Source organism: Sparus aurata, chromosome 20, assembly GCF_900880675.1.
Source record: "Sparus aurata chromosome 20, fSpaAur1.1, whole genome shotgun sequence".
NCBI classification, from domain to species: Eukaryota; Metazoa; Chordata; class Actinopteri; order Spariformes; family Sparidae; genus Sparus; species Sparus aurata.
In genome coordinates, this window is record NC_044206.1 from 18,622,797 (window position 1) to 18,675,342 (window position 52,546).

A 52,546-nucleotide genomic window follows, 5' to 3' on the forward strand; every position below is an offset into this window, starting at 1 on the left:
TTCCCATGACGAGAAGTTGTATATTTTTGGGATATACCGAGGCCAGGACTCATCACATGCTGAAATGCAAAGAAATACAAAACTGCGGGGTTCTCTCTCAGCGGCAGCGGTCGTCCAGTTTCCTGTCAGCGATTGTGCTCATGATACAGCGCAGACGAGGACGAGAGGCAATATTTGTACATTCCATGAAAATTGAGCTTGGTTGAGAGCTCTGATTGAAGCAGGCCCTGTTCAGCCATCCAACTCCAGACACAATATGCAAATGATTTGCAGTCCCTGTTTTTGTTTCCCCAAGTCAGATTGTCTTTGATTTCGGAGGCAGGAAGTCGTCGACAAAGCTTCTGGCGTTACCGACATTGTACAGTCAAAAGAGCTGCGTTCCCCTTTTGGAGAGCTCGACTGGAACAACGGGATCTCCTGTTGCTCAATAAATCTGTGTGATGGCAGGTTGTCATCTTAATTATGAAAGGAGGTTTTGCAGTGGTATTTGGGTCAGTTTGTCTTGATGTGACGCTGCCAGAAAACCGAGAGACACGACTACTGACAGGATGAGTTTTGTTCTCTCCTTGTTCTTGTTTCAACTGAGGCACATTTTTTGTGTTTTTAAAGCTTACTAAATAATCTGGATGTTGTCGACGCTCCAGTTGCTGCAACCCTAAGTGCCTCAAGTTGTAACTGTGCGGTATATTGGTTGGCTCCTTCTGCCCTCTGCTGTGGAGAAGTGGTATGTTCCAGACTTTATCAGTAATTTCAGTGTGTCAGTTTATCATATTCTCTTAATACGAATTGTTCAGCGGGGCTTGACGGGGTTTTAAAACACATGTAATTGCTGCTTTGTTCATTGTTATCTTTCACCCCTGGCTGGCTGCGCTTCTTTTTTTTTCTTCTTTTTTTTTTCTGTCGAACGAGCTCAGAAGCCTTTGTTTCAGTTGCCAAATTAATTTGCCGGATTTAACAGCCTCCGATCTAACAAGTGTTTTAATTTGGCTTTCCCCTTCTAATTGGTAATTATTCAGTGTTTGTGACAACCTTTCAACAGGAAGCAGAGGAAAATCATAATGACGGCCTGATCAGAGTAATTACACGGCTGCTTTTACAGCTGACTGACTGAAAATATTTGCATTCAGATTTCCTTTTAAACTCGTTTTAATATCAGATTACGGGACATCGCTGTCTGATGTTTGCATTTGAAGGCAGCAGTTATTCCATTTGATGTCTTTGGTCCATCACTGCTGGTATCAGGAGCATTACTGTTGGGTGAGGCCTGTTTCAAGACTGCAACTATACGTAGTGTCCAGTAGATGGCGGTGTAGTTTAACTAAACCCCAACGCTCTGATCGCAGACGACTCAATTCAGCCGTTTCTTCTAGCACTATAAAAACTCTAGATTATGATCAAGACAGGAGGTACGGTCCCCTTTTTTTATCTGTTTGGATATATTCCAGCAGTGTGGGACAAAAGAGGACGAAACTATTACAGTAGGTCTCATCCTCTCTGTTCCGACAGTCGGGGCTATCTTTTTAATTAAATCGAACCAACCTTTAAAAAAAAAAAAAAAAGAAAAAAAGACAGCACCAGACTTTTCTTTAACATCTTTGAATTCACTATTTTAATTTTGTACACCTGTACACACACACAAAGAAAAAAACAATCAAGACCTGCCGACATCTCTTTCTCTCATGTATTCACTCACGCTCTCTTTCTCAAACACACACACACACACCACAAAACCACCACACTCCCCTTGTGCTATTTTTCTATCTTTGATTCATCTCTGCTTTTATAACTTAAAAAATAATTTAGATTTAAAAAAAAAAAAAAAAAAAAGACATTGATTTCCATGGGCACTTGAGAGAGATGAAGCTCAAACGAAAGGAGCTGGCTGACGCATCAGTGGTTTCCTTTTTTTTTTTTTTTTTTTTTTCAACTGAAGTAAAAGGAGGAGGTGGGACGTTCAGAGTCTGGAGCTGTTCTCCCAGAGGAAGGAGTCATTCCGCAGCACTTTGGCCAGTTTCTCGTTAAACGGCGTGTAGAAATCCCGCAGGATCTCCTTAGTGATGGGCAGCATGGGCCCAAGGTTTTTGTCAGCCGGCCTCCTCGTGTTTGACGCCGGGCTCCTCGTGATCTCCGACTCTTTCTCTTTTGTCAGCGGCCCTGTAAAAAAAACACACACAAACACCCTTTTTAACATCCCCCTTCTTTCTGGGTCACTTCAGATTTTGCCGCAACACTAAATAAATGGAACAAAACATTAAAAAAAAGGGACTGAAATGAAATGTCAGTGTGTATCTGCAGCGCTCTGAGCAGAAGATTTGACTCTCTGGGAGGTAATCGCACCTCGGCTGATGGTGGCGGCTCTTTGAAGAGTCACGTCTGAGCTTTGGAGGCAATTAAACTGTAGGATGAACCGGTGAGACAGAAGCAAAGGGGGTTCAGGGACTATGGGGCAAAACTGTATTGAGTGTTGCACATAATAAACACTGGCCTGTTAGTAGACGAAATCTACTTTATATTGCAAGCGTAGGTCGGCATAAAGCGGTGAGGGTGTGAGGAGGTTCAGAACTATATCTCAAGGAAATTTCTTTTTCTAAGTGCACGATTTAGGCACTTTAAAGTCAAGAGAGTTTTCTATGCAAGTACATGAACCCCTCTTTGTTGAGAAGCAGAAAACCATCATCAGCTCTTGCTTTTTATTTTGAACTCTACATGAAGACCTTCACAGATTGAGGAGGGATGCGGATATATGGTGTCGTCGGTCGTACAGGCCAAGACAAGTAATAAAACAAGCGTTTTCTATCACCTGGAACTGTAACATTGGTTAAGGCAGATATAGCTTGTTTTAGAATCTAATTGTTTACATTTATAGTAGATGTTGTTCAGTATACTTTAAACCAAGCCATGTTTGCAGTTAAATGCATTTTACGTATGGTGCACTATGTAGGAATTCAGACTCAAGGTTATATTTACAATATTAAGGTAATATTAATACAAACTCAGAAATGTATTCATTTATTTAAATACATTTCCATAAGTGAATAAAAAAGCGGTTGTCAGAGGAGAATAAAGTCCCCAGGAAACAAATCGAAGCTCGGAAGTTGGCTGCTTAGAAAGGTGCCGGAAATATAATCAAGTTAAAAAAAGTGGATGAGACTTTGTCGTCCTGTGGGGACAGTTTGTTTACTCATTTTATTCAGTGATGAAAAATCAATCAATAAAGGGTTTTCTATGCTGATTAAAATACCTTTCCTCAAAACTAAATCATCATCAGGATACTCTACGGGAAAAAAATTATCGCAATCAACTTTTTCGCCATAGTGAAGAGCCCTGTGGGACCCGGTTCTGTCTTTCAGCTGTATATAGAAACTAAATAGAAACAGGATACAAAGCAGCTGCACACCTACCGAGCCTGTTTGTCAAATGGGAGTGAGATTGTTTGTGTATTGACTTTGGCCAACACAATGTTTTTGGCTGATCTGACTTTCTTTTTCAATGTCTCAAATCTGTCAATCAACCTGTCAGTTATTCTTTTGATTAATCAATATGTTGTTTGGCCAAAACAATGTCAGAAAATGTTGAAAAATGTTGATCGGTGTATCTCAAAGCGCAAGATGACGAAGAGATTTAGTTTATTGTCATAGAGGAGTGACGAAACTGGAAAATAATAACAGATGAATTTGCAAATTCAACCAAATTGGTTGCCGATTCGTTGAATAGTTGACAACTAATCCATTAATTGTTTCAGCTCTATTCAAATCTCTCACTGTGTGAAAAGGTTTACAACTAGACATCAGTTCTTGACAATAAGTCGAGCTCTTGGTACAGCATCAGCATCATACTCGCCATTTATTATCATGACAACAGCTGATATTGACTTGTTTTAATTGCGTCCTGCCATCCTCACTGCTAACAATCACAGCCAGTGACAAACATTTAACACTGCACATACTAATTGCCTTCAGCGATGTAGTTAGTATTGATCAGAGTCCCCGGTGGTGAGTGATTACAGACAAGGCCACGTTTAGGATGTGTTTCTTTTACTCACCCAGGTTGAGGAAATCAAAGACTTTGTGCATTGTGTATTTCCTGTTAGAGGCATGGTCTTCCAACCTCAGGACCAGAATCTGCTCCCTGCTGAAGACGGTCAGCCAGTCCATTAAGTACACAATGTACACGCCAACTTGCAATCTGACCTGGGGACACAAAGCGGGAGAATCAATGAGAGATAACTGAGCTATTGCCAAGAAATGTCCTCCCTCGGCGGAAGGACACGATACTGTATGCATGGTTAAACTTCTTTAAAGTAATGAACAAGGGGAAGGTGGGAGGGGAGGAGGGAGGGAATTCCACTTCCCTTCCCTTCATCTTCCCCTTGCATTCAGCCTGGGTAATGCTAGGCAAAATCAGGAGTGGATCTGAGAGACCTTCATCGCCACCTGCCACTGGATGAAACAGTCACTTCTACCCCTAAACAATGTTGTTACTTGGTTTCAACCCATTATTATGATCCATCAAAGTGGGGACTTTAAACTGATTGTTCACATGTTGGACTGTCAGACAAAGAAAGCTTTTTGAATATGTCATCCTGGGCTCTGGGATCTCGTAATGGCCATCTTTCTTTTCCCTCAAAAAAAGAAATCACTGACTGATCTTTTGTGAGATTTCACCAGAGCATTTTTGAGGAGGCATAATTGTTGATGAAATGGATTTTTTGATTCCCACGTGACAGTTCATCGCAGAACTGTGGGGCGTAAACAAAACGCCTTGTTACTGGGAGAGGAACTTTCTATGTGTCCCTTTGCCTCTTCAGCAAAAATGGAAGGCCATTCAGAATAAATGATTACAAGCCGGGCCAGCGACTCTTCCTTTGTTAAATCAATTTGGAGCACACGGCGAAGGCCAGTCGTGTTCTCATGCTGGTGTTTATTCGTCTTTTCTCCCTCGAGTCTAATCAGAGCTGTGAAACTTTTATCGAGGAGCCACAGGCATGAGGGACCGCTGTAAGGACAGCTGTAATGCTTTTCACATGGTCTAATAACTCTGACGAGATATTAGGGGACGGACAATTAGGCCAGCGGCACACAGTGTGCATGCTCCCACAGGGCCATAAAGCTTGTCCCTGGCAGTTGGAGTCGAGGACCTTTTGAATATAAGGCAGCCTGGAGGGGGAGCCAAAAGAGGACGGGCCACTCTCCTCCTCCCCCTGTCAGCCAGGCAGGCCCTAGGGCACTGTGGGAAAAGCTGGATTGGGGCCCAACACTGGGGCCCTGCACCGGCTGACACTAAGACTTGGTCTGTTTTGTGAGTAAGAAGGAAGTTCACACCACTGGTAAACTAGGTCTTCAAGTACAAAGAGGCTCTAGAGGCTGCCCTGCTTGGTGGTTCAACAGTCTTGCCAATCCCTTTCATTAAGTCCGTCCTGCACGCTATAGCATGTGCTAATGAAGTGTGGATTTCACTCCATCTGTTCTTTCTCACTCCTTTTCTCTTTCGGTCTTCCCACCAGTTAATTTACTGGTCGCTAAAGTCCGCTGATCCGCGGGGCTGTTCGAGACAAAAGCTCGACGGAGGGGTACACTCACTGGCATGGCGTTGTTGACAGTAGTGTTGTACACACAGGAGCGCATTGTGTACTCCGTAAGGCACCCCTCGAATAACTGCAGCGACTCCGACACCTTCTCGTGGAAATCCTCCGCAGACTTATTGGCAATACCGAAGTAAAGGTAGTCGGAGTAGAGCCTGAAAGACAAACAGAGAGGATCTATGAACAGATTTGAACAGGAGGTAAACACTGAAATTTCATTTTTGTATCAGGCGACATATGACAGGGTACAGATGCTCGGATTGTCACTCATATTTTGTCTCGCATTAAAATGATCTGTCGTGCAGCAACACAAGCACCAGTCACTGTGGTTTGTAGACAACAATTCGTGACTGTCAGATAACACTCAGCTTGTGGTTAACCAATAATCACATGTGCTTAGACTAACAGAGCAGGTACATGAAGTCTTATCAAGAAGAAGCAGAGAAAAATTTCCGATCTGGATTGATGTAACGATATAGAGCAATGTAGGGATGATTCAATCAAAAGCAGACATGAGGCCTGAGGGGACTGCCCATTGTTCCAACAGCCCGTCATTCCAACACCCAGGTAGTCCAAAAAATGTCCCATTGGACCACAAATTTGTCAAACAGTGTGTGATGCCTCAAAAACAAAAGCCTAATCCTCCCTAGGCCGGTTGTTCTGCAATGTTGTTCTCCAGTCTTCCTGGAGTTTTTTTGTCCTTCGTATCTTACTGTGTTACATCACATTAATGGATGATGTGAGGTGTCCTTAGCTGTATTGGTACAGTCAGTTGACCTTGAGGCGACCAGTTGAGGCATCATGATAACAACAAGCATGCGGTTGACATTGTGATATAGAAATGTGAAAGTTTGGGTATGTTTAGGCACCAGAACTACCTGATTAGGTTTTGGGAAGGGTCATGGTTTGACCATTGATATAAAAAGGTTAGTGTAAGGGTCAGAGAAAGGGCTGATGTATATTCAGAACAATGGGCTTTGACTGGCATTCGTTTTTGGACTAACAGGCAGTCAGACAAATTGGCTTTCGGTCCAAGAGGAAATTTTTTGGACGGCTAGGGTTTGGGAATACTAAACACCCACCCTCGGGGCTGTTTTACATATACAAACCTATGCCACCTCGACTTTATATACACTTTCTTGAAAGGACAGTAAGAGTTATTGTTCTCCTCTTCGTGGCCAGACAATTCAAAACTGAAAATACTGAGCCAGGCCACAACAGTGTACCTGAATGAATATCGAACTAAAAGAACTAATACAGCCAGACAGTCAGACATCCTTATCAAGAAAAAACAAACTACAAGCAATGTAGTCGAGGAGCTGTGTGTGTATGTGGGTAAGGCTGGAGGGATCGACGGGCAAAGCAAAAGTAATAATGGATAGAGAACTTTAATAAACAGAAATGAGTAGTCATCGTTGTTTGGAGGAGAGGATAGATATTGCAACAATATGGATGTTTACAGACTGGGATTTATGGATGAATTGAGAGACCGCGAGACTGAACGGTGACACCAATGTACATGTGGGATTGGGTGTTCTCCCTGGGATCACTTTCCATAAGCTGAGTGAACAATATTTGAAAAAGTAGATATTAAAAAATACAGCTTATGAGGCATTTGAACAGAATTCCGCATAATATTAAAGAATAGTTTAATAAGACTGCGAATATGGATGGAGTCACATAGGAAATACATTTCGGTGGAACATTTCAAATGTGTAGCAGCAGCAGTTACCCAGATTCAGACATTCTCTGAGGTGAAGTAAAGCATAAAGCACTCCCGCTTTAGCATTCAGCTGTCACACCTCTGATAAAGGTGTCATAATGAAACTTATTTGACAGCCAGACTGAGTAAAAAGTCAACACATCTCCCGTGACGACAGCTCCTTTGTTTCCTGTAAACAGGGAAAGTATCTGTCTGTGTGTGCGCAGTGTAAACAGCTATGATAGAGGCACAGAGGCGGTGGCGTGCGTGTCAGAACTGTATCTGCATCACCGCTGGCATTTTCAGTGCAGATATGCAGTGGGAGGCGATGAAAAAGAGATCCCTCCCACCTTTCTACCGGGTCCCTGAGCATGACGATGAAGCGGGCGTCGGGCTGCAGGGCGTGGACGAAGTCCTGGATGAGGAAGGGAGGCTCTCCCTCTGTGGTGTTGTCATAGAAATACACCCAGGCGTTGTTATCCCACATGGTGGACGCGCTGGCTTCTCCTGCAAAAAACACACCCACAGCGGTTTAAACCAAAAACATGCACACAGACCGCTGTACACATACAATTATGCAATCGGGCCGGGACAAAGCAAAACAGTTTTTTTCACTCTTTGGTGTCGCTTTTGGCGTGTGTGGTTGAATGAATGCAAGGGTCATTGTTTTTGGGGTTTTCAGGGAATTTCACCAGAGATATTTTCAAAGCCGCAGATTGGCTTTTACTACAACGGAAACAAAAAAGTCAAGACATTGATCAGGTGACCAAAATATCAAAATAGTTGGCAACTAATTTCATTTCAATCGATTTAATGAATTGATCGGCTGTTATCAATGTAAAGATAAATTCCCCGGTTAGGTTCCTCTGCAGACACGGCAAGTCATCGACAGGCTTCAGACAAACTAACAGACCCAGCATGCAACAAGTCAGCAAAATAAAAGCTTTCTGAAGCAAGTGCACAAACAAGAAGTAAAGATGACAGTAATTACTTCTCCAGCTGCGAGCAGAATTGTAGAATGACTGCAATCCACGCTGTGATAGCGCCTGTGCTCATAACAAGTCAGAGGATGTGGTTTCTCAAACAATTTGGCAGCTGAAACTTTATCAGGCGGAGCTGAGAAATGATATCCAGGATTCATTAGGCTGTCTGTGCCTTCATTATCTTATCTGAGGAGGGAAGCTGTGATGTATTTGGAGGGAACACAACATGGGCCTTATCTGCCTCCCTTCCTCCCGAGGAAAGGGATGATAGCCAGGACCTATTTTCCGTGGTGACAACGGTGAGGGTGAAACAGGATCGCTTGCTAATGCTGTTATGCCTAAAATGACACACACTGTGATCAAGTCTATTTAAGGGTGTCCGTGTCCATTAAAAGAGCTTATTTTGCTCTGTGGGGAGAGGCCGTAATAGGGCAAACAAATGGCGGAGCCAGATCGGCGTGCCTCTGGTGTTGGCCGGCGGTTGACGAGAGTCAGAAGACCGAGATCCTGGCCACAGGCCTGCACCTTGCTGGGCTCTCCCAGGGCATGGTGTGAATACTGAGAGGTTCTTTGGCACACTCGCCCCCTCTTACAAGGATTATTTATTTAAAGAGGGAAACAAAACAGGGCGGCATGCTAAGCTGCGCTCAATGCAGCAACTCAGTCCAGTGTGAAAAGGCTATTGTTGAAAACTTAAATCGGGTTTTTTTTTCCGTCACAGCTGAGCAGCTCTTTGAGATCCGTGTTTGGACGGCGGGAAAAGACAGAGACAGATGGGGGCAGAGGCACTGGGAGCAGGATATGCAGATAGAGGATGGAGGTTTGTAAGACTTCTCCACCCCACTGTGGATATTATCGCCGTCCTGCTTCTAAAAAAGAACAACGATCCCTTTCTCTGTGGCACTTCAGTGAAGTGGCTAAGTGAAGCAGAAGGAAGTCCAGTATTATTAAGCTGTTACAGACTCTCTTTAGGGCCGAGTCACAGGCTCTCTTAAAAAATCACAGTCACTCGCTGGAGAGAGAGCGGCTGCCTGGGAGGAGCTGCCTCGCTACCTGCTGAGTTGATAGCAGCTTTGTTACATTGGAGGCGAGATTGCAAGTGAAGTTTCAGGCAAGTGTCAAGTCACCCACAGCCAAGCGCTGTTGGCTTCAGCCTGATGGGGGCACACAGAGCGCTGTCAAACCAAATGTCCCACACACAGACCACAGCTCCGACCTGTGACAGGAGCAACTAATATGATGCAGCAGAGGCAGGAGGTGTCCCTTTGACATGATGTGACACTGACAGAACAGGAAGTGGAGATTACACCGGGCAGGAAATGTTTGTGCTGAAACTGAAACTGCCAGGAGATCTTATTAGAAGATGGCAATCATCATTTGTGTGAAGATCTCAGCCTCTCCCTTCCACATCATTCTTTAGATTTAGATCCTCTGTAATAGATGAGTAGTGATTTATTAGAATAGACATAGGCTGATGAGCAACTTCCTGTCACAGTGTGCCACTCAAAGGACTTTCACAATGTGCTCTGATTTGCTTGCACAATGTGAAAATGTGTGTTTGATATTTCACATCTGGGTTAGGCCTACAGTTAATTTTAATAATGGGGTTTATATTATAAATGGAATTAAAAACTGGCTCAGGGTTGGATTGGCGTTGGACAAAGGTCTGTGTTAGGCAGTGGTTGGTTTATAAAAAATGTAAAAGGGAGCTGATGGAGTCTCAGCTTGTCTTTATTACATTTCCCTCAGGCACTGGAGTAAAGATCTCCCATTTAAAGTGTTTTGTCCTTTTTAATATTGGGTGTCTACCACTTCTTGGTCCGACTTCAATCTTATATTCACCTAAATGTTAATTCAATATGTATCTGACACTTTGAACAGGTTCAGCTACTGAATCTGATGCAACTTATTTTACTTAATTCAAATTATTGATATGATTTAGGTGTCTATCTGTCTATCTTGTTGAACTACAGAGATACTTCGCCAAACCATGAGGAAGCAACTAGATGCGACAATGGTCAACTGTTTCACTTCCCCTGTGCCCTGGCTGAAATGGATGAAATCACGGGGCTTTCCCTTTTCATGCACAATCAGAGTGAGAGATTCAACATGCTTAGTTGGCCAAAAAGCCACTGACAAGGGCCGACTGGTGGCCAAAGTACAGCGGTGTAACAGGTGGCCTTCCTAAAGAATGCTGCAACAATAGTAGGCTTCAGTTGAAAAAATACGGTCGAAACAATGGATATTTAATCTGCTTTATTGAGCCAATATATCAGTCCATTAAATACGCCTCGGTTGCCAACACATTATAATAAATTCCTACCATATGAGTGCAACAAAAAGCAGCGTCACCACCATTTAAAGGCTGCGCACAGACAAACAACAAGCACGACTCCTCTGTTAACTTCCCAAGAACAAAGATATCACAACCTCCAAACAGTTTCATGTAAAAATATTAGTTATCAAAGGGACTAAATGTGTGTTTCGAGACAGTTCAGTGATACAGAAGGGGGGATTTTAATGTTCTTCTCAATTTCCCAGAGTCAGAAACTAATAATAAATGTCTGGGGACGGAACCTTTTTTTTTGGTGTAGGCTTGAGTAATTTCAAACAAGCATCCAAGAATTGAGCAGTAGTCGGCAAGTAAACCGAGGGGGATTGCGGAGACTCAGTCTCAGCCTTCAGTAAACCCCTAATAAACTACAGCTGAGATGGAAAGTGTCAAATTGGATAAGTGGTTCTTTTTCAAGACGGGGAATACGAGAGCCTTTAAAGACACCACGAATAGTGACGCGTTAAGTTTTTATCACCAGTTATTGCAGCTCACTATCGTAAATGTGGCTTGGACCAGTGCATGCCTTACTTTCGCTTGCCCTTAACATCTCGGATTTATGACTGATGAATTAGTTCCAAAGCGTTTACATTTTAACCTTACAGTGTTTACTGCCACTGCGAACTGACTTACCTATGATGATGTTCGGTTGGTTGGGGCTTCCACTGGCGTTTGCTGTGAGGTTGCCCTGGATCTGGTAAGCTGCCTGATCAAACAAGTCCAGGTAGTCTTCCACTGGGTATCGACTGTGGAAGCCCTCGCTCAGACGGATGATACCTGGTGAAGAGAGAAGACAGGGATTGTGATACAACTCTAGGGCATGTTGACTTGCAATTTGGTGGTAACAGCACCATCACAATGTTTGTTTATAAGTACCAAAAACTATTGAACAGATTTCCATTATTCCTTGGATGGCTCAGAGATTGTCAAAGATGCTAACACATGAAGACGGGCCATAAAACAAGCAAGGCCACCTGGTTTACCTCATAAGTTTACGTATATTTCTTTAAGGATTAAGGTTATGGCTGAAAGTGACAACATAAATAAGCTGGCGATGCAGATCAGCCTCTAGTCGTCTACCCAAAAGCGACAGTTGGTGTTGGTGCAATGTCACGGTGGCTCAGTCCATAGAGACAGGCTGTGTTTGTCTTTATGAGGCTTCACATTTTCAGATTATGGTTTGGGTGGGATGGGAATGTATCCATCAAACATGTTTGTGTTCCTGCCCGCCCTCTCCCCTCCATGTGTTTCTGTGATCACACTTATAAAGCAGGTCATTAGGGCTTCTGTGTTGCCCTGACTGAGGGGTGACCTAATAAAATCCGAGTTCAGGTCCAATCCAAATTCAGCAGGGAATACTGTCCCCCTGCTCATTTTCCAGGCTTTTCCAGTTCGGGGCCAATGTCGAGTTAATGCTTTTAAATGCAGCGCCAGCAAATGTGTTCTCCATCCGAGCTGCTGCGGTCTGCGGTGAAATTACAATTTACTCGGCAATTGTGGAGATTCAGGGGTAGGACTTAGGAGTATCCATGCTGCATGAGGATAATGAGGTAGCTCGGGCGTCTGTTCCTCTCAGTGATGCTTTGATGGTGTCGCAGTAAAAAACACCTCACTCTAGTTAGCGTGAAAACATGATTAGAAAAACTCTGGTTAAAGCCGCCAAACAAGCCAGCCGGCATCATTATTAATCCACAACGGTTACACTTGTATGAGGTGTGATGACGCTGGCCTTTGCCTGCTTTTCTTTCCAACCCTCTTGCTTTTTTGATATGAATGAAGCGTCACGCAATTTCCAAATAGTTTCACGATGGGTTTTTACTGTATTCTGCAGACGGCATCTGATAAAGATTCAAAACCGCCCTCCCTCTAAGAAAGTTATGTGGCGCGGATCGCATCAAATCACCTTTTTCAATGCGTCGGATGAGCGGAGCCTTGAGGGTGGGGGAAAGAAATGAATAAATACAAAACAAGACCATTTGAATTCAGAGTGTTCTCAAAGGATGTCTTAAGAGAAGGAAGGAAAAAATAGTGCTGATTACCAGAGCATGGCTTTAAGTGCAACACCAGAAGGGATGTGGAGAGAGAAAGTGGCAGCAAAAGATGAAAGGATGAGGAGTGAAGGGGGACAATAACCGAGAGGGGACCCTTTACAGATTGTCCTTGGGATACCGTCATGTTTTGCTGCTACGCAACATCGCAGGCTGTGGGAAAACACAAGCAGGAGGCAGGCAAATTAAGGGCCAAACAACTCATCCGCGTCCCCGCAGCTTTACGAGGTTCAAATAATTATCAACTCGAAGTGAACACAACACATTTAAAATAAGTATTGCATGCAGCCTGATCAATCCACCAGTTAGGTTTTGTGAGTCTTAGAGGGATTAGGGGCATAGTCAGCAACTGGATGAACTTCAAAAGGATCGCCTTGGCTGCCGCAGCTAAGCCTCCTTTGATATTTGTGGCGGGAATTTGGATGAAATTTTTCGAAAAAATCGCGGCCAATCCTGCAATGGAGCTCCCTCCACAAGTGCCAGAAACCCCGGGTGAAATTATTAAAATCGTTTTATTAAAGTTGTTTTTAGACGAGATCGCCCCGGGCAAAGCAAAAATGTATGAGGTCACTGCCGGAGCGGGAGAACGGCGCTCATCCACAGTGAGAAATCACTATTAGTAAAATTGAATCCTCAGGCTGCACTGATGAGATACCACAGCTTCTGTTCTTAAAGGGAGAATTATGAGATTATCCGCACGCCGTACGCAAGTGTCTTTCAACTAGAATCATTATCTAATCTGCTCTCGACTTCGTAATCGCGGCTGACTTTGAACAGATCGCTTGCCCCACAGTTTAACTGCTGCTCTTCACATTTAGTTTTTTTTTCCACCTCTATTTTCCCTCTCGAACGCAGAGACACTCACACTCCCGATGCCTGCCTCTCGAGCTGCTGAAGATTTCTCCATTATTCATGAGTCTTAATGGCTGTTTTCGCTCATAAGAAAACAAAAAAGGATGGGGATGATCTTTCAGGAGCAAAAAAACAAATGACAAATTTAGAATCGTAGCTTCTTTTAAAATGTTGCTGCTATCTTGGACGCTAATTACCATAAATGAATTTTGAAATATCAGAGAGGGAGAGTAAACTGAAGGAGCAAAGACACAAACCATAAAAAGTAAAGTGAGGGGTTTGATATGAGAGTTCAGCCAAATACAGATTTCACATTGGCGTTTAATCCCATCTGTGGTGGTGGTTCTCTTAACATCACAGATGCACACTGGGAACGGAAAAGACACGACGCCATCCACACATTTAGACGACAGAACCGCCATACGACCAGATGTCTGCTGTGAGGCGGCTCTTACCTCTCAGAGGTTTTTTTTTTTTATGTCTTTGTTTGAGGAAATGACATATTACCACCTGTTCAAACTCTATGACAACCAACGGTGTAAGCCAGGACTGTGCTTCTTTAAAAAGTGAACTGAAACAAGCTTGTGATTGTGTGGTTTGTCTCCACCATAAGCAAATCTCCCCCCCCCACCCCACCCCACCCCACCCCGAAACTAGAGTGAAATAACATCCTGAAATATGCCTTGAAGAGTTTGTAGAATATGCAGCAGCTTCCTCATAAAATTAAATGATTTGCGCTCTAATTAAATAAAAGTATGATTGCTCTGTTACTCTTTCAAATGAGGGCATAAAATCCACGGCGTGCACAGAGGAGAGGGGCCATGGAGCTGTAAAAATAAAAGCAAGAACAAGGAGCTGAAGGATGAAGCGGGTAGAGTACACGGTGGGGAGACGTGCTGTGAGATGGGAGTGCTACATTGCTGGGTTTTGCTAAACAAGTACAGGAAACGGTGCACCCACACACGTGGGTTCAAAGCGCTATGAGGCTGCTTCCACGTGTTCTTTTCAAGTGGTTTCCCACCACAAAGACAAATCTATGTCACAGATGATGGTGGAGTAGAATTCGTCTACATCCTCAAGTCCTAGTTGAGCCATTAATGAGCACCGTCGCCGCACGAGCCCGGCCATCAGTGCATCAAGAGAGGGGAAGTTGCAAGTGGCAAGAGGCTGACGGGAGGAGACGATTGGCATTCAGAATGTCGAGCGTCGAGGGCAATAGAGAAACTAAATACGCCATTAGAGCTGTAAATTTGGGGCTAACAACTCTCAGGTAGAAAATAAACAGTTTAGGTTAATTCGCATGCGTGGCACATGATGGGTCTTGAATATTCATTTCTCGGTTAATTGCATTGCGAGATTGAACTGCGTGTCGTCTGAGAAACTTAATTCATGTCACATTCGGGGCTCACATCCAGCTAGGTTTCACATGAAATAAATCAAACAATTGTTTGTGGTGTATTTGATGTAGATACAGTTTCACTTTTGACATGTGTATGTGTATATGATGACTGAAGATGTACGTAAAATGGTCCTAAAACGTAAATTCAAAGCTGTTGTTGTACCATTCGGAGTACAGTCCTGGTTTTGGGGCTCTTTCAAAAGCTGCGGTGCGTCTGGCATTAATCTTTCTCTCTGTCTAGGAGTTTGTACACATTTAAGCCTGCAGATGACCTGCAACTGCCCCTGTTAGCTGGAAAACCCAATTAGTCCACATCAAATAGTCTTACATGGTCCAAGTAAAAATTTTATAACAATATCACTGAAAACGGACACATAACACTTTTCTGAACAAATGTCCCGACGCCTGGCAAAAATGGCAATTTGTATCTTCAAATACACGTGCCTGAGAGTAACAGTGGCAAAAACAACATAAAGTTGAATAATTTGCCTTGAAAAAACTCTAATAAACTATCTATTACTGGCTTTCTACACGATGCGTCAGGCACCAGGAGGCTGTCGTGTAAGTAGCTCAGGAGAGAGGAGAAAGAAGAGAGAGTGGGTCACTTGTCTTCACAATCCCTCATTGGCTGTTTTAGGCTCTAGGCCGGGCTTAGGAGCACCTATCTGCTTGAGCGAGCTGTCAGTCAAATGGCTGCCATCCCACAATCTTCAGCATAGAGGTTATTATGATGTCTGCTGTGAAATGAGTGGAGTTTTTTGACAGATAAAAGCAGGAAAAAACATTTTCAATCGCAGTTTCTTTGTCACCATTTAATGTGTAAAGGATTTTCCCCCAATCAAGCGATGAAACGTTTAGGAATTATGGACTCCAGTTACCACAATCCACTCCTCTCGACAATAGGATGACAGTAAGAATACAGGACATTAATTTAATTATGCCCATGAAACAGACAGGCCTGCCTTAAAGGCTGAGACCCCTTCAAACGCCTGTCACTGAATGCGTCTCTGAAGCCTCCTGAGGTACGGTTCTGCCAAAATGATATACTGCAGAGAGTCACAATTTACACTTTTAATGCTCCCGGGCTCTCATTATTGTGTACCAGCCTGGAGGCCTCGACAACTGCAAATGACAGTTTTTCTTTACTCACCGAACCTCTTGCGGGTCCACCAGTGCGGCTCTTTAAAAGTAGTGAACTTGACATCGGGGTGCAGCCTCAGTCTGTCATACAGGTCCGTCGTGCCACACTTTGGTTGGCCAATGATGTAGAAATAAGGAAGGCATCGCATGCGGTAGAGCCTCCCGTCGCGGTGAAACAAGTGTTCTCGGAAAGTGTTCCTCAAGTGCTGAAACACCGTTCGGAAGCGCCTCGAGTAGCGTGCATACAAGTTTGTCCTGTACGGGTCCGAAGTGATATTCCCAGTGTATTCCTCGTACCAGCAGGGGTTCTTGACAGCGGGCAGGAATTTGCGGGGGACGACAGAAAACATCTGTAAAGGCAAAGAAAAGCAAAGCTGATATCATATCATATATACAAAAATCCTCCCGTGAAACCTTAAAATTGTCATATCTAAGGCTGCAAAATACATTCCAGTCATTTCACAAATCCATTAAAGCAAGATTAAAAACTTTTTCGGTGTGTGGGCCACTGTTTTGGCAGGTGTAGGAAAACACCATCTGTGTGGGATCCAACTGCAAACGTTCTCGACTAGAATGTGCAGGAGGATTCATTCTCGAAGGGGCGGACTTGCAGTAAATTGGCTCGAGATGCATAGACACACTGACACAAGAGAGTGCCCATATAAATGCAGACAGGATTTAGAAATAGATCTGTTTTGTCGTTGGCTCTGTGCTTCAAGGATTTGTTATTCGAGGTGGTTTACGTCCACTTTGGATGACAGTGTGGAAATTGTAGCCATTTTCACACACAGCCCTCTGGTATTTTTTTAAGGCAACAGGGAGTGTTTAGATAAGGTCGCAAAAATGTTTTGTATCAAATCTTTCTCATTCAGCGTCTGAAGGCTACATTTCGACAGAACTCGGCATACGCCCTCTGTGTTTTCCGCTGTTGCCGCTCTGTTTCCAACTCGGCCAGTCAAAAACATTTCCAGTGTTTGGCCATAAAGCCAAACAAACTTGGAACATTGTTTTGATGTGCTGACCTAGAGAGAGCTCTGAGCCTTTTACTGATCAGTAGAGCTGCAACTGAAGACAGTCCAATCCCCAAACACGCATCATTTACTATCATAAATGACAAAGAAAAGCTGCAAGTCCTGATGTTTAGGAAGCTGGGACAAGAGAATCCACTTTTGCTTGAAAAACGACCAAAACAATGAAGCAATTATCAAAACGGTCGTCATCTAATTATCCTCAGCTCGGCCAATCGATTAAAGGACTAATGGTTGCAGCTCTGCTGGTCACCCTGAATTGATGTGCGGCCTCCCCCAAAATGCAAACCTTATAGTTTCATTTGCTTATTAGAAAAAGACAGTATTCCAACTGAGCTGTTTATATCGCATATTTTGAATGAATAGTACACCAATATTCCTGTTTACATGCAGCCGTGCATACAACAATTAACGTAGTGCCGCACAACGTATTGGAGCACTATGGAGGAATTTACTTCCATTTCAACCTGCAGTCATGTTTCCCCCATTGTGTACCCTTCTGTGTCAGCTGTCGCCATATCCCATATAACCAGACCCTCTACCGCTACCCTCTTAATAGGGCCTTATTACAGATATCCAAGTGGAACATGTTGCTGGCATCACCTGTATCAAAGTCTGAATATTGTCATTCTTAATAATAATTTAAAAAGTTGTGTGCACGTAATCGTAGCAGTAAAAATACAAACTAAAAACGCACACGTGTCCCATTACTACGTGTTTGTTGGTGATCAAACACAAACCCGTGGCCTGTGTCGCTGCGACTCGCTCGCCGCCCGTGGGACACAGCTACTTTAAGGACAATTAATGCCGGATCCATCCGCAGATGCCGTATCGATTGTCCCGCGGCCACACTCCTCCTATTCATTAGCTGGTTCAATAAGAAATTAGTTATGTTGCAAATAGCCCCGGCACAAGCCATTATCATTAGGATTAACAATTAATTGAACCAGGCTTTGAGGTGAGACGGACAGCTCGAGGAAAGCCACGGGGGCCAATAATGTTGGAAGACTGTGGGATGACTTTGAGCTTTAAATCCCCTGCGAAAACAAAATTGGTAGAGACATATGCAATTATCTGCTGTGACATGAAGTGTTATACAAGGTTTTCAGAGCAGTTTTATCTCTTTATATATTAAATTACAAACTGCTTCCAGTGGGGAATTGCAACGGCGTAGCTGTATTGAACCCTGTGTAGTCTGCATGGAGGGAAGAATACTGATTGGAATCACCTTTTCACTTCGCATTTAATTAAGCTTCAAGACACACCTGTGATTGTCAATTAAATGAGAGATCAATATCAGGCTGGGCCACGGTTGTGACATGATTACAATAGAGGGATAACATTTACACTATAAAACACTGAGGGATTCAATACGGCAAACAACCTGATAGCAAAGTCTTATTTTTGATTATACAAATTAGGGGTGGGCGATTTGACTTTTTAAAAAAAAAATTTATTGTATTTGATCTTAAAGGTTTCCTTAAGCTTCTCTAACCTAACGACAGTAACTAAGATTCAATTCTATTGATTTGTACAGGTACAAACCAATAGAATCACGTAGCCAACTAAGATGGCGATGCTGATTGGACAAATTACTTCACGAATTACTTCACGAATTTCTTCACGTGGTTTTTGGTGACATATTGCAAATACAGCCAGCAACATGACTGAGGAGCTTGTGCCATAAAACTCTCTCTTTGTGTTTTTAAATGGGGGATATTGATGGGCTATTTCAGGTCATTAAAAATTCTGTGAATACTCACATGTGGCTCGCTGTTAACCAGCGCCTTGAGCTCCGGGAGCTGCCGACTGCTTCGAAACTCCACCTTGGACGTGATCGACTTGACCACCAGTTTGATATGTGCGTAGTCCTTGACTGATGAGAGGTTGAAGGCAAAAGGTCCCGGGCTGACCAGGCTGCTGAAGTGGTAGGGCGACGGTGTGAGGAGTAAGCCTTTCTTGTCTCCGGTCAGAATGTACGAAGCCATGATGAGGAACATCACGGCCAGGCCGAACAGGAAGGTGTAGAGCCGGATCTTGCGGAAGCAGCCCAGGGTGGACCAGCGCCTCGGCAGCTCCCGTTTCACCTCCAGAACGGCAAACAGGTTCATAGGCGTGTCGTCCACCTGCAGGAGCAGGGGCCTCTTGCGGTAGTCGTCCACTGTGGAGCCCAGCAGGCTGTATTTGTAGTCCATCTGCGTCATGGTGTCAACAGCTCAGACGCAGGGAGGCGTTATGGAGCAGGAGCCGGCCAGACGGGAGGTTTCAGGACGGGGGAATGGCCCACAGTTGATATCCATGATGAGTTGTGGAGAACAGCCCACATCATCCACTGACATGTGCCTAGCAAAGGGAAACAAGAAACAGAGTGACCAGCTGTCAACAGTGACTCACTGCTTTTATGCCTGGGCTGATGCAGCAACTTCCAATACCTCAGAAATATTTGACATAACCCTTTGTTACCACCTACACTTTGCTGTGTGTAGCTGAGTCACACTCACATCCTGTTCAAGTGCTGACTTTCATTTCTGTATCTGCCTCATTTGGGACCCAGGTTTCCTATCAAGGCCAGGCACTGATTGAATTTCTTTCCATTTTAGCTTCAACGTACATTCAATACCTTGAGAGAATGTCATCCGATCCTTTTGTCTCTCCCGATGATAAAATAATGCTGCTTTGTGGAAGCAATCAAAGGATTAACCTGCAGTTGTAGAAATATCACCTTATGGTAAACAAAAGAAAAAACTGAATTGATGGTAAAGAAATTATTTAATGAATCTATCCACTGAAGGAACTGACGAGACATCCTGTAAATGTCACACTTTCTTGGAAATGCTGACATAATTTTAAATTGTGACTAATCATTGAGCAATATTAACGAGACGCAGGGTTACGGTAATGTCTTTGTAACCCTGAGAACTCTTTCACTTCCCGTTTTAATCAAAGGGCACCGCATCATCCTCGCAGTCCAGCCTCCCTGAGCATCGGAGTCACAATATGGAGGGAGCGATAAGGACGGAGGGATGCATTCAGCCTAGCAACTATGGCTTTGCGTGTCAGACTCTCCTGGGGAGAGACAGGAATATCAGAGATACCCGGCCTGGACCGGAGAAGGGATTATATTATCAGAAAATGGTATTCCTCACTGTGAAGTCACATGGATCAACAGCCGCCCACAGATAAAAGGAGGGCCGATGTCTAAAGGGTGAAAGAATTGGGGATCTTTAATGATAATGCTCCCGCAGCAGCGATGTCTAGTTTTATCCTTGAGGGTTTCTTTGTGTCTGGAGCTGAGCCAACATGATGGCGGTGAATACAATACAGCATAATGACAAAAAGCCAACAGAGCCCAGGGTCTAGGACACTTTTCAAAGGATGAGTGGGGTGTTGGCGAATATGCCTGAAGCCTCTGGTAATGTTTCAGACCTTCACACTTGAAACCTCATGGATACAGCCACGAGGCTGACGCAAGTGTCGCTCCTGCTCACATACATCACAAGATAAGGGGCACTATGGAAGTGAGTCATCGCTCCTCCTCACGATATTGTCTGCCCCCCCGCCACCACCACCGACACCACCCATCGCCCACACCCTTTGCACAATCTCGGAGATGATAAGAGGGCGGCTGGCGAGCGCCTGCCTACCTGCTCAAGCAATGTCATTTACCCCCAGCTGGGCCCTCAGCACCGCGCCACAGCTACAGTCTCTACAGGGGGACAGGTGGAGAAATAATCACCCCGGCTCTGAAAGAAACCGATTTCCAACAACCCTGGAGAAGTTTTCACTGTGAGGAATAAAGGATTCACTGCAAGGAAGCTGAAGCCACAGTCGGATAATAATAATGTTTTCGCTTTGAAAATGAACTTTTGGAGCGGGATTATTTTTATCACCTCAAAAAAAGAAGTGAGAGTAGTGGATTTTAAATGACGATTGCTAGTTCAATTAAAGTTTGCCCACACATCGCAGATGGTGCATCAGTGCTTGTCTTGCATAATAGTTCACCAGAATAAGTAGTACTTCTCTCTACTTTAAATAGTCTGTAATGACGTGGGGTCCCATTTTAAAGACTGCCAAATTTCAAAACGATGAGCACTTCAAAAAAGACTAAGAGGTCTGCTCTTAATAGAAATGTAATTACCGCAGGTCAGATGTCCACCCCATCAAAGAGAAGGACGCCACAGTGTGTGATCAAAGCTGCTAAGAGCAGGATGGCATTTTCAGGATTGTACTCGTGACAGCGTTCGCTACTGATGAGCATACGTGCTCATCTGCAGTCGACATGCCATTAGCGCCTATCGATTGTCTCGTCCTCTGTCGAGGCTGAAGTCAACGGGCTCCTTGTGCTCAAGGTTACAAAAATAGGGGGGAAGCAAGAAAAGGACATCAGGTTGAAGATGGAGACAGGGGTATCAAGAGAGTGGAGAGATGAAGAGGGGAAAAAAAAGGTACTGTACGTCAAACCTCGAGGGAACCTCGCATCTAAATCAATCAGTCAGCTAACTGTAGCGGCGGGCGACTGGCAGCTTGACAGATCTGCTCTATTCATAAAGCGAATACGTTGCCCCCGTCCATCACAGATGATGAAATGGCTTAACTCAAACAGAAATATGGCTGGACAAAGAAGACTGGGGGGTTGCATCATCCAACTTTTTTCAACTGACAAACCTTCAAATAACAATACGAAGTGTGAATCTGAACATTTCCAGCAGGGAGAATGGATGTTGACTACTTTATGTCTGAACCTCCAACATGATTTAGTGCCTTCGACGCTGCTTGTATTAAAATGTGCACCTGTTCCTAATAACTATATTGTAAGTTATAGCGTCACTGGTAGGTGATAATACGTGTTAACAAGTTAATGATTTGGAATGCCAGGTTGTGAAAACCCCTTTTTGGCTGACGCACATCCACCTCCAACATGATGTGCTCGATTTTTACTTTTAATGACAACCATAACGTCAGTATTACTATTACATCTGAACTGATGCTGGATTTTCCCAGGAAGATATCGATATCTTCTGATGTGATATAAATATTCATTTTTGAAGGTATAATTTGGAATTCAGTTGTTGAAGTAATGTGAGCAAGCGGGATATTTTACAAGAGGAACTTGTCAATTATGAACTATTGTAAGTCTCTTAAGCGTCTGCTTAATGTAGAAAATGTAGTGTAGATGTAGCTCTAGACACAAGAAGGAAGCGAGAGGAGTCACTACATCATCTGCTCTGGAATAAACAACGCTTTCAACCACTTGTTGCTAGATTTACTGCCCCAACAAAGTATTTCACAATCCTTATTATTGAGCTCTTTCTATAAAGCCCTTAATAAATTATTTTCCAACAATAAATAACATCATTAGGTACAAATTGTTAAAGCATGCGGGGAAATCTCACTCAGGTTGTAAGTGTAAGAGTAAGAGTACATTTGGCGTCATCTGACTGGAAAGATCAAACCCATTAACCACATTGATAACTCAAATTCATAATGATTGTAATTAACTTCAAAGACGCTGGCATCAGTGGTAATGGCCTGCGTGCTGTGCTGATGGTTCCCCTCCCTGTGTGGTGCAAAATGGAATTGCCTCGGCCTTAATAACTCATCAGAAGGGAGACCTCTCTGTACTGTCTCTCGCCTGTCATTCGCAGACAGATCAGTGAAACAGGCAATCAGGCAGATTTGTTTTAGACTCTGCCGTCTAACTCCGCTCCCGGCTGTCCGTTCCCACTCTGGGGGGAAAAAGCCAACAAATCTCACAAACCAGCGGCTAATTGCTGTTCTGTCATGTGCCTTTTTTCTTCTTCGCTTTTTCCTTTCTTTGTGTTTAGTGCCGTCATTACAGGATGATTGCTTATTTGTGGTAAGATTATCTATTTTGCACAACAAGTGACATCTGTTTTTTTGTGTGTGTTTTGACCACTATGAAGCTGTCTGCCGTAGCAAACCAAATATCAAACTGCTATTTCTTGCGCTGTGAAGATTTGCTCTCTGTGGCGACAAAGACAGCGACACGGAACATCCTCGACTGGCGGCGTAGGAATATTGTCCTGCTTTTTCCCTTTACTGTCCGTGGATTGCGGTCATATTTCATAGCGCTGTGCACTCAGACAATAGGAATGACAAAAAACACTCCACAGCCCTATAATCACTCATTCCTCAAACCGCAGAGATGGACGATCATTATACCTGGCTGGAGAAGCAGCGGAGAGCACACTGTCCTACTTCCTCGGCTCTCTGGTATTTTCAAATGGTGGAAAATTAATTGCATGGCCTGCTGATGGGCCCCCCTGAAATGCCCTTTTTGTTTTGATTCAAAGCACACCGCCGGCTCCCTCTCTCTCTCTTTCTCTCTCTCTCAGACTACAGAGAACTCACTGCCCCATATCACAGAAAATTGTTAAAATAATCGTAGCCATCCTGAAAGACCTACTCAGACCTGCGCTGTTGTGCTCGTCTTGGATTCCTGGAGAAGATTAAGGGCCTTGTTTTCATTTTCTATCAGGCACAACGGCAGCTCATTCACAGAGGAACTTAATAGTTTCCTGCCAGTTTTCTCTTTGAAAGACGGTGCAGGGAAATCTCAATTTGTCTCGGCGTATTTGTCCGTCCTCTGAGGACCAGAGGACGGGAGGTCTGCTCATATGTCAGAGTATCTTTTGTTGTTCAGAGCTGTTTGCATAACAAGACAGCTTAAAACTTCACTTATTTGCCGGAGCAACAGGCAGATTAGAGGTTGTGTCGGCGGCTGGGACGCGGCGGAAGTGAGGCGACGAGCTCCAGCAAGCCTGATCCATATTATCAAGAAAGGTGGATGAGAAATGGTTAAAGTCTCAAAGACAGATTGCTCACTTCACATCCAACATATAATCATGACTAGAGATTCACCTTTTGCAATTTTCTTGGCCAATTCCGATTTTGCCTGGAAGTCTGACACAACTACAATTGACAGCATACACAAACATTTTTGCAGCTTTTTTTAATGGAACATTCAATGATATGTTCTTAATAAAACACTGATTATGAAATAAAATGACACATTTTAAGCTATTTGAATGTCTACAGGAATTTTAGCTCCCTTTTATTAGCACTTTAGCTGTGTGTGCTGACATATCCGGGACTCTTATTGTGAAAGGTCAAAAAAGAAGCGGTCTGTCTTGACGCTTGAGCTGGATGAAAAGTTCAGTCAGCGGAGCCTTATCCTCAGAGTGAACACATCGAAGAACGCTGTCTGTTCCACTCACAGAAAAAAAACCTTTTCATCCGGAAACTCTGATCACATCACCAGGGGTTCAGGCAGACCAGCCTGAGGACATTGGACAGAAAACCCATAAAAATGTTACCCAGAAAATATGATCCAATTCCATCCAAATCAGCGCATTCAAGTTATATCTTTGTGTTTTTGTACAGCAATCGTGAAGCCTGGTTGACAACATTTTGGATGGGTTTCACATGTCATCCCATAGACTAGCAGTACGTCAATGTGGTTTTACATTAACGTGGGTATTTACATGGGTTTCACATGTAATCCATAGGTTTCATATGTAATCCATAGGTTTCATATGTAATCCATAGGTTTCGCATGTCATCCTATAGTTTGCACATGAAAAGTTACATGGGATTCACATACTACATCATGATTTACACAACCACGTTTCACATAAGCAGGGTACATGTTTCACTTGTGTAAAATGACCTTACCACAGAAGGGTGCACATGTTTCGAGTAAATAGGTAGTTTCTTACTTTCAGTTCACCCTGAAAGTCCCATTGAGGGGACGAGCGGCATGTGTGTAAATGTGACCAGACTAGAATCTGATACCGGCCGGTCACCAGTCACGGCCGGCTGATCAGTGCATCTGTAATCATGAGTCAAATGAAAGATGTGGGGATGATGGAGGAGGAAATCATGACGCCACTGGACAAAGAGAGGGAACATATTCTCGCTACCGTGATGCAAATTATGCATCACAAACACTGAAGACGGCATTATGCAATGCTGACTGACAAACCAAGGTAAACAAATGATTATCTCTGATTCACTGTGCAGGTGCGCAAAGCAATGCACGCACCTTGACTGCCGATCTGCTCCCATCTTTACAGACACGACCATGGAATTTTCCTATAGACTCTGAGTTACTGTGACAGTAGTCAGAAAAACAGATTACCACAAGTGGAATGTGCACGGCATAATTAGGAATCTGCTGCTAGCTCTCCCTTCACAGCCACAGAGGGCAGAGAAAAAGGTACAAAAGCAAGCGAGCTCGGTGCTTTTTTGCTACAACCGAGGTGGGGAGGAATATAAAACATGAGCGCAAAATGACAGAGCGGACTGAAAACCCCCTGCGATGGAGACGCCTGGGAGACCTTGAGAATAGAACGGCACATTCTGTCCACAGAGTCCTTGTGTGCAGCTGCCCAGGAGTGCTCTCGACCTACTCTCAAAGACTGATTTCAACCATCCACTGTGGTACCAAAGGAGCAGCTTGTCATTCAGGGGAAACAAGCCTCATCCTCATAGCATTACCAAGCCATGTCACCCTTTAGCGCTACTTAGAGATCCTGCACGGCGAATTAGCAGAGAAAAAAACGGAAGAATAGAGTGAACAGCTAATGAGTTCAGACTGTAAGCAGAATGTCAGAACTGCCTGCAGACTCGGGGCAGTTTCCCGTTACGGCCTTTTTCCAAACAAACAGCCGATGAGCTGACAGTAAAGGCCGATCCTAGCTGAAGGGCTGTAAACACGCGCTTAATGTACTGTATTCTGAGAAGCCATCTGCTCATCCTCACTACAGCGACCCCTTGACATTTCCAGAAGACGGGAAGTGGATTTTGGTTAAAGTCCACCGAAAACACAGGAAGCGCTGCTGAAGGGGGTAAGAGTGTGACAGAGGCCGTCAGAAAGAGGAATAAAGGATGTGTCAGCGCTGTGTCAGCCGGGGGAAACATTTTTTTTTGTTTTCCACGAGGCCACTCTCAATAATTAAAGTTCAGCAGTTCAGGCCACTGCAAGGGTGGTTCACCCGTGGAGTGTCACCTCGTGATTGGCTGATGGGATGGTGATAAATAGCTGCTGATGACATGGACAAGACGTCCTCGTGTATCAAGGCTGTTTTAATTTGTCATGGAGCACCCTCTTGGAGAGGTGTCGCATTTAATATACATTTAGATGAAAAAGCACCCTGATTATTTAGGTTTTTTATTGTTTTAGAGCAGATATAAAGCTGTTTTTTTTTTGTTTTTTTTTAAAGATATCAGTCCTGTGCATTTTTTTTATACAACAGCGAACACACAGCTTGTGTGGTTCTGTTTACAGTCCGACCAAACACACTCGCATTGCTGTAACAAATGAATCGGTCAAAAATGCAACAGCGATCTGATTTCATGCGGTGCAGGACACTGTAAAGTAGCCGCAACTAACAATTATTTTCATTCGGACAATAATTTTTTCGATTAAACGGTCAGTCATCTGATCTATAAAATGTCAGAAAATTGTGAAACATTTCGACCGGTGTTTCTTGAAGCCCAAGGCGACATCCTCAAATGTCTTGTTCTGACTACAATCCAAAGATATTTAGATTACTGTCATGAAAGAGTACACTATATTCACATTTAAGAGGCTGGAGTCGTCGGAGAATTTTGAATTTGTATTCCTAGATTATAACTCAAATCGATTGATCTTTCATTTGAACAGCTGGCGATTAACTGAATAGTTGAAAACTCAATGATTAATTCATTACTCTTTTGCAGCTCTAATGTAAAGTTGGTTAAAAATGACTTTTCCTGTTTTTGTCAGTGCTAACTTCCTTGCACTTCCTATGGCTGCCTCACAATAAAAGCTGTTTTTGAACACTTTTCATGTAAAGCAGCTGCAGTAGGAAACGCTCGGCTTGCATAAGTCAGTGAACAGTGAACGGAGGCGTTATTAGAGAGATAAAAATTAAGATGGATTACATACATGCATCGTTTCCTGTGAATTCCTTGTGCGTGCGAAGGCAATCTGAATCGAATGTGGGAATCCTGCCACCACCAATAATTTAACTATATAGATTGCTGAATGTGAATACATTAAATGGCTACTGCATAGAAATACAGATGTTAATAAATATTCAATTTAATGTCTCCAACATACCCTAACATTGTTTCCTGCTCCAGGAACATATTGATGACTGTAGTTGACAGTAAATGAGGTCTGGTAAAATGCTTCACGTAATGAAACGGAAAGAGATAGAAGATAGAAAAAAAACACTGATGAGCAGTTGATTATGCAGCGTTATACGTACCGATACACACAGGAAACAGTGTCATGGTAACACACGTTATCTTTAAAACCACATTTTTGTAATTATTGATTTTTCTAATCCCATTTTAATCAACGCAAGTAAATCCTTATAATAAATACATGCTGAAAATTAAAATGATGACCCTTAACTGTGGAGTATCTATTTAAATAAATGAAATCAATTGGAAAACGCATAATTTGTTGGAGCAAATGAAGCGAGAACCAAAGCAAGCCACCGAGGCGTGAAATTAATCCTTACAATGGCTTGGGAGTACAAGAGAAAACATCTGGAAATAGGATTGCATCGAGCCGCGTCTCTGCAATGTAGCCGGCCGATAATGGAGCGAGAAGGAGCCCTATGACCTGTGAAATGTGTCACTTCCCTCTCCTGCCCCCCCGAGGGGCTGCAAGCCCAACACAATCATGTAAATCACGACCATATAACACAAGCAAGAAGGAGACGGTCTGTATTAACTTTAGCGCAGAGCGAGAGTCACTCGTCATATTACCCCGGGGAGGAGTCATCCGTCACATTCCCCCGGATCACACACGCTGTTGACCAGAGATCAGCATCTAATCTCCAGGAAGTCATGCAGCAGAGCCCCCCTCCAACCCCCAGGAGACCAGAGGACCTGACCGTGACCCGACCGATGGAGCCGCCGGGTCAAATTATCAACACAGCCTTTTGGACACTTTCACTGCCAAGACGGGCGCCGCCGAACATTGGCCTCTGCCCTGGATTCATAACTGCTGCTCAGCTGGGATCTCGGTCCCAGTTCAGCACTTTTTCTTCAGTCTTATGTTTTATTCATTATTTTAATTTCACTGGCAGCCTCCCACAGCCAGTGCTGCCTGTGAGGTGGATAAGTGCTTATGATGGTGCAATTTCGAAAAAAAAAAAAGTGCAGGAAAAACAACAGCTACCATTCAAATTATTGATTGCAGGTAATGGATATGTTTTTGATGAACACTGGGCGCTCTGGCGTCGACGCAGCGAGGCTGAACTGGGAATGAAAATAATAAATTCAGAGACAAGAGGAAGAAAGGTTGAAAGGTCACGCGTCTTATCCGTGACGACAGCCTGCCTGACATGGAATCACGAAATAAACAAACGAGGGAATTGTTTTTTTTTTATGTGAAGAGCCGCGTCTTTAACACAATAAACAATCAAGGATTTCGCGCGCGAATGGAAACGAGGAGCCTCAAGTTTGAGGGGCGTATGCAAATCAGTTCACACAGCAGCTTCCGATGAATAATGTATCAGGATGAACTTAGATGTGATGCGTCTGTAAGTTATTATCCAACTTTAGGATCCAAATTTATACTCCGATGAATTCCAATAATTCCGGAGACACCCTTGCATTTGTGTATTTTCCCGTGGCGCTCGGAGGTTTGTTATATAAGATCTTTTTTTTTCTAACAGCGATCTTGCAGTGGCTTTAATTCACTTCCTCTGTTTTATCTTCAGCTAGATTTCTGTCGGTGGTCAGATGTTCCTCTCCGTTTTTGATCGCGTTCGTGTTTGTGAAATATTAATCCGTCTCGGCGCCAGTTTTTCAGGATGTAGGTTAAAATAAAAGACGAAGAGAGGATGTGGTTAAAGCAGCAGTCTGACTGTCGGGGGCAAACTTATTGGAAGTACATTGTGTGGGGGGGGGGGCAAAGAGAAACGAGAAGTTGTGAAATATCTCTCCAATTCATAGACGCTCAGCGCTGCGTAGGAGGACTAAATGTTTTTGTGATTCGCGAATTATGTGCCAATCGGCTTCTCATCCCCTTAAGGTCCATCTCTCATGTTTTAAATCGCCAGTAACGTGGGTGGCGACTGGAGCCTGTAACATTTTTATATCGAGCACCATTAGCAAACTCGGCATCAGAAGGTAGATAAACAAAGAGGCCTCCCACCCAGCAATCCAACGAAAAAGTGAAAGTGTCAATCTTGGGATTACATTAATACATTTTACACACATAGGAAAATAAAAGCGTCGGCGATAGAATTCGGTCCCTGGACGACCGCTTCTTCATTTGTTCGACACTCTGCCGACGCCTGCTCCTGCTCACCTCCGGGCTCTCTTTATGAGAGCTGACAGGCCGGCTCTCTACATGTGGACCAAAGTTCAATCTACTGTTAATCTTCCTTTTTCCCTAGAAGCAGACGGGCCCGGGGAAAAGCAGTTGGTAATTAATCCAATGGGAATGTTTACTATTTCCAGTGGAATTCCTCTGAACCCACAGTGCAGCATAAATGGCTCCGATTGAAATTGGCTCACAGAGAAATTCGGGGGGGAAAACCGTAAGACTTGTATAAAAAGGAGGAAAATATGTCGTGGTGAGACTTTCTAGACTATATTTACATTTATAACAATATCGCTGTTTTAAGGGGTTTTTTTTCCGTCCACAAGTTATTGCCCGTTGACACCCTTGACATTTACAGGACACATCTGTAAACGCTTCATATTCTCTGGAATCGCGCTGCTCTTCAAGTTGGTGAACCGCAACTAAAATGTGCCTTCATGGCACATCTGTGTGATATATAAATACAGTATTTTGGTAAACACTCAATGGGACTATGATGAGAGCCAGTAAAGTCGAGACAAACCATAGATCTAAGAGCTCAGAATGTGTTCTGTTCCCTACAGGAGGCCATACCAGTGTACATAAAAGCTTACATGGACGAAAACATGCAACAAACATGGGAAGAAATGGAGAGACCAATTACATTTGGATGAAAAATCACTTACAGGTGACAATCCCTCATACATGGAGTATTTTAAGGACGATGGTTCCAAACTTTTGGGGTAAAACAAAGCTGTTTATTTAGGATATATTGTTTTAGGGTTGTTCCAATACTGGGTATTGACTACTGAGTACCCGACATGTCTCAAATACAGCCTAAAATGCTGGATCTGGTGTCGGTGAGTACACGAGTTTATGTCAACACCACGTCATTTATTAGCACCAAAACAGGACCCTGCTACTGTCCATGTAACTGTATGCAACACATAGTTTTTACTGCAAAAGTAGCCAATCAGCCGTAAGCAACGAGCAACTTGTGTCCCTTCAGGCGCTAGTCAGAAAACGTCCATTTAATTATGTGTATTCTTTTTTTTGGTTATGACTGACTGTCAAACATTTCTCTTTCATTTCTCTGACAGACCGTATAATGATGACATCACATCCATGCAGGGTTAGTATGGTTCTCTTCTGTCAAAGGGGTTCTGTGAAGCCTCGGTGACGTGCTGAAAGTTGTGCGTTACTTTATGTTAGCGGAGCTGAGAGAGGCACTGAGACGGGCCACTTGAGAACGTACATAAAGTCGCATCCTTTGTCGGGGAAAATTCAATCCAGCAGCGTTAAACAAGTGAAACAAATCATCCACAGGCTTGTATAGGCAACAGAAAGAGACGGGAAAGGTCCGCTTCATGTTACAATCCGTTCACATATGGCCAATAAAAAAGTCATATACATCTAAACTGCTACAAATCTTTATTAAGGGGCCTTTGGGTGATTTTGTGACCCAACAGATTGATTTAGGAGCCCAATGCAGGGCCTAACCCCGAGGTTGGGAACCACTGTTTTAGTCCGAAACAACTTGTCAACTTGGTCTTAACTTCAAGCACGTGCAGTTTTGAGTTTTCCTAACTCGTTTTTCAAAAGGTTCGAAAAGGCAACACTTACCTTTTTAACACTGCAATAAGCGCTTACATCAGGGCTTTTTACACGCAATAAACCTGCTAAAAGTATTTTTTGCTTTCTGTTTTGTCTTTTTCCCCTGTGTTGTTGCGGTTACTTGCCAACTGAATGATGATCAAACGCTACGTGAACGAGTACAGATGTAGTACAGGAGTAATTACCAACATTCTGAACTGGAATGCACATCATAGCGTTGTCCCGGAAAAGGGGCGACAATTAGCGTGTCCACCCGGGTGTCATGTGGACAAATCCCCATGACAACTGCAGTAGTCATCAGCCCAGGAATGAGTGCTTTCCTACTAAAAAACAAAAGCCAGATGTTGATGAGCTTTTCTTGTGAAAGGAGTAAGAAGAAATCACCTGACAGTGCTAAAATTATTCTCAATTGTGATTTATTTTTCGGTGGCCCCAGCTCGGGGACTTCAATTATATTATACTTTATTGTTATAAGTCCACCACACTTAAGCCTCATTAGCAAACACTTCACAGCTTGTTGGCAACGAACCGTGTGATTATGGAGAAAAAAAAAAATCCTGAATTAAAGTCACTACTACATGCAATACTTTGGTTAACACGTTTTTGTAATGTGTACAGCCGCTCCCTGACTTTCATTCATCACCGCATGGTGAAGGGGACACTCTGGACGTTTCACGCTGCTTTTAATTCATTGTTCTCAGCAGACGCATAAATGTATACTTTAAAACATCAGCAGTTTGCCCAGCAGACAGACGATGATGATTATTGTACCCTCGACTCGCTCAGTATATAAGTCGACGGGCCAAGAATGGAAACCGGGAGCTCGTTTGTCAAATCAAATGAGGCTTGAGAGAAGCCGTTTGTTCTCAACTTCCATCAAATAAACTTGTTTGCTGATCAGACTATAACTAAAGCTGAGGGAGAAACAACTTGAGTCGCCGCCAAAAAAACAAGCCACCATCTTTGTCAAATCCTGCAGATGTGAGGATTTCCAGGAGTAACTCCACGCAAGATACGACTTGGATGCCGTCGCCCACCCAGCAAGGCACCGTTCCCGCTCAGCGTGAAAAAGTCAGCCAAGTTATTAAAGACTACAGCTTTCCATCTGTGACTATGTGCGACGATGAAGAGAGGCACCACAGGCTGTGATGTTTCCCGAGCTGCTTCCTGCTCCGTCTATAAATCCCCGCTTTCTCAAGGTTTCTCCGGGAGACGTATAGTAATCCTTTGCTGTATCGCTTCACACCTAGTTAACAGTCAGAGGTTCATCTCTAACCGCGCTGAGCCTCCTGCCAGACAGGGATATGTGCGCTGATTGAGTGTTAGCCTACGACTGCAGAGGAAACGTGCGAATTAACAAAACGCCGGCTATTACCGAGTCGACCAGCCGACTGCTCTGCCGCTCGGGAGCAGGCCTGATGCAAACAGTTTTAGGGGGAGGCTACTCGAGGGCATCCCAGCGGATCCATAATATTAACTTGGCCTGTGGATTTTCAACTCCTAAGATGCTGCGCTTTATCTTCCCCCCGCTACATTATGCATGTGAGTCCACAATAATGAAGGCCGGGACAAATTCGCCAGGCTTAACAGGCAGGCAGGCAGGTTAATTCTCACAAATTAAGGGTGAGGACTCCTTTTAATATGGAGGATTAATTGCACGGTGTCTTAATTTTTAAGGGTTGCCAATATGTTCCAGCTCTCCTCGCTCACAGAGGGATCACTTGCACTGTAATTTGAGGGTGAGGTTTTAGCATAAATCAGAAGGAAAGATCTTTCCTGTTGCGGCATGCTCTGGAAGAAGATTGTTGCAGGGAAGGAAGAAAAAACAGTTCAATCATTTCTACCTGCTTGGAGGAGGAAGAGACGTTCAAAATACAACACATCCATCTTGAGAAAGTGTAAACATTTCTGTGGTTCGCCAAAGGTTCAGACTGGCAGCGGCTGCCTCGCGCAGATATGAAACTCCAAAATTATCTTGGCAGGGATAATCCCACAAAATGATAGCTGCAGCGATGAAAATAACATTTGTACAAATTCCTTTGCGACCCGGGCCAGGTCGGAGTGTGTGTGTCTCCTCGCTGCCAAGGAAGGCTGAAAAAATGCAACCAGCCCCACAGATCAGGTGCGTCTGACACTTCTGCAGGACATTTCGAGGCTGTCTGGTAAACGGAACTCGATGTTGACCTTTGAACTCCAGCAGAACCACAGCGAGGTGGCAAGTGCATGCAAGTTTTTTGTTTACCAGGCTAGTAAAGACTAAATGAGCCCCGGGGCTGCTGCTGCTGCTGCCGCTGCTGCTTGTACTCACAATCGTCACCTAAACCGTACGTTCAGCTACATTACTTGGAGTCAACAGAACACTCGACCTGATAACTGTGAGAAATGGTTCCTCATTTAAAGGAGTAGCCGGAGGTAATTGGAAAATGAACACACCTCTCCCCGGCGCTGTGCATTGTTGAAGTCCCCTAGGTCTGCATTGAGGCCCATTAGAGTGACATCTGGAAGACAGATAACTGTCTACACACACGCACGCACACACACACACACACACACACACACACACACACACACACACTCAAACACACACACACCACTAATACTAGGGCTTTCTGCTAACCTAGGGGATTCCATGGCAACACATGAAAGCATCCATGACCCAGCGGCTGCCTAAATATAGATTTTAAAAAGTGAAAACAGAATCATGAATACTTTTTACTCAATGTTATCTCTCTCTGGAAATGCATGTGTTTAATTAAAATGAAAAAAAGAAAAGGGAACAAGTGAAAATTGGATGATACAATTCATAATACAGGATTTGGGATGCAGAACGTCTCTGTAATTAAATTATTTCTTTTGATTCAAACTTAACTTTGGACAACTCTGGTGCGTATTTGACAGCTAAGTGGACTTTTCTCCCTAATTTTTCCCTCTCATTTATCAACTCTTTTTCATACCTGACATCAATATACGTCATCTTTCAAGTGTTTTCCAGAAGAAAAGATTCAAAAACGATTAAAGGAACAAGAAGAATTGGCCGCCTGTTGAATTCATACTCAAAGCAAACAGCATATCACCATCTTAACTGCTAACTTCTGTCAACTGTAGCTGCTGTTAGCTCAGTTAGCTGTGCAGCCAGCAGTCCAGACTGGGAGCTTGGAGCACCAGTGAAGTGTTGGTGATAACAGCCTGAGCACAGGAGCTTTGGACCAGGATGACGCTAGCTGGTTAGCATGCTAAACATGCTTTGCAAATACACTGAGTGCAGGAATTCTTGCAGCAGGAAACTGTGGAGTCCTTGAAAAATTTTAGGTCGTGTTGTCAAAATTGGTCATTTGGTCATCTTGCATCAGTCTGGGGGATAATCACGGTCTGCGTTTTGAAATGACAGTTCCCGTGAGGGGGAGACATAAACACAAAGTATAAAATAATAACTAGCTAATAAACGGCTATTCGAGCCTTTCATTAATCTATATTTGTTTACATTTTGACAAATAGGTTCCATCAAATGTATGCTGAATTAGCCACTGGAAGTTCCTGTTTGCAATGTAGCCGTGGATGTACAAACAGCTATCAGTGGGTTACTTTTGACACTGAAGTAAACTTAAAAATTGATAGATTTATGGACCTTAATTCGTGATGGGCCTCCGATATTTATATATATAAAACATACTGTGTGTGTTGAGATTTGACAGAGCTGTGACTTCCAGTGGGAGCTCAAACTTTGATGGGAATTGCTAAGAGTTATAAAGTGCCATAATTAAATTTTCACCTCATGCAGCTCGAAAAATTCGATGAAAGCCCAAAACAGCCTTGAGCCTTAACTTTTACAATATTTTTCAACCATTCAAATGCTGATAATGAAGAGATAAGACCAGTGGTGTATTTAGCAAACAGGGCCATTTGCATAATTGTAAACACACAGTTTTTTTTTTCTCTGCATATCCCCACAACACACAGTCCCATAAATCAAACCACTCCAAAAAAAAGGGGGGTCGCTCTCATTTGCCAGGCTCTCATCTATACAGCACAACTGGGTACAGATGGTAAGGGAAATAAAAGCCAGTTTAGTTTCCCATGCGTCATTAATACAAGCAATGACCCCCAACTTGGCAGCGGGCGCACAGCAACTCTGGGATGCCAGATTTACCTTCTTACTCAGCATTTTAAAGTCCCAGCACGATGGCCACACCTCACATGGTCTCTCATGTTGCTGCGGAAAAGTGTCCTACAGATATGTTAATAATGTACATGTGTGAGCATGTCGTGTTTTTATGTTTCTCTTATGTCTCCATTTCTTTTTATTTTCTCACCTCCATTAAGGATTCCGCACCCAGTTTTGAGCTCTAGTCCTGAGTTGAACGTGTTGTGTGTCATATTCACACGTCCCATGTTGCAATTATCACTTTATATACATTAAGAAAATGTGTTTCTCCACATGTGATCATTTTGTCACGTATAAGCACCGTTTTCAACGTGTGACTTCACGCGGGGGGACAAAGTGTCGCTCTGTGGAGTTGGAAATTCAGCACATTTGCATCTGAAAAACAAAGTACCATACTGGGTGTGAATTTACACGCACATTTTTTATATATAGCATTTTTAGAATGATGTATCTGACCTATAAATGTCTCAATTTTGCATGTGTCGCTGACCTTACAGCCTATGAAAAGACAGAACACAACCAAGAGAGAGAATGAAGCATGCAAGATGCCGCCATGCTTCCCCTTGTTTACTACAGCCAATAACATTGGATGAAAGACAAAAAAAAACCCTCTATGCAAGTCATTTAAGAGATAAAGCAGATTAATGGCTGTCAGCATGTTGGCTTAATCACCGGAGGCCCATCAGTCACAATGACAAATAGCCTCGGACCGCCGCTTCAGACAGACAGCATCTTCTAGAGTGGTTGCTCCTCCGCGGCCACATAAATCCTGTCCGGTGATCCACTGCTCTCATCAGGAATACATAACATAACTTCATCTGAGGATCCATCCATCAACGGGGCTCCCGCATGCACTATAATTTTCAAAGTCCAACTCCTGCTCTCGAGCACAGCTGGAAAGCAGCCGGATGCCATCTCCATGCAGAGATCATTCAGTCTGAAACTAGAGCCTGCTGTCACTTAGACGCGAGCTCACAGAAACAGCAGTCTATCTGCCTATGAAACATTTATGCAACAAAGGGCTACTGGCAACAGGCGTGAAGCTAAAGACGGCATCTTTAAGGACTGACGTGTTTTGATAGGCTGCTGAATGGCCTTAGTTTTAAATTTTTAAATAGACACCAAACAAAACAGCATCTGACAGTCGGTTTGTTTATGTTGATGCAAAAACTCTGTTTGCATACTGATGATCTGGATGTACGTGTCCACTATGGTAATTTGAGGATGTACGTGGATGAGTTTGTTTAACCATCAACACTGCACATCCATGAATAGTGCAGAAAGATATTTATAGCAATACATAACATAGGAAGCAGCAAATCCTCGCACTGGAGAAACGTGAACCAATGACTCCACGGCATCTTTGGTTGATAATGACTTATAACCAAGTATAAACCCACCATGACGTCACCCATTGGTTTGTGGATAACCGTGCCTTGAGTTTGTCATTACAGCCACTGACATCTTGTTTTTTTTGGAGCCGAGGTTCTTACTTGGATGAGAGGGTAAAGCCGGGTCTGGAAATCCTGATGGATCTGACTGTAAACCTGAGGAAACCATGGTAGCGACTTGACAATCATACAGTAGTTGCGCCCTAAAGTATACCCTGCTTTATAGTGTATTTTGCTTTTGAATGGGATTGGGACCATGAAGTCATTAGGAAACTGTTTACTGAGGTAATGAATAAGAGTAAGAATTAGGGAAACTTTCTCATAAGCTTACATACAATCTGACTTGAAACCACCGGAATTGCCCTCTACTGGCCATAGAAACAATGGAGGATCAAGGCACTTTTTAGCCTTAGAAGATCCATATACATTTTATATGCTAAACGATTATGGTGCTAAATTTGTTATCAAAAATCGGCATCTGATTCTGTTGATTATTTGACTAATCGATAATCTCTGAGCACATTTGATCTGGTGCGACTAAAATGACAAAGCGCCATGAAGTACAACTTATAGTGTATGTTTTTAAGCGTGAGACAACACATCCTCAGGCCAGATGACAGAATAGGTTTTTTGCTAATGACTACCTAAACAACATGTATGACACATACTCATTGAACTTGAGTTACATCGAGTAACTATTACTATTATTTTACATTTTGAAAGGGAGCAGAAGTACTTGGTTGGATATAGGAAAGGATAATAGTTTGGGTAAGGGTTAGTTAAGGTTAAGTATGTTAGATTTGTTTCTACCTAAATTACCTGACTTCCTCCTTTGCACCCGTCATAATTACAGTGCCTACTAGAGGTTTCCCCTGAAAAAAATATGGATTGTAGGAAGCAGCTTGCACACATGACATGTACAGCTATTTTTTTTATTGCCGGATTTTAGAACCAAAATGTGGTAGATAAGAAGAAAAAAGGCCGATCATGACCCATCATGCGTTAATGTTCTCTGCACACAAGCGGTTTGGAGCTCCATATGGACAGTCTGCGTGCCCTGTGCCCCAGAGGAGCCCTATCGAGCTGCACACAGCGGCCCCCGGTGCACACTTGACACTTAGCTTCCTGCAGCAGTGACCGAAATAAAAGACCCCTAAAAGAGAGGTCAAATGCTTCATTTGAGAAACACAGAGTGTTGCTTCAGGCTCCCAGACTGAAAAAAGGACATGTATCCCAAAAGAAAGATGGAGAAAAAAAAAAGGTGTCAGAGTTATCAGAGCAGGGCCAGAATGTGTGAGTCACTGGGAAAACGAAGGGACTGTGTGGTATCTAAAAGACCGGTCGGAGGTTTTTTGGGATGAGACAACGAGGCGCGGGGACAGACAGTTGCCCCCGTCTGGTGCAAAATGTCCCAGACGACGCTGTGTTCCCACAATAGACGAAGTGGAGCAAAAAACAAAGTTGGCAGCAAGTCTGACCACGCAGCACAAATTATCACTGCCTCTGATTTCTTGTTAATGTTGATGAATCATAACAACAGCCACGGCCTTGACAAACCATGAATATGAAGATTTATGGATGCCAATAAAGACGGCGGTCTCCTTTCTGAAAATTAAATCTGTTTGAATAAACAAAGAGCACCAGTTTGTTAACTCTGTGTGGCATTAAACGGAGGACGGCAGAACAATTCACATGAAAGTCTTCATTTGGACCCAATTGTCTGGGCTAATAAAAAGCCGCTCCGCTGCACAAATATCCACCGTGCATGTTGTGCAAATCACACAAAGACGATCCTGTACCAACATGGGAACGGATGTTTAAAGAAGAAAATCTGCTTTGAAGAAACACTTGTTTCATCTCATGACTCATGCAATGCCCGGCCTGTGGTTCTATATTTCTCTCCAAACACGAGGATGTGTTTTATCACTGTCGGCCTCTAATGACCTTAAATCCATGAATCTGAAAAGGGCAGCAGTCCTGCGCAATGTTTGCTGCCAAACTCTCCCCACTTTCCATGATGAATTGGCCTTAAAAGGGCCATTTGAATTGAGTTCCCCGAGATCCCTTCAGCCAACTCCCTTCCCATGAGAAATCCCAAAGAAAGATTTCAATAACAAAGGCATTCCCTCTTTGTCTGCATTGCAATAATTAGGAGTCTACAGCTGGTCTATTACTAGGAAAACACTATCGCTTGAATTTCTAATGAAAACCTTTTGATGGAAAAATTCCTCCTAAAAGCTTCACTTCCTGCTGTGATCGCATTTACATGTAATCAAAGTCTGCTTGAAATGCCGTAACATCCAGCTTTTTCTCCATAATTGATTAATCGCGGCATAAATATTGTTCATTCATAATTCTGTCTCCCTTTGTGCGAGGCGGCTGCTGCACATGCATATGAGACGACGTGTGGCAGCATGATTCATTGTTTATATACATTTAAGTTCTTTTTAAATGAATTCTTCATCAGGCCGCTACAAAAAGAATCTCCGTCTAAATCAACAACGATCGGCCAGAAATATCGCGGCCCGACTTGTACCGGACAGAGCGATTCATCAAAGTATCTCAGTCACTTCTCAGAAAAGCCGCGGCAAAGGGAGATGAAATGAGCTCCAACAAAACAGAGTGCCTGCTAGGGGCCACGCGCGCTACACCCCGCCGTGGCATTTAAATCATTCTAATCATCCATCCCACTCGCTGTATAATAATATATTGCAGCCAGAAAAGAGATTCCCCACCACATTTACGACGCCTACGTCTTCGCTTCCCACAGAGGCTTTGTGTCAACTAGTAAGCACACGGCTACACGCTCCCAACACGGCTCAAAGACACACACACAAACACACAGTGTACAACCATACCACGGAAACAACAGCTTGTCAGGGCTGCAAGTAATTATTATTTTCATTGTTTTTTTTTTTCAGTTCAGTTGTTGTTTTAGTCTGTGAAACGTCAGCAAAAAGGCTGAAAAATGACCGTCTTAAACCCTCACAGCCGAATGATGTCTTTAAATTTGCTTGTTTTGTCAAAGCTAAACGTGAAGCCGTCCCTGCAGTGCTTCAAATGGCCACTTGAGGCCTGTTCCAATTTCAACCCCTGTTAAAATTTCCAACTTTAAAACGGGAATAAATAAATTTACAGCCTGGAACAGAAATGGTCTCTATGGCTAATTTCCCATGAATATCTATATAACTCACTTGTTTAAACTGTGTTAAAGCTTAAAGCATGATCATGATCGTGGCGGCTAGCTAGGCTACCTGTGCCTGTTTGTGGATTTTCCATGCAAATATCAGACAAATAATACGGCCTGCTGTGTGGTTAATTGCACTGACAGACGGGAGGGGAGGGACAGACGCTGGTGTTTTTGAATTAAGGAGTGACCCCTTTAGCATGAGGTGACTTGCTTTTTCTAGTTGGTTTGTCCTAGCTAACCTAGTAGCCTCCTGTCTTTTGGTGTCCAGGCTTGCCTCAGCTTCAACCATGCTCCACCTGTCTGCCCATTCTTGATTAACCGAGATCAGCCTAGATAGAAGGCTGCAGCCACACATTTGGGAGGTGATGGGTGACGTTTTTTCACCAGCGGTTTTGTCCAATTAACGGACCTCGAAGTATTCAGTTACATCACATCACATTGAAGAAGCTAATACCAGTGAATTATTCTGCTTTTTCTGCTTGACAAATGACTTGGAAGTTTAAATTGTTGATTCATTTTCTGTCATCTGACAACTCGTTAAACTGCTTCTCAGCAACATTTTTTTGCATTTCCATCCCGTTTGCCTGCCGCTTTTCTTCCGATTTTACTTCACTTCCTGTTTGGAAAAACTCCGTGCTGGCAAGCAGCTACCATGTTGCCTGATTGAATGCTCCGGCACAGTAATTAAAACCCTTGTGTTAACTCATTGCACATTAACTTGAACTCGAAAGCAATGAGGGGGAATAGAGAGGAGGTTAAAGTGATGGGATGCACCACCCGGAGGGGCATGTCTGAACCATTAACCAACAACTTATCAGGGCTCACGTGAACCCATATTGCAACGGTGTGCTTGCACAGTGGATGCTTATGTCTTGCGATGCAGAGAGAGAGAGAGAGAGAGAGAGAGAGAGAGAGAGAGAGAGAGAGAGAGAGAGAGAGAGAGAGAGAGAGAGAGAGAGAGAGAGAGAGAGAGAGAGAGAGAGGAGAGAGAGAGAGAGAGAGAGAGAGAGAGAGGAGAGGAGAGAGAGAGAGAGGAGAGAGAGAGAGAGAGAGAGAGAGAGAGAGAGAGAGAGGAGGGGGAGGAGAGAGAGAGAGAGAGCCCTGATGTGAAAAAACTTAAGGATGCTGTAGTGTGGGAACTGTTGGATGCTTAATTAGGAGACACTTTGACGGCTCCTGCAGATCCTGAGCACGCAAGTCTTCATAACATTTCATGATCTGAGCTGTAAGATTGTATCTCGGGGCAGAATTTTCTAAAAACTGTTTAAAGAAAAAAAAAAGAAAAAATCAAGCAAAGCAGAACATTTCAACGGAACACATGTGGTTCAGCCTCATGTTTGCCCCCCTACCAAGCAGTGTGTGCTGTCTCAGGTAGTGTAGGACAAAGGGAAGAGAGGACCACTCCGTCTGTCCCCCCCACCACCACCAACTCCCCTGAGGCTTCCCCTGCTCTCATTGGTCAGCGGGAAATCCTTTTGTTTTGGGCTCTCACGGCTGAAGAGCGTAACATCTCATGAATGGAAACCCACAATCACAAAGAAAAAAAAAACCGTGACGAAATATCTGATTCTGGATGTTTTTAGAATGAAATCAGCCCTTTTAAAAGAAGAAGTGATGGCGACTTGATTGGATATCCTCTCCCCGATATCCATCTATTGATTGATTATTTATTTTTTTTTTTAAAGATCTGCCCTGATATTTCCTCCACGATCCGTGCAGTTCAACTCCACAAGCAGCGAAAAAACCGAAGAAAACTGAGTGAACTCTGGGGTTAGATTAGAATACATAGTGACCCATTCATTCTCTACGGGGGCAGCGGGCGCCTCTCCAGCCCTGAAAGGAGCCCGTTATATTGGCGATGTCTCCGCTTTTATACAGGACGCGCGCACACACACAGTCAAATCAGCCACTAAAAAAAAAAAAAAAAACTTTTCCATTTCTGCAACCTATCGTTTAAGAGTGCGTAATAACCGAGGGCATGAACTTCTGCAGTAAAAACAGAAAAAAGGGAGGGGGGAAATTGGATGCACTCATGGAAATCAGGCTGGGGAAATAATCCTAATAATAATCCTAATAAAACATTTTTTTTAAAAAAAAAACCTACCATGAGTTTCTTCTCACAGCCTGCAGCGCTCACACGACCACCCGGATCAAACTACTTCTTCTCACCGCCGGCTCGCGTATTTCCATTCCGGTCGCCGGTCACGGGATTAATGGCATTTGTAAGTCCGCGTAAAAATAATGATTTCTTCTGCCGCTCAGCCGCCGGTTACATGCGAACAAGTTGTAGAGTCTCCTCCGCTCGCTGTGACAGCCTCCCTCTCTCCCTCTCTCTCTCTTTCTCTTCTGTTTCTCTTTCACACCGGCTCCCCGATATGAACGGTGGGAGTCAGACACTCTCTCTCTCTCTCTCTCTCTCTCTCTCTCTCTCTCACTCTCTCTCTCTCACTAGTGGTAGAGTGGTAAAGGGGTGAGGGTTGAGGGCGAGCAAAAAGGGGGAGGAGGGAGAGCAGGGGTCGCTTCACAAGAAGAGCTGTGATCTGTGTACGAACAGGAATAAACAGCCTCTACTTTAATATAACGGGAATAAACATAAAATGGACATATAAAGGGTCAGTTCACACTAAAAACAAGTGTTTTTTTTTACTGTAAGTTAGGTATATAAACCTCATAGTTGTGCAAATATGTATTCAAAGAACACAAGTTGATCTGTCTACAAATAAGAAAACTCCCTCTACTTTAATATAATGGTAATAAACGTCATAAAATACACACTTAAAGGGTCAGTTCACACAAAAAACACACTCACTTGCACGAGTTGTGCAAATAGTTTTTCAAATCAATTATTCCCTTCATCTGTATAAAAACAGGAACAAACTACCCTATTTAAGTTAAATTGGTATAAATCTCGTAAAATTGACATTTAAAGGACCAGTTCACACAAAAAACACATTTTCTTACTATAAATGTGTATAAGCCTGAGAGTCATGCACATAGGTGTTTAAAGAAGAGAAGTTAATTCCCTTAATCTGTATACAACCAGGAAAAAACTACCCCTACTTGAGTTTAAATGGAATACATCTCATAAAATGGACTTTTAAAGGATCAGTTCACGCAAAAATACTAATTTCTTACTATAAATGCATGTATTTCTATCATATTGAGTCATTGTTACTGTAGTAGAATAAGATGAGAACTGTAGGCGTGATTGAAATACATAAAGTAGATGTTTTTGTGTAGTTGTCTGTCACCATTGACTACTGTGAGTTTTTTTCCCCCAACAGGAGGTCCAGTATGGGGCAAAGCAGAAGGGATGAGACTTCGCTTCTCTCTATGGGTTTTTCAGGCATCAGTATCAGATTTCTGACTCCAGTCCAAATACAAAGGAGGTAAATGGAATTTCATTTTTCTGGCGCTCGCAGCATGCCTATTTAAAGCTTACATTAGCTGAATTCAAAAGGACGTCCCAGTGGCCTCCTGTTTGAGGCTCATGCTACAGAGCTGCCAGCGTTGGATTCCTGCCTGAGCCTTTGTTCGTTGCATGTCATATCCATCTGCGTCTAATTAAAAAACGGATAGACTATTACTTTAGTAGAAAGTACTCGCATTAATTTTTTTATATAGTTTTGACAACATCCTTTAAACATATATGCAAGAGTGTCTCCACCTACCAACCCTTATATACAGAGAGATTACAGAGAATAGTATTAGTTACATAACATACTGTACATACGTTGTTAAATTGGTTACAGACTGCTGTAATCCTGAGAAACTGTTCACAATGGATTATTTAGAGTAATCTGTATCTGTAGAGACAAGTTACTATTCCGTTTTAAGCCTCATGTGACCATTAATCTGTCTCCCAATACGTCACAAATACATATTTTTGTAACATTTTTGAGAAGTAATTCAAACCCAGAATTTTAATATTTAGAAAATGAATGAGGTAAAAATACAAACTCAGAAATATAAAAGTGAATGAGTGAATAAACAAGCTGATCTCAGAGGAAGATAAGGTCCCCAGAACACTGTTTGAAGCTAGAAAGGTGGCAGGGTCCGCCACATGTAAACAAAGTAAAACAGTATGAAACTGTGTTGTCCTTTAAGGTCAGTTTGTTTATTCAGTTATTCAGTCATGAAACCAAAAAAGTTTTTTTATTTCAGTTGGTTTAGGCACAAAGAAATCAGTCATGAAGATCTTTGTCTTTTGATTTAAATTTCTTCCTGCAAACTACAGCGTGCATCATTCAAATAATTTCCCGCAGAGACATAAATCAGGAATTACAGTCTTTGGCTGCCCATGTAATGCTGCTGGTAGAATCATTTCTTTTCTTTTGGCTTCGGCCTCTTTATAGGATTTGTTGACTGTAAGGAAAATCACAACACTGAGAGTAGAGTAATACCAGCGTTATCCTCTAATGTTGTTTTCCAAAGCTTTAAAAGCACCACAAACACTCTATTTATGTTTACTGTGCTTTGGTCTGAGGCAGAGATCTCAAAGACGGATACCTCAAAACGAGTCAAACCCAAACTATCCAACAGCAAATGAAAAAAACGAAAACATTTCTAATCTGTCTTTTTCTGCTTTAATTTGGGTGGACTGGCCCTTTAAGCTCAGCCTCAGCTCCTGCACTAAATGCACTAGGGATCTCTGGAGGAACTAAATAAATATAAAAACACCATAAACCTATTATTGCCCGAGTCTCTATAGGACCGTCATTGCATTATTGTGGCGCTCCCCTCAGAGAGTATATAGAGGGGTCTGGTGGAGTGAGGGGTGACAGTGGGGGAGGGGACAGAGACCAGCGAGACAGCTGCTGCTCACTGGCTGGTTATTCAGACCATTAAGGCAAAGACGGATTTATAGTAGGAGTTCACGTTACGTCTGTGTGCTTGATAGGTTTCCTTTTGCTCTGCTGTAACCTTGCGGTGAGTTAGTGGCGTCTACAATAAAAACCTGCCAGGGCTCAATATTAGAAAATTTAGACAATAACAAGGTGTTTGCCTCCCACACAAAGACATATCACGGAACGCAGCGCAATTACCAGGGCAAGCAAAAAGGCCAATAATTTCACATTGACTTGAGAACGTGTGTGTTTACCCCCCACTCTTTTATGATAAAGTCCAGTGGGATGGGGGGGGAACAGATGCATGTGGACCCAGAGATGATTCATCATGACACATCTGGACGATTCAGCAGCTCCACAAATTGGGAGCTTGACCGCAGTGTGGCGGTGTGAGGTGGTTTCAGTAAAGAGGCCCGCTCGGCTAGGAAATATGTTGTCACATATCACGTTTCAGTGATGCCACCACGGGTGCTGTCACTGAGTCAGTCATCATCATCATCATCATCATCATCATCATCATCATCACCATCATCATCACCATCATCATAAGCATAAGCATAAAAATGGCTACCATTAAGCCTTCAGTTGCCGTTTTACACATGCAGGTTCAAAAAGCCTCCAACATCTATATTTTCCAGTATGCGGCCTGTGCTTTGGTTTATTGCAATAAACAACTTGCCCGAGGGAGATTATAGATTTTTCAAGAATTTCATCTTCTCACAATATGAATTTGTGCGTCTACCTGCTGTATTTTAGGGTTGTTCCGATACCGATATGAGTATAGGAAATGCCTCCAATACTGACGGAAAAGCCAGTGAGTACACACGATTATAAACCAATCTGATACCGCATAATTTATTTATTAGGAACTGAATCCTGTTGTCCAATACACCTTAACGCAAACTAAACAGATTTTACTATTGCACAGGGAGCCAATATCCATAAACTGCAAGCGACTTATGAGCTCCAAGACCATCCATCATATTCATGCAGGTTATTGTAGTATACAGCTGTTAAAGAATAATATATATACAGTGGGGTCCAAAAGTCTGAGACCACGGAAAATCTCAAATGTCACATAAATCTAGAAATAATCTCAACATTTTTGAGGATTAAGTGAAAAGGGGCTTTCTAAGTGACAAGTCATGGCGAGACTAAAGGTTTCCAAGGGGACAGACCTTGACAGTTGTCCAGTCCAAAGCACAATCAGACAGACCAACCTCAAAGCTCTGCAGGAACTTGAATACCAAAGAAGACCAGGAAGTCCTGACTGTCATGGACTTTTCTCGACAGTCACTTAACCCTGACCGCGTTGAATATTTATGGGGACAGTTCAAGACTCGATCCGCATCACAAGAAACCTTGTGGGAGACTGTCAAATCATGCTGGGATAACATGAGTCATCAGGTTTTTCGGTTGGAGTGCAAGCTGTCATTAATGGAGTGAAAAACTAAGATATTCTGAATTTAATATGCAGTTGTCAAAGATTTAAAGGAGACATCAATGCTTTTTTTTTCTTCCCTTTCCTGCAGTGTGTTACATACTGTAGGCCCTTGTGCATGTTCAAGGATGAAAGTTAAAAAGACCACACCAACAGGAACGCCTCTCAACTTGTCAGTAGCCCCACTTTTAATTCTGTAACTTGGTGACATCACACTACATCACCATGCCTAACATTTGCATAATTTACACTGATATTCATGGTAGAAGTAACGCAAACCGGAAGCTGTTTTTTTTTTTTAAAACAGAGCCAGCTGGAAACGTGGTGAGCGCTGCTGGCTCAGGTGTGTGTGAGCTGACCAATTGGAGAGAGGGAGGCGGGCCTTAAAGTGACAGGAGCTAAAACGGAGCATCTCAGACAAAGGGGGGGGAGAGACAGTGCTGCAATATGACAAAACTGATACATTTTTGGAGCGTTTAAGCATGTAAAGCTATTCTAAAATTAACCACAGATGGAATTAAGAGCCTGAGAATGAGTATTATATTTCTTCTTTAACTTTAAATTGTTAAGATGATCATTTGTAATGATGAGTAATGACTATTACATTCAAAGCAAATACAAAATAGAAGTATCTTAACTACTTGTCTAAGACTTTTGGACTTGTTTTCTTAAAAGCACTGGTATGTAATTGGTTCTCAGTATCAGCCTGTTCAGAGTTCGCTTATCAGATTTGTTATCAGGAAGTATTTATCCTCAAAGCTTCTGCTGGCAACAGCAGCAGTAATGATTATGATGATGATGATGATGGTGATGAAGTGATTGCTAAATGACTGGTTGTCTCCTCAGCAAGTCGTTCATATCACATGAGTCACTGCCTGCAGCGTTCCCCATGCCTGTGAGCAACAAGCCCTTCTCAGCCTCTGTCTCTACAAAAGCCCTGTGGAAATAACACAAAAAATAGGCGGCACATATCAAAAAGTCGCTGGTCTTGTTCGTTTTTATCCCTCTGTGTGTTCTGAGCTTAGAAAAAGTGCATACCTGCCTTTGTTTTGTTTTGTCTCCTTTCATCACACACATTAGGAAGGACGAATGGAGTGAATATGTGAGTTCCTGTGGGGGGGTATCTCGTTCCTGAGATCCTCGAGTCAGTTGTTTTCAACCTTCAAGCCAATTTCCACTGAAGTGAATTACTTAGATATTTGGAACCAGGACCTCAGGTAATTCAGTACGGCGGCGGCGTTCAATCGCTCATTTCGTCACACACGTCTCTGGCATCGCTCTTCTCAGAAACGGCAAAGATCAAAGTGCTAATATTTTGACAGCAGGCTTGAAATTTCTTTACTCGAGCATTACTGTAACTATCAAATCAGTGTCACTGCGGCACAGTGGTGTTGGCCGGCGAATCCAATTCACAGTGTGGCAGTTTCCGCCGCTGCACTACTGGATTTGCAAGCCTCCAGATTTGATCAAAGAGACACAAAATATTCTATGAAGTTTGGTTGTCCTCGCTTTCATACGTCCTTGTAATTTGAGTTACAAGAAATCAAGTCCAAAAGCTTCTGAGTCAAGACTGATGCTGTGGCGTCAAGCTGATTCCCTGTCATAAACTGATTTGCGTTGATGAGAGCAATATTCCTCCATGGATTTGTCGTATTTTAGTTAATGTGTCACGTGGATTGGGTGGAAACTGCATCCACCCCGATTTAAATCACGAGAAAGGAAACCACAGAGATTCTGAGTAGAGCAGGACCCCCCGCGGTCCTTCTGTTAAGGAAGATTTTTTTACGAACAGCACACCACAGTCTGCTCCGAAACAGTCACATTGAGTTTCTTTTTTTCCAATTCTGCATAATGGGAAGAGTTTAAAATGTTGCAGCGATCCCCAGCAGGACAGTCAAATGAGATTAGAAATGATAGCTTTCACACGTGCCTGTTAGCGAGCCGGCGTGGAAACGACGTCTGATAAAACCATGTCGGGGATTTCTAAGGAAGGAGCGAGGCTGACCTCATGCTGGAGTGTTTAGCTGTTTCCAGTGAGTGCAATATGTTTCCAATACTTGTGGTCATGAGAACATGAGAAGGGGCTGAAATGTCTTCATTTTGTCCTCCGAGCAAAATGTGTTTGTTGCTAAGTCTGGTTTGAACTCCCAGGAGCTCAGGCAGCTGCTGTTGTGTAGTTCTTTCCAGCATTACTCATCTCTTTTATTCCATGTTGTGTATGTGTGTGTGAGTGCGAGCGTCATCGTGTGTGTGTGTGTGTGTGTGTGTGTGTGTGTGTGTGTGTGTCAAGGCTGAACGGTGATTACTGCCTAACCCCTAATGATGTTTGCACAAGCAATTCAGCACCAACAGAGGGGCTGAACAAAGCTCATAAGGTGTAATTTGAGAGAGGGGAAAACAGCTTTTTGAACAAAAGGACACTGATTACGATCAGAATATTATAGAATATGGTGGTTATTAGTTTTAGTTCCACACAATATTAAACATATTCAAGTAAAAACCTTACTTTAAAGGGAGAGGTCACCTGAAAACCAACTAAACATATTTTTCCTCTTACGTGTAGTTTTATTTATCGTTTTGTTTTTTTTTGCTGTGAGTTGCCGAGTTTTGCAGATATCGACCGCACAGACACTAAACTAGGAGGCACTCAGCTCGTGGCACTCTAAGCACCAAGCAAACATGTTTGGAAAAACTCAACAGTAACATCGCTTTTTACAGAAATAGTAATACGATTGGCCAGGATAGTCCGCAGACCTTGTTTTGAGTCCTTTTCACGTGGGAATTATTTTTCGACCGAACTGCACCTGCCAACCCAATCACCGCGCAGAAGCAAGCATGCATCTACTCATCTCTACTCCACCTCCAAAGTATGTAGGTTATTTTTGAAGGACAGGGACGACCTAAGTCTATATTTTTCTTGTTGTCAGTCTCAAATATCCAGAATATTTCCTAACAAATGTGTTAATCCGTTTTTTCCCAATATTGTGGCACACAGCCTGGAGACGATTTATTCCTACTTGAGACGAAAGACACAAATATATTGCTTGAACATACTGGATTTGTTTTCCCCTTCAGCATCCACTTCTGCAGTACTATATCTACAGGCAGAAACTAAAATAGTCCTTATGTGGTTATGTTGAGGCACAAACGACACTGAAGGTGGGTGAAAGATCGTCTCGCATTAGTTTTTAAAAAAGACAAAAGTGACATAAAGCACGATAGAAGACGACTTACTGTATTAACATTTCATCCAAATCGCAAAATGTCTATATCATTAATGTGCTACTGCAGTAAACTAAATAAATCACCTCAAGTGATTTATGGCAGGGAGTCTACGAGATCATTTCACCAGACCGCTGTAGTCTGCTCGTCGTCTCTGCTTGAGGCTAAACTGCTTCAGGCTACGTTTGCTCTTACAACGTCCAAATTTTCAGCGGAACTGTTGGCGGTCAGGTTGGAATGTGGTGAGTTTCTGCCCCCAGGCTTTTATAAGGAAGAGGAATGTATGGCACGAAAAAGAAGACGTCTACGGTTCAGCAACTGACGTTTTGAACATTCTTCTTTTTTTGTGCTAAATCAATGGAGTACTCTAAACCAAAGGGCTTTTGTTAGCTTAACCTCACCATAATTAGAACTTATTTATGCAAACAATAGACCAACAGTTCAACCCCACCGCCTTTATATGTCTTGAATACTGCATAAAAACACAGTGCTGGAGTATTTGCACTTGCTACTGAATATAGCAGTTACAGTGAATTTTGCTCGATTTAGCAAATCGGCAAAGCAAAATTGGGAGCACGTAAATCAGAGATGTGCATTGGACTTTAGTTGGCTTGAGCCATTGCTTCGATGTCTTGTAACTTTTACTTGACAAAAGAAAATAACTCGAGACCCAACTCCGATTTGGAAGTTAAAGGCTTGTGACTTGACTTGCGGCATGATGACCGTAATGACCTGTCTTTGTTCAGTTTGTGTTTAAGTTTTTACATTTTCTGAACTCTATGAGGCTTACTTGGTAGAAGAGGCATTGCCTTCACACAGATCTTACATGAACTCATCACTTTTTCACATCTGGTTTGATACGAATGAACATCATTGGAATGAATTATGCAAAATGTCCCTATGGCATGACACGGAGCAAGCTATATTTACCACAGCCGGTGCACGCTCGTCGCAGGCTACACGGGTTCCTCTAAGTTCAGACGATGAAAGTCGATGTGCGTCCTTTGCGCAGATCAAAAGGGCAAACATTATTGCGCGTGTTAATCTGCTGTAATCTCTCAGAGATATTTGACTCAACAATCAGAGGGAGACATCAGTACCTGACTCCGCCGAGAACAGTGCTGCCTCAGCACCTCGGCAAACAGGGACTTTCGATCGAAGCTGCCACACTCCATCGTCTTCGTCATACGTCTCTGTGATCAGGAGGCTGCTCCTCTCACATCATCGGATGAATGGAAAAATTGAATATTTCTGTTGCAATACTCAATAGAATCAATAAAGCGCGTCACACTCAGACCAAGAGCTCAAAGACTCATTGGAGGGAAACCAGAGGAGTTTTTTTTTCCCCCCTTGAAATACACATTTGATTTATGGCGTCCCGCTTGTGATTGTAGCTGCAGCTTGTGAGAGAATATATCTATTTTTTTTTTTTTTTTTTTCTGAAGAGGTCCTGTCTCTGGAGAAAGCCAATTGAGCTGATCCCTGTAGTGCTGGAGAGGATGCCATACATCAGCGGATCAGGCAGGGTCAACAGCCTTTTTTCCCCGGCACAGTAAACATACAGTGTCCAGAAATCCATATATATACACATTCCCTACGGGTAAACAACACAAGACAGTATAACATTGAATAATGCATGCATGTACACTGGACAATATGTAAAATCATGTATTTGTTGATTGACAGTAGAGTCAATTAACTGATCGACTGATTGGAAGACAATTAATCATCAACTGTATATTCTCTGGTTTCAGCTTCTTAAATGTGAACTTTGTTTTCATATGATAGTAAATTGAATGGCTGACTGAAGCTGCTCAGAGTCGGCTAGCTCTGGAGGAGGGAGTACGCTACAGAGCCAGGACTTCTGGAGGAGTAAACACCCAGAGTCACACCGGAGTCTACTCTGACCCTGAGTATGTTGGGATGGGAAGAGAGTTTAGAAATTACTTTTAAGGTTTTGGGATCAAGAAATGGACTGATCACTCCTATTTATCAGCAGCAAACTGCAGAGGGGATTTCTGTTGTCGGGTGTTCATGCTCTGTAGTATCGACTGCTGACTGGAGCTGCAGTGGAAATATACTTTACCGCATGGACTACATTACAAAGACAAGAGAGAGAACTGTAGGACTAAACACCTGGAATGAACACCTGCCGTCACGTCGCTGAAGCTGCTCAGTGTCGGCTAGCTCTGGAGGAGACAGTTGGGTAGAGAGCCAGACCTTCTGGAGGAATAAACACCCAGAGTCAAATTCGGATTCTGCTCTGATCCAAAGCCGATTACAGATTTTAGGAGAGCTTGGTGTCGACTGCCGACCGGAGCTAGAGGCGAAATGCAGTTTAATTCATGAACGACATTACAGAGAGGAGGGAGGGAAAAGAGGGAACTGGAGTCTCTGGTGAGTGCTGAATTTGGTGGAAGCTGACCTAAATTTAAACACACAGACACACATCCTCATAATGTTTTATAAAGTTTATTCACGTTAAGTTTAGTCTGGTCCGCTGGCTTCCCTATCCTGGAAGTAAAGATGGGCGACCTAATTAAACGCACCATAAACTTCAGTAAACTTGTGGATCTCTCTGGGTTTGAACATTGTTGGAGACATTTGGGATAAAGTAAGTGCCAGAATCAACAAAGGTGCGGCTGTTTTTTTTTTTATATTATGTCTTTAAATGTGAGGATTTACGTTTTCAATTACGAACAAAACAGAATTTGAATAAGTCACTTTGGGCTCTGATAATTTGGACACAACTATTTTGTGACATTTCAAAAAGTAAACAATAAATTACAACAAACTAACTACGAGATTCATCCCGAGCGAAAGTAATCACAATTCGCAGCCTAAGGCACAAAATCTATTTATCATTCGTACAACATTTCAGCAAGAAAAACTTCACCCTGACTGCTTCTCCGCTTAAGAATCAAGGGGATGAATAAGTCTTTGTGGTGTTTCAAGTATCACAGGAAAGTGAAGGCCTCTTCCCTCGTTTGTCCTTTAGGACTGACGTATTTAGCGAGCTTTAAAAGCCGTATAGAAGCGGTCTAATTGTGAGCGTCTTAACCTTGAAGATCACTCTCTTTCAAGAGTTTAATTGCGTGTTTGCCGAAAGAGGAAGGCACATTTGAGTTTCCAAAGTACAGGCTGCACAGAGAGAAGTGAGTATGAGAGGGAGCTTGAGGAACTGGCAACTATAATGTCTTATTTTCCTAGCATTCACGACTCATATATTATTTTAAAGGCTTCCCCTGCATTTTTCTATTTTACATTATTGCCTATGATAATT

The 52,546-nt window shown here is 43.0% G+C and overlaps 1 protein-coding gene across 1 annotated transcript; it reads right to left on the reverse strand.

Annotated features, from left to right (window-relative positions):
* Window positions 1-1,594: 1,594 nt before the first annotated feature.
* On the reverse strand, window positions 1,595-42,152 carry chst15 (carbohydrate sulfotransferase 15). Its single transcript, XM_030401433.1, has 8 exons — window positions 41,858-42,152; window positions 18,829-19,408; window positions 16,048-16,387; window positions 11,232-11,375; window positions 7,634-7,790; window positions 5,580-5,736; window positions 4,043-4,190; window positions 1,595-2,154 (listed from the first exon to the last, which is right to left on the reverse strand). Exons 2-8 carry the CDS (start codon window positions 19,267-19,269, stop codon window positions 1,955-1,957), a joined length of 1,587 nt encoding a protein of 528 aa, XP_030257293.1. The 5' UTR covers window positions 19,270-19,408; window positions 41,858-42,152; the 3' UTR covers window positions 1,595-1,954.
* Window positions 42,153-52,546: the final 10,394 nt, after the last annotated feature.

Coding starts and splice junctions, on each gene's coding strand:
- chst15 (XM_030401433.1), bottom strand. CDS start 19,269: ATGACGCAGATGGACTACAAATACAGCCTGCTGGGCTCCACAGTGGAC. Junction 16,388..18,828: donor TGGTTAACAGCGAGCCACAT/GTGAGTATTCAC, acceptor TTGCCTTTACAG/ATGTTTTCTGTCGTCCCCCG. Junction 5,737..7,633: donor CTCAGGGACCCGGTAGAAAG/GTGGGAGGGATC, acceptor TTTGTCTTTCAG/GCTCTACTCCGACTACCTTT.